Below are 72,089 nucleotides of genomic sequence, written 5' to 3'. Positions count from 1 at the left end.
CAAACATTAACCAAGTTTAATTATAAATTAAGTTCTTCTACTTCAGATCAGATCATTACTAACATAGCACCAATTAAATGAATACAGCAAGAATTATGTACGTCCATAGCTACCCAGACATGTCCAAGGCAATTTTAATGGAGGTAAAGAAGGTGAAATTCGAATTATTGCTCTCTACTACTTCTAGTTCATTTCCAGACCTGTAAAAATTCATTTTAGGATACTAGATGATTACAGAATAAATTATAACAGTCCTAGGCGGTCCAGGGAGTCCAGTTCGATAAAAAATGAACATGTGTGGTGCCATTTAAGTTTAATCTTGAAAATCATGTGCCCACTAGTTAAAACTATGTTTTTCATGTTCTGAATCATTAAAATAAGGTTAAAAATGAGTTTGGAAAGCAAAACAGAACCTGAAACTCGCGTCTGGAAAATTCTGGAAAATTCCGGCGAGAAGACGAACCGGCGGCGGCGATCGTCGCCGGAGATGAACCGGGTACAGAAACGGCTTCGTATCGTCGAGAAAAATATATTGGTGGTTGAAGTGTCGCGTTTGGATGTCGGACAAGAGAGAAAAACGTGATTAAAGCCTCGGATTTTCCGGTGAGGTCGCCGGAAAATTCATCAGACGGATGAACACGACGAAATCTTGCCCAGATTCGGTGTTTTCGTGCCTAGAACTTCTCCAAAATTTCCAGATCCACTCATTTCATACCCAGAAGAATAATTGGAAGGTTTTTGAGAATAATTGAGGTTGTTTTCGTGAAGAACAAAGAAGATAAATGAAAGGCTAAGTTAGGGACTTTAAGAGAGACATGGGAGTTTCTCTTACTTGTTCTGAAGCTCAGGTCAGGTCAGGGGCGTGACTTGATCATCAGAGGTGCTGAAGGTTCCAATTTCTAGGCCAGAAGGTGAAAGGATTGGATGACAAGTGCCTATGAAGGTTCATGCACAAAGACAAGTGTGCTTGAACTTGTCCCTTCATCATGAAGCCAAGTGTTATGCTTCATGCACTAAACCCCAATTAATACCTCTGATTGCAGCTTAATTAATCAAGTCTATGAATTAGTCAAGGTGTGTGTGAATGGGGTTTGGGTTTTCATCACTTTGTCAAACTATATTATTTTATTACCCTCTATAATTCTAAAAAGTGTAACGAGTACCCGTACGTCAGTTTGACGTTAGAAAACTAACGGAAGGGTTGATGTGGATTTTTTTTTCTCCTAATTGCAACGTTTATTATAATAATTAAAAAGAATAAAAAGGAAAAAAGAGTCAACGTTCCATAAAAAATTAGCATCTTCTTCTTGTTTAAAAAAAATCAGCGTTCCATAAAAAAAAAATCAACGTCTTCTTAAATGAAAAAAATCAGGGTCTTCTTAAAAAATCAGCACATAGTCATATAAAAAATACATCCCCCAAATTAAAAAAAAAAAATCCCAAATTCTTAAATCCCTAAATTAGAAAATACATCCAGATTCATCTTCTTCTTTTGAACACATCCAGTTCCAGCTTCTTCTTCCTTTGGGTCATGTCCCTTGAATGAAGTTGGTGCCACATCATGAAAATTTCTTCATCATCCCTTCCATAACGAAACCCCTCATCTTCGTCTTCTTTCTCTTCACTTGAGGATAAGGATGCGGTGGAAGAAACACTTCATATCAGAGGAGAATGGTTGGAGTAGTAGAGTTTTGGTTGAAACACTTCATATCTGTGCGAAGAAGTAAACAGATCTGGGTGAGATCGAGAACGGGAAAACGGGAAGAGATCAAGAGAACTGGAAGAGATTGAGACCACAAGGATGGGTTTCAGTCATTGCCTTTGTTCAGGGATGGGTTTCAGGCATGACCTTTGTTTAGGGATGGGTTTCATCTTCTTTCTCATCTTCTGTCTTAGGAAGAAGAAGAGAGGGTGCTGCAAGAACTAAACCATGTTTATCATCATTCAGTTTCTTCTTCCCCTTCTTCTCTCGTCTGGGGAAGAGTTATGGATGATGACAATTAAGAGTATGAAGATGAAAGATTAGGGTTAAAAAATTGATTAATGGTTTTTTTAAAAGATTTAATTAAAAAAATTACTTATTTCATGTTGGGTTAGTTATTTTACAGATATTTATGTTCCCCTATTTTTTCTTTATTTCTTTTCTTTTTGAGTTACTATAATACACGTGGCAATTAGGAGAATAAATAAAAAAATCCATGTCAGCCCCTCCGTTAGTTTTCTAACGGCAAACTGACGGAAGGGTACTCGTTACACTTTTCTTAATCATCGAGGATACAAACATAGACAAAAATAGATGAGGGGTGTCTTTTACACAAACGTGAAACATCATGGGCAACAAATGCATTTAAGCCTATTTTATTGGAATTTTCTTTAATTTTATTCCTAACAAATTCATAATAAAGCTTCTTAATATTCAAATCTTGATCATGGAAATAATTACTTACCTCATAACATGTATTATCTTCCTATTTTAAATTTTAAACACATAAAAAACAACATAATAGTAATAACACTAATAAGAGCTTATTAAATTAGTGGAGGAAAAATGAGATGTTACACACCTCTTATTAAATATAGGAAGACTGGTATAAACAGGAAGAGACCTAAATATGAATATCAGGTGATTTTAATTGTTACAGCTTCAATTACTTTTGCCAATTTCTATTTTCCTTACAAGTTTGTAATTGAAAGGATGATTGGGATGATGAGAGCGAGCGTCACACCCTCACTATGCCACTCGAAAGTGAGGATGATGGTAATATGATAGGGACAGTGCTGAAACTCGTGATGATTCACCTCTTATTAATTATATTGATTATAGGAGCACTTCCCTGCATGACAAGAACATCATATAACTACAATGACTACAATTTTCACAAGTATGGGCATTATTCTTATGAATGCTATGCAGAGAAAGGAAAGCAGAAGAAATCCTATGATAAAGAGGCTCATAATCTGATTCAGAACCTTTGAACCTCATGGTGACAAACTTTGCAGAGAACATTAACTTTGAGTCATGGTATCTGGACTCAGGTTGTTCTAGAGTTTTAATCCATGTTGTATCAAGTCGAAATGTTGTCAAGTCAACGTTGACTTGAGGATATCCTCCATAGACAGCTTGAATGATCTCATGGTAGTTGAGAAAATCATGAGATCATTACCTCATAAATTTGATTTCATTGTAGTAGCAATAGAAGAGTCTAAGGACATTAGTAGTATGGAGATTGAGGATTTGCAGAGCTCATTAGAAGCTCATGAAATGCACAAGGGTCTGAGCAAGCCCTAAAAGCAAATCACTATAGAGATGATGACAAGAAAGAGAGTAAGAAGTGGAAAAACAAGAAAGGGAACAACAGAGATGGTTAGAATCAAAATTCAGAGATGGCAAGGGAAAAATAAGTACAAGAACCAGGACAAGAACAACATAGAACTACAATTTTCACAAGTATGGGCATTATTCCTATGAATGCTATGCAAAGAAAGGCAAGCAGAAGAAATCCTATGATAAGGAGGCTCATAATCTGATTCAGAACCTTTGAACCTCATGGTGACAAACTTTGCAGAGAGCATTAACTTTGAGTCATGGTATCTGGACTCAGGCTGTTCTAGAGTTTTAATGCTTGTTGTATCAAGTCGAAATGTTGTCAAGTCCACCTTGACTTAAGGATTGTTCTCAAGTCACCAGAGACTAAGAGACAACTTCAGGTATTCAGACTTGTATATAAATTGTATATAAATAGTAGGTTCTTTTATGAATAAAATCATAATTTCCCCTACTATTGTCAATCTATTTTGTTTTTTGTGTAACTCTGTTGTATTGTAATGTCAATAGTTTCTTGTTGGATTTTATGAATTGTTTTTCTGATAAATAATATGTTAACATGTGAAGAAAATGATTATACATGGAGTCAAAAAGTTGGAAAACTCTACAAGTGCTAGCGGTTGGACAACTACCTTAAATTAAACCTCATTTAATTGGATTGAACTTTTCACTTATAGGCTCACATTTTATACTAATCTATAGATGCAATTCGAGAAGTGTTGGGACCTGAGTCAGGTGTTTGGGGTTTTGGAATTGGGACATCCCCTTCTAGAAAGTTTGGAGGAGAGGCTTGTTTAAAGGTATTGGAACAATATGTTTCTCATTGTGATTGTGTCCTAATTTTCAATGTGAGATTTGTATGCTTCAAGTTGTTCTCTCATTTTTTTTATTTTATATGTTTAACCACAATTCTTGTGTGTGAAGTTGAAGAAGAAACTTCTTATTCTTGATATAAATGGGGTCCTTGCATGCGTAGTATTTGACAATGAATCTAAGCATAGAAAACTTGACAAGCCAAAACATTTCAAAAGGAGAAGTCTCAAAATAAGAAGTCTCAAAATGTGGACAAAAAAAAACATTTAGTGTTCAAGAGAAAGTATTATCTTGAGTTTTTGAAGTTCTGTTTTGAAAACTTTGTAGTAGCTATTTGGTCTTCAAAAAAAAAGGTGCTTCATTCATCTATAATTTCCATTTTATTAAATTATAGTGTTCAGTTTGTCCCATTTTTCTGTCAGAGGACATTTATGTGCATTGTAGAAACTTATATCCATAATTTATGTTTTGTAGAGCCAATGTTAAGAAGTTGGTTGATATCTTATTTGGAGATATGAAAGAGAAGTCACTTTTCATTTGGGTGAGAACTCTTATATTTCACTCTTATATTTCAGTATTCCTAGCTTACACACTCTTCCATTGGGTATCTCTCTCAGCCGCCCTCTTAATGGGTTTTTCCTCTTGGTTCCACGTCTTAGTGTTTCAAGAATATAAAATTCAATTTATGTGCACTAGTCTAGATTTATAGGAATAAGAGAGAAGAGATGGAAGAGTTGAGAGAAACTTAGAAAGGGGATTAGGAAAGAGAGGGAAATTCGGTTACAATCAACAACATTTGACGTATTTTAATCCCTTGGATGAACTCAAGTCACAGTGGACTTGAGCTCTATGTTGGATTTAGTCTTGTTGCACATTCTAATGAATTTTTTTTTGGATAACACATTCTAAGAATTACTTTTGCAGGATGGTTCACACTGTACAACAACAACATTTGATCTACCTACTAAACACAATAAAAAATTGTGTTTTAGGATTTGAATATAGTTTGGGATGAGTATGAAAATTTTGATGCTGAAAACACTTTGCTAGTTGACGATTCTCCATATAAGGCATTGCTTAATCCTGTAAGTCAATTAACATATTAGAATGAGATGTTACTACTGTATTTATTTCTAGGCTAACTCAATTTCTAAATGTTTTTTGTAATCATTTTAGCCACACACAACATTCTTCCCTCATACATATAAGTCTTGGAAGAGAGATGACAATTCATTAGGCAAGCTACATACCCTTACATCTTGTTCAAAATTTCCTTAATGCTCTATATCACTATATTGAAAACTACAACTGTTGTTAATATTTAATTCAATGTAGAGGAGGGTGGACATTTAAGGATGTTTTTTGGATGACTTGGTGAATGTTGTAGATGTAAGGGAGTATGTTGAAAATATCTCATTTGGTCAACCAAATATCAATTAGCAAGATATTTTATCGTTTGTGTTACTCTGTTGTATTGTAATGTCAATAGTTTCTTGTTGGATTTTATAAATTGTTTTTCTGATAAATAATATGTTAAGAGGTGAAGAAAATGATTATACATGAGTCACATTGTTTTTCTTATTCGAGTACTTTTCACTTCTAGGCTCACATTTTATGCTAATCTATAGATGCAGTTCGAGAAGTGTTGCGACCTGATTCAGGTGTTTGAGATTTTAGAATTGGGACATCCCCTTCTAGAAAGTTTGGAGGAGAGGCTTGTTTAAATGTATTGGAACAATATGTTTCTCATTGTGAAAATTTTGATGCTGAAAACACTTTGCTGGTTGACGATTCTCCATATAAGGCATTGCTTAATCCTGTAAGTCAATTAACATATTAGAATGAGATGTTACTATTGTATTTATTTCTAAGCTAACTCAATTTCTGAATGTTTTTTCTAATCATTTTAGCCACACACAACATTCTTCCATCATATATATAAGTCTTGGAAGAGAGATGACAATTCATTAGGCAAGCTACATACCGTTACGTCTTGGTCAAAATTTCCTTAATGCCGAATATCACTGTATTGAAAACTACAACTGTTGTTATTATTTAATTCAATGCAGGTGAGGGTGGACAGTTAAGGATGTTTTTGGATGAATTTGTGAATGTTGTGGATGTAAGGGAGTATGTTAAAAATATCTCATTTGCTAAACCAAATATCAATTAGCAAGATATTTTGTTGTTTGTGTTACTCTGTTGTATTGTAATGTCAATAGTTTCTTGTTAAATTTTATGAATTTTTTTCTGATAAATAATATGTTAACAGGTTAAGAAAATGATTATACATGAGTCACATTGTTTTTCTTGTTCCAGTACTTTTCACTTCTAGGCTCACATTTATGCTAATCTATAGATGCAATTCGAGAAGAGTTGCGACCTGATTCGGGTGTTTAGGATTTTGGAATTGGGACATCCCTTCTAGAAAGTTTGGAGGAGAGTCTTGTTTAAAGGTATTGGAACAATATGTTTCTCATTGTGAAAATTTTGATGCTGAAAACACTTTGCTGGTTGACGATTCTCCATATAAGGCATTGCTTAATCTTGTAAGTCAATTAACATATTAGAATGAGATGTTACTATTGTATTTATTTCTAGGCTAACTCAATTTCTGAATGTTTTTTCTAATCATTTTAGGAAGAGATATGACAATTCATTCGGCAAGCTACATACCCTTACATCTTGTTCAAAATTTCCTTAATGCTCTATATCACTATATTGAAAACTACAACTGTTGTTAATATTTAATTCAACGCAGGTGAGGGTGGACAATTAAGGATGTTTGGGGATGAATTGGTGAATGTTGTGGATGTAAGGGAGTATGTTAAAAATATCTCATGTGGCCTACCAAATATCAAATGGCAAGATATTTTGTTGTTTATGTTACTCTGTTGTATTGTAATGTCAATAGTTTCTTGTTAGATTTTATGAATTGTTTTTCTGATAAATAATATGTTAACAGGTGAAGAAAATGATTATATATGGAGTCAAAAAGTAACCTCATTTAATTGTATTGAACTTTTCACTTATAGGCTCACATTTTATGCTAATCTATAGATGCAATTCAAGAGGTGTTGGGACCTGAGTCGGGTGTTTGGGATTTTGGAATTGGGACATCCCCTTCTAAAAAGTTTGGAGGAGAGGCTTGTTTAAAGGTATTGGAACAATATGTTTCTCATTGTGATTGTGTCCTAATTTTCAATGTGAGATTTGTTTGCTTCAAGTTGTTCTCTCATTTATTTTATTTTCTATGTTTAACCACAATTCTTGTATGTGTAGTTGAAGAAGAAACTTCTTATTCTTGATATAAATGGGGTCCTTGCAGACATAGTATTTGATTATGAATCTAAGCATAGAAAAATTCGACCCGACGAAACATTTCAAAATGAGAAGTCTCAAAATGTGGACAAAAAAAAACATTTAGTGTTTAAGAGAAAGTATTATCTTGAGTTTTTGAAGTTCTGTTTTGAAAACTTTGTAGTAGCTATTTGGTCTTCAAAAAAAAGGTAATTCATTCATCTATAATTTCCATTTTATTAAGTTATAGTGTTCAGTTTGTCTAATTTTTCTATCAGGGGACATTTATGTGCATTGTAGAAACTTATATCCATAATTTCTGTTTTGTAGAGCCAATGTTAAGAATTTGGTTGATATTTTATTTGGTGATATGAAAGAAAAGTTACTTTTCATTTGGGAGAGAACTCATATATTTCACTCTTATATTTTAGTATTCCTAGCTTACACACTCTTCCATTGGGTCTCTCTCTCAGCCGCCCTCTTAATGGGTTTTTCCTCTTGGTTCCATGTCTTAGTGTTTCTAGAATTTAGAATTCAATTTATGTGCTCTAGTCTAGATTTATAGGAATAAGAGGGAAGAGAGGGAAGAGTTGAGAGAAACTGAGAAAGGGGATTAGGAATGAGAGGGAAATTCGGTTACAATCAACAACATTTGGTTTGTTTATATCCCTTGGATGAACTCAAGTCACAGTGGACTTGAGCTCTATGTTGGATTTAGTCTTGTTGCACATTCTAAGGAATTTTATTTTTTGATAACACATTCTAAGATTTAATTTTGCAGGATGGTTTCCACTGTAAAACAACAACATTTGATCTACCTAATCAACACAATAAAAAAATTGTGTTTAAGGATTTGAATAAAGTTTGGGATGAGTATGAAAATTTTGATGCTGAAAACACTTTGCTGGTTGACGATTCTCCATATACGGCATTGCTTAATCCTGTAAGTCAATTAACATATTAGAATGAGATGTTACTATTGTATTTATTTCTAGGCTAACTCAATTTCTAAATGTTTTTTGTAATCATTTTAGCCACACACAACATTCTTCCCTCATACATATAAGTCTTGGAAGAGAGATGACAATTCATTAGGCAAGCTACATACCCTTACATCTTGTTCAAAATTTCCTTAATGCTCTATATCACTATATTGAAAACTACAACTGTTGTTAATATTTAATTCAATGTAGAGGAGGGTGGACAGTTAAGGATGTTTTAGGATGAATTTGTGAATGTGGTCGATGTAAGGGAGTATGTTAAAAATATCTCATTTGGCAAACCAAATATCAATTAGCAAGATATTTTGTTGTTTGTGTTACTCTGTTGTATTGTAATGTCAATAGTTTGTTGTTGGATTTTATGAATTGTTTTTCTGATAAATAATATGTTAACAGGTTAAGAAAATGATTATACATGAGTCACATTGTTTTTCTTATTCGAGTACTTTTCACTTCTAGGCTCACATTTTATGCTAATCTATAGATGCAGTTCGAGAAGTGTTGCGACCTGATTCGGGTGTTTGAGATTTTAGAATTGGGACATCCCCTTCTAGAAAGTTTGGAGGAGAGGCTTGTTTAAATGTATTGGAACAATATGTTTCTCATTGTGAAAATTTTGATGCTGAAAACACTTTGCTGGTTGACGATTCTCCATATAAGGCATTGCTTAATCCTGTAAGTCAATTAACATATTAGAATGAGATGTTACTATTGTATTTATTTCTAAGCTAACTCAATTTCTGAATGTTTTTTCTAATCATTTTAGCCACACACAACATTCTTCCATCATATATATAAGTCTTGGAAGAGAGATGACAATTCATTAGGCAAGCTACATACCGTTACGTCTTGGTCAAAATTTCCTTAATGCCGAATATCACTATATTGAAAACTACAACTGTTGTTATTATTTAATTCAATGCAGGTGAGGGTGGACAGTTAAGGATGTTTTTGGATGAATTGGTGAATGTTGTGGATGTAAGGGAGTATGTTAAAAATATCTCATGTGGCCAACCAAATATCAAATAGCAAGATATTTTGTTGTTTGTGTTACTCTGTTGTATTGTAATGTCAATAGTTTTTTGTTAGATTTTTTGAATTGTTTTTCTGATAAATAATATGTTAACAGGTGAAGAAAATGATTATACATGGAGTCAAAAAGTAACCTCATTTAATTGGATTGAACTTTTCACTTATAGGCTCACATTTTATGCTAATCTATAGATGTAATTCAAGAAGTGTTGGGACCTGAGTCGGGTGTTTGGGATTTTGAAATTGGGACAACCCCTTCTAAAAAGTTTGGAGGAGAGGCTTGTTTAAAGGTATTGGAACAATATGTTTCTCATTGTGATTGTGTCCTAATTTTCAATGTGAGATTTGTTTGCTTCAAGTTGTTCTCACATTTATTTTATTTTCTATGTTTAACCACAATTCTTGTATGTGAGTTGAAGAAGAAACTTCTTATTCTTGATATAAATTGGGTCCTTGCAAACATAGTATTTGATTATGAATCTAAGCATAGAAAATTCGACCAGACGAAACATTTCAAAATGAAAAGTCTCAAACTAAGAAGTCTATAAATGTGGACAAAAAAAGACATTTAGTGTTCAAGAGAAAGTATTTTCTTGAGTTTTTGAAGTTCTGTTTTGAAAACTTTGTAGTTGTTATTTGGTCTTCAAAAATAAGGTACTACATTCATCTATAATTTCCAATTTATTAAATTATAGTGTTCGGTTTGTCCCATTTTCGGTCAGAGGACATTTATGTGCATTGTAGAAACTTATATCCATAATTTCTGTTTTGTAGAGGCAATGTTAAGAAGTTGGTTGATATTTTATTTGGAGATATGAAAGAGAAGTTACTTTTCGTTTGGGTGAGAACTCTTATATTTCACTCTTATATTTTAGTATTCCTAGCTTACACACTCTTCCATTGGGTCTCTCTCTCAGCCGCCCTCTTAATGAGTTTTTCCTCTTGGTTCCACGTCTTAGTGTTTCAAGAATTTAGAATTCAATTTATAGGCTCTAGTCTAGATTTATAGGGATAAGAGAGAAGAGAGGGAAGAGTTGAGAGAAACTGAGAATGGAGATTAGGAATGAGAGAGAAATTCGGTTACAATCAACAACATTTGGCTTATTTATATCCCTTGGATGAACTCAAGTCACAGTGGACTTGAGCTCAATGTTGGATTTAGTCTTGTTGCACATTGTACGGAATTTTTTGTTGATAACACATTCTAAGAATTACTTTTGCAGGATGGTTGCCACTGTACAACAACAACATTTGATCTACCTACTCAATTCAATAAAAAAATTGTGTTTATGGATTTGAATAAAGTTTGGGATGAGTATGAAAATTTTGATGTTGAAAACACTTTGGTGGTTGACGATTCTCCATATAAGGTATTCCTTAATCCTATAAGTCAATTTCTGAATGTTTTTTGTAATCATTTTAGCCACACACAACATTCTTTCCTCATACAGTCTTGGAAGAGAGATGACAATTCATTAGGCAAGCTACATACCCTTACATCTTGTTCAAAATTTCCTTAAGGCTCTATATCAATATATTGAAAGCTACAATTGTTGTTGTTATTTAATTCAATGCAGGGGAGGGTGGACAGTTAAGGATGTTTTGGATGCATTGGTGAATGTTGTGGATTTAAGGGAGTATGTTAAAAGTATCTCATTTGGCCAACCAAATATCAATTAGCAAGATATTTTGTTGTTTGTGTTACTCTGTTGTATTGTAATGTCAATAGTTTCTTGTTGGATTTTATGAATTGTTTTTCTGATAGATAATATGTTAACAGGTGAAGAAAATGATTATACATGGAGTCAAAATGTTGGAAAATTCAACATGTGCTAGCGGTTGGATAACTACCTTAAATTAAACCTCATTTTATTGGATTGAACTGTTCACTTATAGACTCACATTTTATGCTAATCTATAGATGCAATTCAAGAAGTGTTGGGACCTGAGTCGGGTGTTTGGGATTTTGGAATTGAGACATCCCCTTCTAAAAAGTTTGGAGGAGAGGCTTGTTTAAAGGTATTTGAACAATATGTTTCTCATTGTGATTGTGTCCTAATTTTCAATGTGAGATTTGTTTGCTTCAAGTTGTTCTCTTATTTTTTATTTTATATGTTTAACCACAATTCTTGTATGTGCAGTTGAAGAACAAACTTCTTATTCTTGATATATATGGGGTCCTTGCAGACGTAGTATTTGACTAGGAATCTAAGCATAGAAAAATTCGACCAGACGAAACATTTCAAAATGAGAAGTCTCAAAATAAGAAGTCTCTAAATGTGGACAAAAAAAGACATTTAGTGTTCAAGAGAAAGTATTATATTGAGTTTTTGAAGTTCTGTTTTGAAAACTTTGTAGTTGTTATTTGGTCTTCAAAAAAAAGGTACTACATTCATCTATAATTTCCATTTTATTAAATTATAGTGTTCAGTTTGTCCCATTTTCTGTCAGAGGACATTTATGTGCATTGTAGAAACTTATATCCATAATTTCTGTTTTGTAGAGGCAATGTTAAGAAGTTGGTTGATATTTTATTTGGAGATATGAAAGAGAAGTTACTTTTCGTTTGGGTGAGAACTCTTTTATTTCACTCTTTTATTTTTGTATTCCTAGCTTACACACTCTTCCATTGGGTCTCTCTCTCAGCCTCCCTCTTAATGAGTTTTTTCTCTTGGTTCCACGTCTTAGTGTTTCAAGAATTTAGAACTCAATTTATGTACTCTAGTCTAGATTTATAGGGATAAGAGAGAAGAGAGGGAAAAGTTGAGAGAAACTGAGAATGAGGATTAGGAATGAGAGAGAAATTCGGTTACAATCAACAACATTTGGCTTATTTATATCCCTTGGATGAACTCAAGTCACAGTGGACTTGAGCTCAATGTTGGATTTAGTCTTGTTGCACATTGTACAGAATTTTTTGTTGATAACACATTCTAAGAATTACTTTTGCAGGATGGTTGCCACTGTACAACAACAACATTTGATCTCCCTACTCAATACAATAAAAAAATTGTGTTTAAGGATTTGAATAAAGTTTGGGATGAGTATGAAAATTTTGATGCTGAAAACACTTTGGTGGTTGACGATTCTCCATATAAGGTATTCCTTAATCCTGTAAGTCAATTTCTGAATGTTTTTTTGTAATCATTTTAGCCACACACAACATTCTTTCCTCATACAGTCTTGGAAGAGAGAAGACAATTCATTAGGCAAGCTACATAGTCTTACATCTTGTTCAAAATTTCCTTAATGCTCTATATCAATATATTGAAAGCTACAATTGTTGTTATTATTTAATTCAATGCAGGGGAGGATGGACAGTTAAGGATGTTTTTGGATGCATTGGTGAATGTTGTGGATTTAAGGGAGTATGTTAAAAATATCTCATTTGACTAACCAAATATCAATTAGCAAGATATTTTGTTGTTTGTGTTACTCTGTTGTATTGTAATGTCAATAGTTTCTTGTTGGATTTTATGAATTGTTTTTCTGATAGATAATATGTTAACAGGTGAAGAAAATGATTATTCATGGAGTCAAAATGTTGGAAAATTCAACATGTGCTAGCGGTTGGATAACTACCTTAAATTAAACCTCATTTTATTGGATTGAACTTTTCACTTATAGACTCACATTTTATGCTAATCTATAGATGCAATTCGAGAAGTGTTGGGAACTGAGTCGGGTGTTTGGGGTTTTGGAATTGGGACATCCCATTCTAGAAAGTTCGGAGAAGAGGCTTGTTTAAAGGTATTGGAACAATATGTTTCTCATTGTGATTGTGTGCTAATTTTCAATGTGAGATTTGTTTGCTTCAAGTTGTTCTCTCATTTTTTTATTTTATATGTTTAACCACAATTCTTGTATGTGCAGTTGAAGAACAAACTTCTTATTCTTGATATAAATGGGGTCCTTGCAGACGTAGTATTTGACTAGGAATCTAAGCATAGAAAAATTCGACCAGACGAAACATTTCAAAATGAGAAGTCTCAAAATAAGAAGTCTCTAAATGTGGACAAAAAAAGACATTTAGTGTTCAAGAGAAAGTATTATATTGAGTTTTTGAAGTTCTGTTTTGAAAACTTTGTAGTTGTTATTTGGTCTTCAAAAATAAGGTACTACATTCATCTATAATTTCCATTTTATTAAATTATAGTGTTCAGTTTGTCCCATTTTCTGTCAGAAGACATTTATGTGCATTGTAGAAACTTATATCCATAATTTCTGTTTTGTACAGGCAATGTTAAGAAGTTGGTTGATATTTTATTTGGAGATATGAAAGAGAAGTTACTTTTCGTTTGGGTGAGAACTCTTATATTTCACTCTTATATTTTAGTATTCCTAGCTTACACACTCTTCCATTGGGTCTCTTTCTCAGCCGCCCTCTTAAGGAGTTTTTCCTCTTGGTTCCACGTCTTATTGTTTCAAGAATTTAGAACTCAATTTATGTGCTCTAGTCTAGATTTATAGGGATAAGAGAGAAGAGAGGGAAGAGTTGAGAGAAACTGAGAATGAGGATTATGAATGAGAGAGAAATTTGGTTACAATCAACAACATTTGGCTTCCTCCATGAAATTATCCTTTGAAATTTTGTGGAAGAACATAGCAAGGCATGACTACTTTCCCGAGCAAGAAGATTGGCAACATGCTAGATATGTGCTTTCATAAACTCAACAAAGTTTTTCTTATTCTCAGCTTCGCCACTATCGGTGGAAGATGTTGTGGTAGAAAAATTGGTCCTCAAATCAGACTTGAACCCCTCGCTGAAACGCTAGAAAATTTCCCTTTCGAGCCACTATCCTCCACCACCCCTTTATCTTGAATCAACCTCTCGTGAGCCCCATCTCTTAAATCTTCATATTGTTGTGAGTGAGGAGGAGAAGGGGGAAGAGTGTTTGATGAGGTGGTTTTCCTTCGCCGCTACCTACTGTCACAGGTCACCACCGCCAAGATCTTGGTGGAGAGAGGATGGCGACCCAACTGGTTGGTGGAGGGGGTGGTTGAAGAGGAATATAGGAGGATGTCTCTAAAAAAATAAGTAGCTTTTAAGATAAAAGTAACTCAAATTAACTTTTAATTTTAGAGGTTTTCTTAATTTTTTCTTCATAAAAAATAAGTAACGTTTATTTTAAGAGCTTCTTTGGAAAATTTATTTGGCCAAACTCTTACTTTTAATAAGCTTTTAAGCTAAAAAAAGTTGGGTTAAACACTAATCTTAGGTGGATTCTGGGATGAAAGAGATTATTAGGTCTTTCACCCATGAAAGAGCTAAATTACCTGCTACAACAGGTGGTACTAACCTGTCGAAAAACAAAATTAAAAATTAAAAAAATACTCTTACAGAAATGCCCTCATCTCTCCACGGTCTCCTCTCATGCTCTTCTCCATCAATCTCATGTATCTGATTTTAATTTTCAATTGTACGCAAAATACTACTTTCATTTGTTGCCAGTTTTTATTACCCTTTTAATTTGTGTTGATGATTTTGGTTTTGCCAATTTCGGATTCATTTAGTTTAGTTTTTCATTTAGTTTAGTTTTTCATTTTGTGATCTATTTGTATGTTTGAATTCTTTCCCCCAAATTTTCGGGTTTAATTGTTATCGTCTCAAACAGGTGGTTATGGTTTTGATGAATTAGGGTCTATAATTGATTCTCTGTTGCCCCATATTGCTGTTTTTTCTTTTCTGTTTTTGTGTTTTGATGGAAACAATCTTTGTGAAAACTGTTAAAACTCTAGTAATGTAAAAGGCTCATCTTTGCAGGCAAATAATTAGAGGATGGAAGGATGATAGAGTAAACATGAAATTGATAAGTATGATAACGAAACAACAAATTTTATTTTGAGGTGGTGGTGACGTTGTGACAGTGGATGGATGTATAAGTGTTGGGTTGATTTGGGTAAATTGGTGAAGAAAAGGATAAATTGGTCAAAACGAAAATAACATTAATGACATAATTAATGTTTTAAATTAATTTAAGAATAAATTTCTGGACTTTCATAGTAAATAACCCAATCACATTTTCATGCTAGTCACCACCCTAATCTTATTGAGTTTATTCCATTTTTTATTCTTATCATTTTACTAAGATTTCGTTATTTTTTATATTTTAAAAAACACTAAACGCTTAGTTAATATTCATGTTCTATGAAATTGTCTTTGCTGCACCCACTTTAAATATTTTATTAATTTAATAAATATAAATTTATTTATTAATTAAAATGTAATATTATTATTTTTATCTATTAATTTTTTTTTTGACAACACAAATTTTTTATTGAATGAAAAAAACTACTACACGTACATTGATAAATACAACACCTAAAGAGTTAAAGTGACTATACATACCATGCGTTTCGGGAGAAACATTCACCGGCGTCGGTAATCCAATAGGAGGTCCGGGATTGCCGTCAAAGCCACCCTCGTCCGAGTCGGACGAGTCACCTCTTTCACCCAATCTTTCATCTTCATCATGATCATCTGAAGATACAATCTCCTCACCATCCACATTATTAGTGTCATGGTAGTCATAATCATCATCCAAATTCACTGTGTCATCACCCAAATGAACAACCTCCTCAACGCCACGGCTACCACCGGCTTCATGAGCGAATGCCTGCTGCGCACTTATCGGATTGGTTGAGGCCGGTATTGATGAACTTCCAGCTTCAACAATATCAACGTATAACTCTAGCGTTGTCATGAAAGACTGCTGACGCAATCCATCCATCATGACACTCACGTCTTGATTATCAACTAGCTCAAGAGGTGAAAAAAGGATCGGATTTGAGTTAGTCATAAATCTGCAAATGACTCTAGAAATTATTTGGTTTCTTTGGAGCTTCAACCTCTCATGGATTTTACTCTTCAAGCGGTCGAATGTGATGATGCATTTGAGATGCATGGACCTTGCTTGACCTTCAAATATGACACCTTGATTGCCATTGAAAACTCTACCTCTAGAATACACAAGAGCAATGACCTTATCCATCTTTGGTGATTTTTGAGCTATTAAAACGTAGGAAGTTTTGGAGAAAATTTGCAAATGGTGCTGAGAAGAAATCTGATTCAGAGAGCTTGGTTTTATAACTGGGATTCGGAAAAATTATATTTTTAATGCATTCGCAATAAAGCATTTGAAGGCCTGTGGACAAAGCATTCGCGAGCCTGCAAACGAATCCCTTGTCTCCCACATGCACTTCTGAAACTCTAAATTCCATCTTGTCTTATTCGGTTTCGCGAGCCTTCAAACGAATCCCTTGTCTCTCCGTGCAGATTCCATGTCACAACATTGAAAAAGCACCATATTCCATCTTGTCTTATTAGGATTCGCAAGAATCCTTGCGAATGCCTACTGTACAACCTGACAAAGCTTCAATCATGTCATTCAGTTCTGGAAAAGTTGTTTGTCCTATTAGGATTCGCATGGAATCTCTCGAATGCTAAAAGAAAACTACCCCAGACAGCTAATTTTGTTTTTTTTCACCCCCTTTCTCCAATTAATATTTTCTTTCACGCCATTCAGAAAAAAAAGCCTACATGAGAACATCCCAATCACGAAACATGGTAACATTGAAGACCACATTTTTAGGGAAAATACCTCATTAAAACCTTTATAAGAAAAACTCTTTTGGGATAAAAACCTAAATAAGGAAAAATAGTACAATTATCCCATGAGTGTATTTGAAACATACCCCCTATTGTATTACAAAATAACCAGCAAAAGCACCCACCAACGCCACGGTACCAATCACTTTATGTTTTTATGTTCCTCCACAATGCACCATCCATACCATGCTATCTGACATGCCAATAACCAGGAAAAAAATGCCTCAATCACCCAAAAAAAACCATGTCTCCAGCAGATTTCTTATCCTCCATGTTGCAATTACAGTTTATATTATCCTATTAATATAATAAAAAATAAAAAAAAATATTTTTATGACAAACAATTTGAAATAAATTGAAATATTTAAAATAACAAATTTTTTAAACTAATATCATCTAAGTGTGCAGTTCGTTGGAGAAGATTTAATTTGTGAAAAGTTCATAACTTGCTCATGCTCGATGATACTTAGAGAGTTCATAAATTGCTTGGCTAATTAACAAGTTGCATAGTGAAATAATCGTAAAAAAATATTAGTTAAAAGAAATATTAACATTTTGAATTGATTTGAATATAGCATTAATTTTTTGAAATACAATAAGATCCTGAAATATGTAACCAACAATTAAAAAATATGAAATAATTATTTAATTTTTGTATGTCAATCCAATGAAACGAACCAAACCAACTAAACGAATCGATAAAAAGAATGATAAACCCAATGCGTAAGAGACATTTAATTGTACACTAAAAGTAACATAAGAACATGTACGCAGGAAAAAATTAAAATCAAGAATCGAGTTGATCTAATGAGGGAAACAAACGTTTTTTCATAACAAATAAAAGAATTTTTTTTCCTTACAATCAATGAAGCTAACGCTCCCGTCAAAAAAAAAATGAAGCTAACGCTGATCGAGGTCAATATACATAAAAGAAATTTGATCCTCTTAATGAAAAAGCATTACAAAGCTTCAGATAGTTCTCCGACACAAGGGGCATGTTCTTGAATTGTTGAGCCACTTAATGATGCAATGTTGATGATAGACATGAGAGCAAGGCTTTGGCAATTGAATTGCTTTTGACCCAATTGAAAGCTCTCCAAGACACACCGAGCACTCTGAGTACTCTTTGACGGTATTTGCATCAATTATGAACCTTTCAAGATTTTCAAAAGAATCTTCTTGTTGTTCACCAGTTTCAGGCTTCAACCCCAAAATTCGACCATGGATCTCCATTGTAAAGCGACCACACAAGTTGTTCACGGGTTGAAATTCATGAAATCTGGAAAGAGCATTTGCATCCATCAAGAACACAGGTCGAAATTCATGAAACCTGGAAAGAGCATCCGCATCCATAACGAACTAACTGATGATAAAGATTTGCACTGATGTTATTATAGTATGAATTAATGGTATTACTAGTATGAAGGAGCTAGGGCTAAGGGTGTTGTTGTATTTATAGTTGAACTCTCCTCTTCTGAGTTCTATGGGCCCAATAAATCTTTTAGTTGGAAAACTCAATCTACATTAGTAGGAAAACTCAATATTCATTTGGATAATGGCCGGATATACTTTATTTTGAAAAAAAGGTTTATGTTAAAGGATATAAAAAATATCTAGTTCCATAAAGTTATTTTTAAAAGAAAAACCATTTAATTTCTTTCTTATTAGTTACGTATTTGTTTTCCGAATTTGTATTTTAGGAGTTTGATCATTTTTTTATCTTTTACATAGTTAAAATCTAATCAATACCCAGGGCCGGCCCAAGGGTCAAGCGACCCAAGCAAGGGTTTTAGGCCTCAAAAAAATATTTTTTTTTTCAAAGTAAAAAAGGCCTCAAATAAAAAAAATACTATTACTCACCATTACCTGCCACTTTGTTAGTTGTTTTTCCCTAATTTTTCTCAAAAAATCTTAATTGACAATTACTAGAAATTAGCAATCTTCATTGACAATTAATTGATGTTACCTATTCTTTTTCTTCACCTTTTATTCTCTGACTTTCCCTTTTCTCTCAATTAAATCCTAATAACGTTTCTACTCTCCCTGCCACTCTCTCAGTCTCTCCAAGCCTCAAAGGGGAAAAAATAGAGTCTTTAATTTGTCTCTCAAACTCTCATATCCTTTATAAAAGAATCCTCCTCCATAATTTATTTTTTCTTTGATTAGCCATTGAGAATAACTAGAGAAGATCAATAGGAAGACAAAACTTCCTTTATTGTAAATAGTTACGCTCTAGCCTCTTTGCTGTGATAGTTTCAGGGTTATGTTGAGTTTTGATACAGTAAAAATTTCTTTTTTCTACAATATAAAAGGACCGTAAAGTACTAACTAATTGGAATTGGATGCAATACAAATTGATTATGATAATTTAATAAATGATTTTGCATCTCAAAAAGCTCGAAAAATAAAATTTAAATAAAAAATTTAATAAAGAATTTTTTTTAGACAAAAATACATCACTTAGGCCTCACTTTAAAGTTCGCTTTAGGCCTCACTTACGGTTGGGCCGGCCCTGTCAATACTACCTACTTTAACTAGTTATCCAATTGATCAAAAAAATTAGTTATTCAATTAAAAATGTTAAAAGTTGCCATCAAACTCTTTTTCTTATAATAAACCAGAAATTTAAAGAATTTTTATTACCTTATTTATAAGTTTAATTCGTTTAAAAAAGTTTAATTTTAACATTTTTATGGACAAAGCTTTAAATGATTATATTTAACCGTAAGTCCGTAACGAAAAAAAATGATTATATTTAACCAGATATACTAAAATTTTGAAGGAATTTTTTTGAGTTTAATGGATATGCACTGACAGTGTAAAATAGTTTTACACAGACATCCAATTGAATTCCGTCAAATCAGAAAATATCTTATTCTTTTAATTAAAATTAAAGTCAAATGGAATTATCTCTCCTATGTGACATGCTTTGATTGGATGACTGTGTAAAACTATTTAACACTGTCTGTCAGTGCATATCCATTAAACTCATTTTTTTTACAACAAAAAGAAATTTTGAAGGAAAATAAGAGATTCTGTTAAAGGATATAAATCTGTTTTCATTTTTTTTTGGAACAGAATCTGTTCATGATTAATTAAATGGTTTTAAAAGGGTTTCAAATAAAATGAATTTTAAAAGAAAAACTATTTCTTAGTTTCCTTTTTTTTTTTTTTTTTGATGGAAAGTACTTCTTCATTAGATAGAAACAGAGAATACATCAGCTAAAATAGCAGATTCAAGAAAAGGAGGAAAATCAGACCACCAACACTTGTTATGGTAATCTGATGCTCTAGCAGCTAGTTTATGTGCTACTCTATTTCCTTCCCTCTTAGTGTGAACAATACTGAATGAAATAAACTTAACAGCAAGATCTCTACAGTCTTGAATAATAGGCTCTAAACTAGCCACACACTTTCTACCTACGAAACATGAAATAACTTCTGTTGAGTCTAGTTCCACAATCACAACATCCATTTCCATGCGCAGCGCTTCAGCCAGTGCCCATCGTAGTCCCATCGCTTCTGCAAGTAACGGACTCGACCGGTATGGGGAGAAGCTAACTGATGCAAATAAGCACTCGCCTTCATGATCACGAACTACCAGACCATATCCTTGTCCGTTTGCCCCTGTCCACCCTGCATCAACATTCATCTTAAGAAACCCTGGTTCTGGTCTCTTCCACTTAATCGCCTCATGTGCTCCATCATCAACCTGTCCTCCATCGCTCAAGTCTTGTTTCTCTTGCACCGCCATCCAATCATGCAGCACCCCATAAGCCATATCAACTGTAGCCTCTAGACTTGGCCTCATATCCTTAAAGACCACATCATTTCTTTGTTTCCATATTGCCCACAACATCATAACAACTTGCTGTAAAAGAGCTGGCTCACCATTGGAAAGTAAACCTTCCAACCATGAACGTAAGGCAGTGATCGTACCAGACCGAAGTGAGACTTGAGCAGCGAACCACAGCCGCTGCGTCCATTCACAATGCAAGAAGAGATGCTCCAAGCTTTCAGGTACCACTTGTTGGCAGAGGGGACAAAGTGGAGGAGTAAAAACTCCACGTCGAGCTAGGCTTTGTCCACAAGGTAGCGAGTTGGTCATCACTCTGTATATAAACTGTCGTATTTTGTTTGGAACCTTCAAGCTCCATATCTTCTTCCACGGGTAAGCACCTGATGATCCCGCTACTCTCTCCAGCTTCACTTCCTGCAATTGCCTATACATCGAGCTTACCGTATAGTGCCCATCCTCTCGCCATTTCCAAACTACTCTGTCTTTCATTGATGATGTCCAGCTCAAAGGGATGGATAAAATGGCAGTAGCTTCAGCCTGGGAAAAAAGCGTTTGAATCCGTCCTACATGCCATCGTACGCATTTCTTTTTCAAATGTGATTTTTCGAGGTCCAATTATTTTCTCTCTTACAAAAAATCTCATTGAACCTATTTCTTATATTTTAATCATATTTGTGACGTGGGTGCTTATCTTTTATTTCATTTTTTTAGAAAAAATTTAGGGCAAGATGATGGGTACTCAGTCCAGTCCAAGGCAGAATTTTCACTTTTTTATCTATCAATTATAGTGTTTATCACATATTTTTTTTTTCTGTTATCTCTCCCGCTTTGTTTTCTCTCATATAGTGAATGAAAAAAAAAAAAAAATCTTTTAACCCCGTAGCCAAAACTAGGGGTGTACGCGGGACGGGTTAGGACGGGTTTTGGTTAACTCCGACCCGACCCCCTAAATATTGTGCGAGCCATTTCATAGACCCTAACCCGTCCACAAACTCGAAACAACCTGACAATGTCTGAGTCCAATTAAGGCCGGATTAATGTAGGACGAGACCGGGTTTGACCCTGTTCCGGTCTGGAACTATCAAGCAAGGGCTAAACAGTTTGAGAGCGATAGAAAACTGACAAAATGAGAAAATGTGTGAAAAGTTAGATCCCCCACCGCTTGGGTGGTGTCTGATATTTATAGCTTTGTTCTGTCTTCTCTTCAAGCCCACAAGTAATCAACTCACCTAACGTTACACAAAGACTGACAAGTAATTGATACGCCTAAAAATGTGCAAAGAAAATAATGGGCGCACAGGCTCCAAAATAAAATAAAAATTAAAAGACATAAAAGCTAAGTAGTCATTCCTTTGTCATTTCAACTTCTGTTGTTGCTTCTTAATCTTTGTATAGCCCGTGCAAGTTGACTCAAATTGTCCCTTCACATCCTCAAAATCCACGTGCGTGTAGTAGGTTGTACCATTTGTAAAAACGATATTGTTAGCCCAACAATCTCATCATTTCTCTATCAACTATTCTTTGAATTCATAAGGTTTTAACACTTGAACCAAGAAAGTTAATTTCAATTAATTTCTTGGCATTATGCTCGTTTTTGATCGATGATCTAACAAGACTTTTGCTCGCTTGGAGGCTTTGTGCTTGAATTGGGTAAGCTTAAACCAATCAAGGCTGTACTTATGAATTCGTGGTCAGATGCTCTAGTTTTAAGAGTCTTACTCTTATCTCAATTGCCTAGCGTCGCCCAATTGATAGACCTAAGTTGGAGAAGTGAAAAACATGCTTGTTCAAGCAATGTTTTAAGAATTATGCCTCATTAAAAACTCTCCCGCCCGGGTGGAGAAAAGAGTGCATAATGTTGTATCCTTTGACTGTTTTTAGTCAACTCATCACCTTGTTAGCACAAGATAAAATATAATATAACACATTGACAATATCAAAACTAGTTGTTCTTCTTCATGATACGGTTTGAAGAACAAAATAATCAACTTTTGTATTTAAAACTGCAACTTACCACTAATTCATCTTCACATATAAATAATACACAGTGAGTGGACTAAACCTCTTCGCCCAATGTTTTAATTTCCACGCCCAAATAAGAAAAACTAATCCCAATCTCCTTTTATTTTAGCAGCACAATAATGTTTACTAAATTTAGCACATTCTTTTCAGGATGAACATATGGGCTTTCTTAAAAATACTTCATTCTTTTCAAGATGAACATATGGGCTTTCTTAAAAATACTTCATTCTTTTCAAGATGAACATATGGACTTTCTTAAAGTTTGTCAACTGGCCTTGGAAAATAACAAATGCTTCACTTTCAAAGAACACTAAGCCCGAATACGAAATGCCAGAATCACTTGTAATTAAAATCATTGATGAAAGAGATCCAGTTTTGTTCTGGGAATGAACATTGAGGATAAGGATAGTACCTAGAGAGTGGAGAATTGTGCTAGAGGGAGAATGAGAATGAGAGAGAGAATGCTGAATTTCATGTGCTATTTCATCAAATGAGCCAAAGTCCCCTACAATTGGTAACTACCTCCTATTTATAGAGTTTGGGTACTACCTATTGGGCCAATTGGGCCTCCGAAGCTGAGGCCCAACTTAAGGCCAGGCCCTCGCCTCGGGGCGGGCTACACATTGGGCGTTGCCCCTCTAGGGGCTCGCCCAGTCCACTAGTCCACAAGACACCGAGCTCGAAGTATGAGAGCTAAGTGTGTCTTTTAAATGCCTTTACATGTATCCTATAGTACATTGGGATCTAAGCTGCCAACATGGCTTGAGAAAAAAGAAAAGAAGTAAACTACGTCGCCAACATGGCGTAAGCTAAAGGAAACAAGCATTTTTGGTCTTGGCGACCAACCCAAACCGGCAAGTCCACAAGTCCACAAGTCCACAAGCGGCGAGAACGACCGCTCCGTACTGGCGATTGGTTGGAGTAGGTGAGCGATCGTCCGCCGGCGAGAAAGGTGGCAAGCATTGATCAGGTACTGATCTCCCAAGCGTCGGCTGGCAAAGTCCCTGGCGAGTGACTAAACTTTAATGCTGGTATTTCTTGTCAGGCGATGGCGTTTGGTTTCTATGGTGGCGAGGCCTTTCGCGCTTCCTCTTATTTCAAAAACCTTTCAAATTCCTAACTGCCCCATGTGACGCGTCAGTTACATCAGTTTTCCTCTTTCTCCGGAACCGTCACTTCACCTTTCATAACTGTCCCATCGTGCGCAGTAAACCCCATCACACGCGTTCCACTTCCCCAAAAAACCATCATGACTTTCAATCTCCCACATGTGTCCAACACGCGTCACCTTTCCAACTTCTCCCCCCAGCCTATAAAAACCCTTCTTCCCTACAATCATCCCTTTCCGAGACCGCTTTTTACCTCCCTTATTGCCTACCAAGCTCCTTCTTCCAACTTCCGCTCCGGTGTCGTTGCCTACCACCCTTTCCGCTACCCACTCTTTACATCCTTCTCCGGTGAGTCCTCCTTCTCTTATCTCTGCATCATATCTCTACTCATTTTTTCCTTTTTCCCATTTCACTGTCTAAAAATGGCTTCGAACCCTAACTCCCCTAATCACCCCTCTTCCTCTTCTGGGAGCGACCCTGACTCCACCGCAGCCGGCGGCCTCCGTTTAGAGGTCCCGGAGATCCCTCCTTTCCGGCTAAAAACCTTCGCCACTCTGCCTCTTCCAGTCCAAAGAGCCCCCACCCCCGAGACTATAGACCAACCTTCCATTTTTCAGGATAGTGATCTCATCGTGGAATTCGTGAGCACCCTAGGTGGTTTGTCTGACGATGATGAGTTTAACGCCAAACTCAGGATCTGGACCTGCAGTTCCGAGGATCGCCCCTGGCTTCATAAGCTCAACGACGACGTAAAGAGATCCCACTTTTTCTTTGCGTACGAATACATGTTTGGCGAGCTTGGAGTTAGGCTTCCTTTTTCGCCCTTTGTCCAAACCGTCCTCCGCGACATCAACGCGGCTCCCTGTCAACTTCACCCCAACGCCTGGGCCTTCATTCGGTGCTTTGAAATTTTATGCGCCGCGGTTGGCACCGCCCCATCTCCTACCAGCTTCTTCTACCTCTACGATGTTGACTCCAAGTCCATCAAAAATAGAGGATGGATCTCCTTAAAGGCCCGAGCCGGCCGGAAGTGCCTGAATCCCTATAAAAGCAACGCGAAATCCTCCTTTGCCCGGAGGTACTTTCGTGTGGCGGTTCACCCCGCCTATCCAGAGGCCTTCACCCTTAGGGACGGGACCTCCCTTTTTCCTCTTTACTGGACGGAGAAGCCCAATGGGATTACTGATCCTTCAGAGGAATCCTTGTCTGCCCACGACAAAGCCTTTCTGAATCTCCTTGCCCCGCTTCCCATCCTTGACTGTTCAACAGTCCTTGAGGGCGCTCGCCTCTCAAGGACTCCCAAATACTTAGGTTATCTATAGCTTACTTTTATCATCAACATTTTCTTTTTCATCTCCTATGTTGTCATTGATCCTCTCTTTTTTTATTGCTACAGAAGATATGAACTTCACCAACGCCGAGCTCTTGAAAGCTCGTGAGAGGAAAATGGCTCGCTTTTCTCCAAAGTTCAACAACGAGGGCGATGGGAAGAAACGGGGCGGTGCTGATCATTGATCCTCTCTTTTTTTATTGCTACAGAAGATATGAACTTCACCAACGCCGAGCTCTTGAAAGCTCGTGAGAGGAAAATGGCTCGCTTTTCTCCAAAGTTCAACAACGAGGGCGATGGGAAGAAACGGGGCGGTGCTGAGAACCAAGCCGAGGGCGCCCAAGCCCCCAAAAGGAGGAAATTGGTCAAAGTCTCCTCTACCGCCGGCTCCTCCAACCCCGGCGCTCAGCCCACTACTGCCGCTGCGTCTAAAGGCAAAAAGGTTGCTAAAGCCTCCACCGCCACGGCCACCGAGTCCACCACCATTCCAGCTCCCAATTCCGCTACCGCGGGCGCGGCCACCGCAGTCGCCGCCAAGTCCACTACTGTAGGCGCCACAGCCGCCACCGCCGGTGCCACAACAACCTCTGGTGATCAGTCACCAGCCGCTGACACAACCGCCAACATTTCTCAACCCTCAGCTGTTGAGAAACTTGTCGCCGTCAATGCCACAAAAGCTGCCGCTTCCTCCGGTGCTCATGCTGGGGAGAAAGAAAAAGAAAATGAAACCCCCAAGTCTCCCCCCCGCCAAGACGCACCTCCTAGCCCGCCCCCAACGAATGATGGGCGCCAAATGCCTTCCCCGCCTCATCAAGAGGAAAGATCCTCTCCTGACACTGCTACTACTTCGGAAGCAGCCCGGATTGAGCAAGCTCCTGCTCCCGAGGGCGGTTCTTCGAGCTATTACAATATGCTTCCCAACGCCATTGAACCTTCAGAATTCTTACTTACCGGCCTCAACCGTGACGCCATAGAAAAAGAAGTTTTGAGTCGAGGCATTAATGAGACCAAGGAGGAGACTCTTGCTTGTCTCCTACGCGCTGGGTGCATCTTTGCCCACGCGTTTGAAAAGTTCAACGCCGCCGCCGCTGAATCTGAGAGGTTGAGGGCTGAGAACGCCAAGCACCAGGAAGACACCGCCGGCTGGAAGAAGCGCTTTGACAAACTGTTGGAACAAGCGGGAAAAGAAAAAGTCCAGGCCGACAAGCTGATTGGTACGGCGGGAATCAAAATCGGCGAGCTGGAAAACGATCTGGAGCTAATGAGGGAAGAAGCGGATGGTCTTGATGCAAGCCTCCAGGCTTGCAAAAAGGAAAAAGGCCAAGTTGAGAAGGACTTGGCTGCCAAAAGCGAGGCACTGGCCGCTAAGGAGTCACAGCTCGACGCATTACGCGTTGAACTGGAGTCAGTGAGAAAGGCGCTGGCGGAGCAAGAGAAAAAATCTGCTGAATCTTTGACCTCGGCGAAGGCTGACCTGGAGGCGGCGGTGCGAACTGCCTCTGAAGAGTCTTTAGCCCATGGTGCTGCACTCGCCGCAAAAGATTCTGACATTACTTCCCACCTTGCAAAGATTAAAGAGCTAGAGGGCGAGCTGGCGAAGGAGAAAGCCAAAGCCGCTGAGGCGAGGGAACAAGCCGCTGACATTGCCTATGACAATCGCGAGCGCGGCTTCTACCTCGCCAAAGACCAGGCCCAACATTTGTTCCCGAACCTTGACTTTAGCGCTATGGGAGTAATGAAAGAGATCACCACTGAAGGACTGGTTGGTCCCGATGATCCTCCCCTGATTGACCAACACCTCTGGACCGCCACTGAAGAAGAAGAAGAAACAGGAGAAGAAGAGAGAAATAATGATTAATGTAATTTTAGTTTTTACTTTGCCTTTACCGCCCTCTGTAATGCACTTTCCTGTCATTTCCATATATAAGCAACCTTCCGCCATTGTTTTTATATCGCCTTTTAATATCTTGTAAATTTTGTTGAATGATTGCTTTCGCCGTAAATTTTTTGGTCGCCACATTCTTATTGTTCTGAACGAATTTTCATAGTTTAAACGCCCTGACGCCCCGGAGTAATAAAATACTCAACATCCTGAGTGACTAAGCACTCGCCTTCCGCCTTATTCATTCGCCGACCTTATATCTTGCGCTATTTTTCACGCGTCATGTGATTGAATTACGCCTAACGACTTTGTGCATTAATTTTAACTAGGGCTTGTTGCTTGGTATTTTGCCGCCAAGACTTTAGACGTTTTCCTCAAAGGAATAAACGACCTCCATTCTTGAGGGCTTCGCCCGGGGCTTTGCCCGCTCGGGGCTTACAATGCTTGGGTCCCAATGGCCATTTGGGGGTCCCAAGCCTTTTGCCTAGTTTATGGTGCTCGTCGTATTCTGGCGAGACTTACCCAGCACGTCGTTTACGGGACCGGCGATCACATCAGACTTTCCGGGGGGAGATTCCCAGGCGTCGAAGGCCCTTTGTGGAATCGCCGCCACCTTCAGGGTTCCAGCAAGCCCCTTTGGGGATCAAGCTTGTCCCACCTAGTGATCGCCGTAATTCTTTATATCGATCGGCAATTCCGATCGTCAGGGAATCCCTGGAGTTTTTGGACACGAATTTCATGAATTTTCGTTTTATTGATGGAGCGTCTCGCTAAAAAACTCCTTTCGGAGAAAAAGAGTACGCTTTTGTTACAATGGAGAGTTTCGAGGTACATTGAAAACATCTATCTTTGGCGAATTCACTGTGCCCACGATCAGCTGTAATAATAACGCAGACTCAAACCGTTGAACGACCTGGGTAGTCGCCTTCCATCAAGCTCCTCCAAGTGATAGGCCCCTGTACCAAGAACTTTGATAATGCGGTAAGGCCCTTCCCAGTTCGGAGTCAGCTTGTTTCCCGGGGCTCCTGACCGCCACTTTAGGACCAGATCGCCAACCTGCATATCTCGAACGCGAACCCTGCTATTGTACTCGCCGTTTCTCGAATGTGCGCCTCGTCACGTGTTTCAGACAGGAGATCCAACTTCACCGCCATATTGGCTTGATTCTCCCCTTCAAAATCTGGCTGTGTTCGCCATGTGAAATTGTCAATCTCCACCGGCAACATGGCATCTACCCCATAGGTCATTCTAAAGGGGGTTTCTCTTGTAGTAGATTGCACAGTGGTGTTGTACGACCATAGTACCACTGGGAGTTCATCCAGCCAGGCTCCCTTAGCTTCCTCAAGCCGTCGCCTTAGTCCACGCAGAATTACCCTGTTCGCAGATTCTACTTGCCCGTTCGTTGGCGGATGCTCCACAGAGGCGAATCTCATCTGTATACCCATTTCCTTGCAAAATTCCCTTGTTTGGTTGCTTGAAAACTGGGTCCCGTTGTCGGATACGATCGCCCTTGGGATCCCGTACCTACAAACGATACGCCTCCAGTAAAAGTTGACTATCTTTGCAGAGGTTATTTTGGCCAGGGGCTCGGCTTCAATCCATTTAGTGAAGTAATCCACCGCTACCAATATAAACTTCATTTGTGACCTGGCGGTCGGAAAAGGTCCTACCAAGTCCACACCCCACATGGCGAAAGGCCATGGGGCGCTCATCGTTACCAGCTCTTTTGGCGGTGCCTTAGACAAATCAGCAAGCACTTGACATTTTTTGCACCGTTTCACAAAGTCCATACAATCTTTCCTGAGGGTGGGCCAGTAGAATCCCGCCCTTAACACCTTGCAAGCCAAAGATCTCCCCCCCAATGTGGCTTGCACACACCCCTTCATGCACCTCAGACATTATCGCTTCGTATTTTTCCGGCGGTACGCATTTTAGCAATGGCGTCGAAAAACCACGGCGGTACAAGTGTCCATCAATGAGAGTATAGTGGCTCGCCTCTCGCCGTTGTTCCTTCGTGCATTGCTCCACTTCCGCCGGGTCCCCCGCTAAGATAGATAATATGGGTCCCATCCACGTCGCCCCTCTGTTCACACATGCCATGAGCTCGCCTTCAATGCTGGGGTACACCAGTGTTTCCTGAATCACACTTTTGTTGTTGCCGGGCTTCCGCGTACTCGCCAATTTGGCCAACGCGTCGGCCCGCTGGTTTTCTGCTCGAGGAACATACTCTACTACAACTTCTTGAAAAAGCGTCATCAAATATCGCACTCGCTCAAGGTACTTGATCAGATTGGGATCCTTGACCTGGAAAGTTCCATTCACTTGATTCTCCACCAACTGCGAGTCCGTTCTTATCAACAAACTTCCGATCTTTACTTCACGTGCCAACTTCAATCCGGCGATGAGAGCTTCATATTCTGCTTGGTTGTTTGTTGCCTTGAACTCGAATTTCAGCGATTGCTCCAATACTAGATCTCCTGGTCCTTCCAACGTTACTCCCGCGCCACTGCCACTGTTATTGGAGGATCCATCCACAAAGAGAGTCCACTGAGTGTCCACTTTTTCAAACCGATCTGGAGTCAACTCCACCACAAAATCAGCAGTGACTGTGCGCCAACTGTGCCTCGCTTATCATATTGTAACCCATATTCAGATAATTCAACTAACCAGGCGACCAATCTGCCTGACAAATCCGATTTTTGTAACACTTGTCTCAGAGGCAAATCTGTCCGCACCTTCACCGGAAAACTCTGAAAATAGGGTCTTAACCGCCGGGCGGTGACAAGGACCGCCGGCGCCGCCTTCTCAATTTTCTGGTATCTGACCTCTGCACCCTGGAGTGTGTGGCTTACAAAATAAACAATTCGATGCTCGCCATCTACTTCCTGCAGTATCACAGAACTCAGAGCACTATCACTTACAGCAAAATACAAGTGCAGTGGGTGGCCCTGTATTGGTTTTGACAAGATTGGCGGTGACGACAGGAGTTCTTTGAGGCGAACAAAAGCTTCTTCACACTCCGCCGTCCACTCAAATGCAACATTTTTTCGAAGACATTTGAAAAAAGGGAAGGATCTATCGCCAGACTTGGGAAGAAATCGAGATAAAGCTGCTATTCGCCCTGTTAAACGTTGGACTTCTTTCACATTAGAGGGGCTTTTCATCTGCTGAATCGCCTTGCATTTGTCTGGGTTTATCTCTATTCCTCTGGATGTGATCATGAATCCTAAAAACTTGCCGCCCTGAACACCAAAAGAGCATTTCTCCGGGTTGAGGCGCATATTGTGCTTCCTTATCTCGCCAAATGCTTCTTCCAGATCCTGATGATGGTCCAAACCATGTACTGATTTAACGATCATATCATCAACATAGACTTCCATGTTTCTTCCCACCTGCCCAGCAAAAACCCTATCCATCAACCTTTGGTAGGTCGCCCCAGCATTCTTCAATCCAAACGGCATGGTGCGATAGCAATAATTGACTCTGGCGGTCATGAAAGCCGTTTTGTCTTCGTCTGCCGGGTGCATGCGGATTTGATGATAACAAGAATAAGCATCCATCAAGCTAAGTAGTTCGTTGCCCGAGGCACCATCAACGAGACCATCAATACTGGGAAGGAGATACGAATCCTTTGGGCATGCCTTGTTTAAGTCTGTGTAATCCACGCACATTCGCCATTTTCCATTCGCCTTTTTCACCATCACAACGTTCGCCAACCACGTCGGATATTTCACCTCTCTGATGAACTCTGCCGCCAGCAACTTGTCAACCTCTTGTTGAACCGCTTTTCCCTTGTCTCCGCCCAAGCGCCGCCTGAGTTGTGAAACTGGCTTGACACTTGGATTCAATGCTAATCGATGGCAGATGAAGTTTGGATCAATTCCGGGCATGTCTTTGCAGCTCCAAGCAAACAAATCTAAGTTTTCGCCTAGCAACTTTGACAGGCGCGTCTCCTGCTCGTCCGTCAATCTAGTCCCAATCTTCAAAGTGCGATCGCCAAACTTTAGTGCCTTTGTTTCCTCAATTGGCGTGGGTCTGTTCACTCGCCCCTCGCCACGTAGGTCAAGATTTTCATCCGAAGTTTCAATTTCATAACATCTGTGCCCAACCAACACACTCTTCTTGCCATACAGGTTGAGGCAATTATTATAACATTCCCTCGCCAATTTCTGGTCCACCTTCAGCTTGCCAACCTTTCCGTTGTTTAGTGGGTATTTGACCGCCAAGTGGGCTGTTGAAATCACAGCACAGAGGCGATTCAATGTATTTCACCCAATGATGACATTGTAAGATGCCACTGAAGGTATGAAAAACGGTAGAAAGGGGGGGTTTGAATAACGTTTTCAGTACAAAAACTACCACCTTAAAGATTTTAACAAATCTTTTCGAGAACTAAGTGCAAAAGATAGAGATAGAAAAGCACACAAGGATTTTATCCTGGTTCACTTGATAAATCACTCAAGCTACTCCAGTCCACCCGTTAAGGTGATTTCTTCCTTCTTAGAATGAAGGCAATCCACTAATCAGGTAAGAGTTACAACTGCACTTGAAACCTACAAGTGACTAACAATTACACTGACTTAGCTCACACTAAGATTCACTCTCTTAGTCTTCTCTAGGATCCGATCAACCTTGATCTCCTAAAGGAAAATCAAACAACTGTTTGAGGTTGGTGTTTACAAGGGTTTGCTTCTGAATAAGCTGAGTGTAAACTAAAATAAATTACAAGATAAAAGAAAGCTTAGAATATGTCTTGCGCGTGTGTATTGCTTCTTGTATATTTTTTTTTCTTCTTCTTCTTAGCCGCTTCTTTCAATCTTCAGCCTCTATATATACTCCAAGGATTAGGGTTGAGCGTTGCATGGAAATGCTACCGTTGGAGGGCAGTTCTGGAAAATCCAGCTTCTGCTGTGGCTGAGAACGTTAGGTAGGTCGTCAGGAAGGTACACTTGCTTTTGTACTTGGATAGCGACTTGACCTTTTAACCTAGGAGACTTCTGATCAGAGGAATGCTTCGTATTGGAACTTGTGAAGCAGGTTGATCAGAGTCAGAGGGAAAGCACAGATCCTCTGACCATTGTATCTTCTGATTCTGAACTCAGAGGGAAGAACATGGCCTTCAGAGTTTCTTGCTTCTGGACTTCAGAGTTTCCACTATTCAGCTTCTGGATCTTCAGAGTCTTCTACACCATCGGAACATCTGAACCTTCAGTGTTTCTTGGTTGTCAGAACTTCTGGATCATCAGAGCTTCTAGCGACTGAGTCCTCATCAGAGTTTGTATAGCTTCAGATCTTCTGAAGCTTTTCCACTGTTCATACTGAACATGGTGAATGCGAAAGCGTTGCTTGGGTTACCCTTTATACACAGTGCTTCTGATTTGTGTGAAATTGAGTCAGGGTCAGAGCCTGTAAATAGCACACTCAGAAAAACACGTTAGAGTACCACAATTGTTCATATCAAAAGGTTAACTTGTAATCATCAAAACATAGAGTTGTACTACTAGATCAAAACTTGATCTTACAATCTCCCCCTTTTTGATGATGACAAAACTAAGATTTTTGATGAACAATTCTTAAACATTAAACTGAATTCACTCAGAGTTTAGAGATATAGAATAAGACTTATCCTGATGTGAATAGTTTATCTTGCTCATTCTGAATTCAAGTCACTGCTTGATTCTGAGCTTAGCTCCCCCTGAATCTAATACTTGATGAAAACGTTAGTAAAGTCTAGATTCTGAGCTAAATCATATAAGAGTTCAGAGTGAAAAGCTTATGACATAGATGAAAAACGAATAATCAGAGCGCATAAGTGATCAGAGTCATGGACAAGGTATCAGAGTCTTGGGTATCAGAGTCAACTTAGAATCACTTCAGAAGAAGTGAAATGTATTCCTTGTATTTGCCCAGTGACACATCTATGGTCATGAAGGTGGAACTCTTAAAATCTCCAAAAGAAAAATAAGTCACACTAACACATCTTACACATCAAAAACTGGGTTTACTCCCCCTTTTTGTCATAAGCAAAAAGCTTGGGGTGTGAAAAACTTAGCTTGAAGTACAAGGTACTTCCCCCTTAGAGAAGGTCTAAGTTGAAAGAGAATGAAGACGATGTAAGAATCAGAGTGAGGCGATAATAAATAGAAGAGTTAATGCAAGGGATGAACGTTTACCACCGGTCAAGTGAGGAAATAGAATGGTCAGTTACCAAGTACTTAACCTCGAGAAACTGTAAGAGCATTAACTTTCAGAGAGAAAGTGAAGCCTATAAAAACGTTGGAGAGAAAGGTAAGAATAATATTCAGAAAAAAATGGCATCATACAGAATGGCATTAGAAGAGCTCAGAAGGAAGGCGTTTGAGGAAGATATGTTCCTCAATATGAGGCATCCCGATGGTACAAAGACCATACAAGAGCTGACGAAGACACTGCTTGAAGAAGATCTTGGTCCAGAGATGGAGAAAGATCTGAAGGAGTTCCTCTGCTTCGTGGAAGAGATTCAGGAGCTTTGCCAGCGGGAGCTGAATCTGCTGGAAGAGAAGGAGACTGTGGAAAAGAGACTCAAGACGACAGAAGATAGTCTAGAAAAAGATGATCTGAGCATCAAACTTGGCAACATAGAGTATGCATTGGATCGTCTGGAGAAGGAAAGAGTGGAGCAGCGCCAAGAATGCAGAAGAATGAGGAAGGATCCTCCATTCTAGATATAGGGAATAATGTATGATGGAAAGAATTATGATGTAAACATAGAACAATTATGAATAAAACAGGTTTTGCAAACATATGTGCCACAAATATATATAGATATATGCATATAGAATCACAAATGAACAAATTAAAGTAAGTAAATAAGCAGAGTTTAAATAAAACAACGTTAAATAAAAAGGAAAAGGAAGAAAAAGAAGAGATCCTAAAAACTAAGATTTGTCAGTACGGCGCAGAAGTTCCATCATCATGTGCTTCATCTCAATCAGCATGGATTCATGAGTGTCAAGACGTTGTTCCATGATGTCGAGTCTGGATGAGCTTGTCGGAGTAGAGCTGGAAGGAACGTTCTGAGCAGCTTGAGGTTCTGGAATGGAAGCAGAAGCAGCAGGAGTAAACAGAACTGGTGCAAGTCGCTCTGCCTCAGCCTCAGCTTCAAGACGTTCGGCCTCAAGTCTGGCTTGTTCAGCCTGAGCTGCTGCTTGACGGGCAGCTTCTTCTTCTTGTTCTTTCTGTCTCTTGGCTTCTTCAATGGCTTCAAGAAGCTTGGTTCTCTGTTCGAGTTCATGAAGAGCCACCCTACTAGCAAACCTTTGCTTTGCAGCCTCAATGCTCTGACTTCCCTCTGCATGCAGGAGCTGCAGCATAACTGGAAACTGAGCCACCAGCCAAGTGCTCAAATTGTTCCACTCATCAGCCACATTTTCAGCATTCTCACTGAGGTCAGTCTGACCGTGCACATTGCGGAGCCTCAAGGAGGCTTCATGATTGAAAATATTGATGCACTCAGAGAGAGATGTGGGTTGAAGGTGAGTATAGGGAATGATGGAGAGGTTGGGTGCAGGAGAGGCTGGGTGATTGCTGCTATGAGCTTCAGAGGCACCTTGTGGAGAACCAATGTTAATTATGGGAGCATTGGGTTCAGAGGTTCCACGGTGAGGGTCTGAAGTTTCAACCAGAGGGTGAGGTGATCTAACCGAGGATTGGTTAGATACTGATTGTTCAGGTTCAGGGTCTGGTTGAATTGGCTCTTGTTGGTCAGGGACAGGGTGAGCCTGTTGGACTAAGGGGTCTGCCTCTTGGATAGGATTGGCCAAGATAGGTTCATCTGGGTCAACTAGACGTTCAGGTCTAGGGCCAGGATATTGCCTAGGGCTTGGACAGGTAAGGTAATATTCTTCCAAGGCAGATACCTTCTCTTTCCTAACCTCCATGAATTTTCTAAGTGATTCAGAGGTATTGGAGGGAGGAGAGTCAAAGACATTGATGGGGAAGGATACAGGTGTGAAGGCTGATGAAGAGTCTGTATCCGTGGTTCTGACAGCAGGACGTGCTGATGCTCTGGGAGCAGAGTGATCAGACGTTCTGGGTTGTGGTTCTGTTGGTTTGGGTTCTGGTTGGTTGGGGATGATGGGTTCAGAAGTTAATGGGTCGTATGGAATGGTAAGGAGAGAGGTTGGATCTTCTGACCTAGAGGGTTGGTTCTGAAGCAAATTCCAGAGTGGTGCTTCAGTAGGAGAAGGTTGAAAGAATGAAGATCTTGGGGAATGTGGTGGAGAGGTGGTTTGTGCGGCTGGCTGGGATTCATGAATAGGAGTGAGGGGATTTGAAGAGTGTTGGAGTAAGGCAGAAATTGGGAGTGCATCAAATAAATTCAAATCATCATCAGAGGTAAGTGCAGGCTTACTTGTATGTGCTGATGATCGAGTCACTCTGGCAGGAGGTTCAGTCCTTCTGACCTCTGCAGCAGCTGGTTCCACCCGAGTAGGCTTCACCACAATTCTGACTTTCTTCTGCTTCTTCTTTGGAGGACCATCCTCACTATCATCACCATCATCATCATCAGGCTTGCTCTTCGCCTTCTTGACCAGAGGGACATCAGATTCCTCTGAGGATTCGTCCAGAACCATCTTCCTCTTGGTTTTCTTCTTGGGAGGAGAAGGAAACTCTGGAGCTGGTGGAAGTCTGCTGACGAAATCATCAAGGTCAATCTCGAATCCTTGAGCCCTGAGGTCTTCAACATAGCATCTGATGGCTTCAGGATGGTCTGCTTGAGTCCACAGAGGGTAGTCATTCAGAGGCATTCTTCTTCCTCTGATCTCAGAAGATGTGTCCTCATGAGCAGGAGCAATCTTCTTCTGGACCAAACCCATCTTCTTCAGAGAGTTGGCAGTGAAGACATCGCTAACAATTGTGCTCAAATCCTCTGTGCAACCAGCATTGATCAAATCTTGCACCAAGTTGCTTTCAATGAGAAAGTCTGAGATCAGCCTCCCAAAAGGGATATATTTGATGGCTGACTTGATGGAGGAGGTGGTGCGAGACTTCCGGATGCATTCCTTCAAATAGGAGAACAGGAAGTAGGGAAGGCATATCTTCTCCTTGTCTTGAATGAAGAACAGCATCGCCTTCTGATTGAAGTTGATGTAGTCTGGAGAACTGCCCTTTGGTCGTTGATTGATGCAGTTGAGCAGGATCTTGTGCCAGACCCTGAGTTTGGGTTGAAGGTCCATCACTTTGTAGCTCGTCTTGCCCGGTTTGAAGGTGGTGTACAGGGCCTTGTTGACGATGTCCTTGGTTCTGGGTTTCAGCTTCGATTCCGTCAGTGAGAACCGATACCCATGAGCAGTTTCTGCACCTAGCAGATTCACGAATGACTTCTCCGTGATGATGATCTTCCTACCCAGTATGTAAGAGACCACCTGAGTGTCATCACAATCAGCGTGCTTCCAGAATTCCTTTACCAGCTTCTCATACACCGGTCCTCGAAGTCGATTGAAGTAGTTTCCCCAACCTTGAGCTTGGACTTCAGGACGGAGATCAAACCCATTTGCAGCCAAGTTGTCGAGGTTGAATCTCCATTCTGCAAGGACTTGGAGTTCCTCAGGAGGAAATACACAGTGAACGGCACAGCCCCGTTCTGCAATAGGAACAATCTCCTCTTGAGCTTGAGCTTGTTCTTGTGCTGGGTTCTCAGAGCCCCGTTGACCCGTTGCCAACCCGACTACCATGTGAGGGAACTGAGGTGCATCTGCAGTAGATCTTCTGGTTTGTCTCACCATTTTGAAGAGGTTGAAGGTTTGAGGTAGAAGATGAAGTTTGAAGGATGAAGAGAGATCGAGAGAGAAATCACGAAGGAGGCGGTTTTGAAAAGCAGGGAGTGCGAGAGTGAAAACCGGAAGTGAGAGAGAACGTGTGTGTATAGTGGGTTTTATCAAATAACCGTTGTTGATTCAAAAAGCACTTTAAGATCAACGGTTGAAAATTAAAGATAGACAGTAACAGTAAAATACACAATCACACACAGAAGATAAGCATATCTACACGCAATCACAACAGACTGTCACACGGGCACAAGGAACTATGCATCAGAAATTCTGACGCATGTGTTGTTGTCTCAGCTTCAGAGTCAGTACCAGTGGGCACACACACTCTGATTGAGTTACCTTCTGGACTAGACATCTTCTGATCAAGAAGTATCATAGTCAGAGGTTCTGATCTATCTTCACTCTGGACAAAAGTCCATGTTTAGATTTTTCAGAATAAAATTAAATCTATCTTCAGCTAAGGGCTTTGTAAAGATATCTGCCCATTGATGGTCAGTATCAACAAACTTCAGAAGAAGTACGCCCTTCTGCACATAATCTCTAATGAAGTGATACTTTACCTCAATGTGCTTTGCCCTTGAATGCAAGATAGGATTCTTGCTCAACGAAATTGCAGCAGTGTTATCACAATAGATTGGGATATTGCTCTCAAGGATCTGATAATCCTCCAGCTGATGTTTCATCCAGAGCATCTGAGTGCTGCATATTGCTGCTGAGATATATTCTGCCTCTGCAGTTGATAGAGCAATGGTTGATTGCCTCTTGCTTGCCCATGAGACTAGATTGCTTCCCAGAAATTGACAATTTCCAGAAGTACTTTTTCTCTCTGTTCTATCTCCAGCATAATCAGCATCACAATAACCTGAAAGCTTATACTCTGATGTTTTCTTATACATCAAGCCAAGGTTAGTGGTGCCTTTCAGATACCTTAGGATCCTCTTAACAGCAGTTAAGTGGGTTTCCCTTGGATCTGATTGGAAACGAGCACATAAATGAACACTAAATAGTATGTCTGGCCTAGATGCAGTTAAGTACAGAAGTGAACCTATCATGCCACGATAGAGCTTCTGACATACTTTACCACTTATATCTTCTTTTTCCAGAATGCATGTTGGATGCATTGGAGTCTTGGCCACTGTAGATTCCAGCATATTGAACTTCTTCAGAAGTTCCTTAGTGTACTTGCTCTGATGGATATATGTTCCTTCTGGTGTTTGATCAACTTGTATTCCCAGAAAGTACTTTAATTCTCCCATCATACTCATCTCAAATTCAGCCTGCATCATCTCAGAAAATTCTTTGCATAGAGATTGATTAGCAGAACCAAATATAATATCATCAACATAAATTTGCACAATTAAGATATCATCTTTATAAGTCTTGCAAAAGAGAGTTGTATCTACTTTACCCCTTACAAACTCATTCTCCAGAAGGAATGAGCTAAGTCTCTCATACCATGCTCTGGGAGCTTGCTTCAGACCGTAGAGTGATTTCTTCAATTTGAACACATGGTCTGGTTTCTTTTCATCTTCAAAACCTGGGGGTTGATGAACATAGACTTCCTCTGAGATATAACCATTTAGGAAGGCACTCTTTACGTCCATCTGATGTAGAACTATGTTGTGATTTACTGAGAAAGAAATCAATAGTCTGATTGCTTCCAGTCTTGCTACTGGAGCAAATGTTTCAGTGTAGTCTATTCCTTCCTGCTGGCTGTAGCCTTGAGCAACTAGCCTTGCCTTGTTTCTGACTACATCTCCTTTCTCATTTAGCTTGTTTCTGAATACCCATTTCGTTCCAATAACATGGACATTCTCAGGCTTCTTCACTAAGCTCCAAACATCGTTCTTGGAGAATTGATTCAATTCTTCTTCCATGGCCAGAATCCAATCCTTGTCCTGAAGAGCTTCATCTATGGACTTGGGTTCAATTAAGGACACCAATCCTTTCAGACTCAGCAAGGTCTCTTCAGAGGGTCTGAAGGCAGATCTGGTTCTGACTGGTTCATCTTTGTTGCCCAGAATCAATTCCTTAGGATGAGCTGCAGTGATTCTGCTCTTCTTCAGAGTTTGTGAGTTAGAGGGACCAGCTTCTTCCTCTGGTTCATCTTCCTCTGGCTCAACTTCCTCTGGAGCTTTGCCTTTGTCAGAAACATTAATGCTTAAATCTGCAAACTTTTCAACTAGCTTTGACTGGTCAGAGTCAAGCTTATCATCAAATCAATAATTTTACCCTTTTCATTTCCTCCAAAGCCAACTTCGCCTCCAGGCTTAAGTTTCAGCTCTCGGAACATACGCTTTTCTCCCGTCATGTGACGCGAGCATCCACTGTCCAGATACCATGATTGGTGTTTCAGTGGAGCTATCAAGGATATCTGCAACATAGATAATCTTGTCCTTAGGTACCCACTTTCTGGGTCCTCTTTTGTTAGTTACCCCAAGGGTTCTGATCACCTTGGGTGTCTCAACATGATATTTTAAAGGAATATTTGCATGATATTTAGTCATAGAGAAAGATCCCTTTTTAAGAGGGTTTTTAGCAACTTCAGCAGGTACAGAATCAGGCAATATGGTACCAGAGGGAACAAAGCATTCATACAAGGATTTAGCTTTAGACACAGAAGGCTCATTTCTAATTGGTTTAGAATAGCCAATGCCATGCATTCCATTTCTGCTTACACCATAGATCATTGAAGCCATTAAGCTTCTATCTACGCTTTTAGCCAGGAATCTTTGAAAAGATTTTTCATACTTAGATTCATGCTTACTATCAGAGGCATCGCAGGCAATAACTTCTTCTAACTTTGCAATTTGATTCTTAAGCACAGAGTTAGAATTAACTAAAGCATGGTTATCATTTTTCAAATCAGATATGATTTTCTCATGTTCAGAAGGAGTTTTAGAAACAGCAGATAAGTTCTTTTTCAGCTTCTTATGCTTAGACAACAAGGAGTTATACTTATCCATGATATCAGACAAAGCATGTTTCAGTTCAGAGGTAGAGAAGGAAGCAAATACCTCATTTTCATCGTCAGAGTCTGGATCTCCTTCTGATTCTGAGTCAGAGTCAACAGCTTCCTTTGACTCTGTTCCTTTGTCTTTGACAATAGCCATGAGTCCTTGGACTTCACCATCAGAGTCAACATCCTCTGACTCTGATTCATCGAATGTCACCATCAGACTCTTCTTGGTCTTGAAGTGCTTCTTTGGCTTCTTGTCCTTCTTCAATTTTGGACAGTCACTTTTGTAGTGCCCTGATTCTTTGCACTCAAAGCAAGTGACTTCCTTGATTGATGACTTCTTCTGACCTGAGGATTCAGACTTTCCTCTTGCCTTTCCAGAGCCTTTGAACTTGCTCTGCCTGTGCTTCCAGATGCGGTTGAGTCTCTTGGAGATCAGAGTCAGCTCATCTTCATCAGAATCTTCTGATGCTTCTTCTGATTCTTCTTCTTCAGCTTGAAGAGCCTTTGACTTCTCAACCTTAGCCTTTTCAGATTTGGATTTCAAGGCTATGGACTTTTTCCTCAGATCTTGCATCTCTGAGCGCTTCAGCTCATGGCATTTCAAAATGCTGATGAGTTCTTCTAAACTCATATTCTCAACATCTCTCGTGAGCTCTATTGAAGTCACCAAAGGCATCCAACTTTCAGGAAGACACCTGATGACCCTTATGACGTGATCTTTTGTTGTGTAGCTCTTGTTGAGAGGACGTATGCCAGCTACAAGCAGTTGAAATCTGGAGAACATTTCTTCAATGGACTCATTTGGCTCCATGATGAAGGATTCATACTTTTGGATCAAAGACAATGCCTTTGATTCTTTGACTTTCTTGTTTCCTTCATGAGACATCTTCAGAGAATCAAAAATGCCTTTAGCAAACTCACGATCTGTAATCTTCTGGTACTCCTCATAGGAGATAGCACTTAGAAGAATTGCTCTTGCTTTATGATGTTGTGAGTACAGCTTCTTTTGATCTGCAGACATCTCTGACCTTGGGATCTTTTTGCCATCTGCATCAACTGGACGCTCATAGCCATCCACAATAATATCCCAGAGATCTGCATCGAAACCCAGAAAGAAACTTTCCAGTCTATCTTTCCAATATTCGAACCTTTGACCATCGAACATAGGAGGCTTTGCGTTGTAACCATCTCTTTGAGTTTCACTGGTGGTGGCAGCCATTGTTTTTCACACCGGCCCGGATCACTGAACACTGTTAGGTGTGGTAATCAGAACTTGCGCTCTGATACCAATTGAAGGTATGAAAAACGGTAGAAAGGGGGGGTTTGAATAACGTTTTCAGTACAAAAACTACCACCTTAAAGATTTTAACAAATCTTTTCGAGAACTAAGTGCAAAAGATAGAGATAGAAAAGCACACAAGGATTTTATCCTGGTTCACTTGATAAATCACTCAAGCTACTCCAGTCCACCCGTTAAGGTGATTTCTTCCTTCTTAGAATGAAGGCAATCCACTAATCAGGTAAGAGTTACAACTGCACTTGAAACCTACAAGTGACTAACAATTACACTGACTTAGCTCACACTAAGATTCACTCTCTTAGTCTTCTCTAGGATCCGATCAACCTTGATCTCCTAAAGGAAAATCAAACAACTGTTTGAGGTTGGTGTTTACAAGGGTTTGCTTCTGAATAAGCTGAGTGTAAACTAAAATAAATTACAAGATAAAAGAAAGCTTAGAATATGTCTTGCGCGTGTGTATTGCTTCTTGTATATTTTTTTTTCTTCTTCTTCTTAGCCGCTTCTTTCAATCTTCAGCCTCTATATATACTCCAAGGATTAGGGTTGAGCGTTGCATGGAAATGCTACCGTTGGAGGGCAGTTCTGGAAAATCCAGCTTCTGCTGTGGCTGAGAACGTTAGGTAGGTCGTCAGGAAGGTACACTTGCTTTTGTACTTGGATAGCGACTTGACCTTTTAACCTAGGAGACTTCTGATCAGAGGAATGCTTCGTATTGGAACTTGTGAAGCAGGTTGATCAGAGTCAGAGGGAAAGCACAGATCCTCTGACCATTGTATCTTCTGATTCTGAACTCAGAGGGAAGAACATGGCCTTCAGAGTTTCTTGCTTCTGGACTTCAGAGTTTCCACTATTCAGCTTCTGGATCTTCAGAGTCTTCTACACCATCGGAACATCTGAACCTTCAGTGTTTCTTGGTTGTCAGAACTTCTGGATCATCAGAGCTTCTAGCGACTGAGTCCTCATCAGAGTTTGTATAGCTTCAGATCTTCTGAAGCTTTTCCACTATTCATACTGAACATGGTGAATGCGAAAGCGTTGCTTGGGTTACCCTTTATACACAGTGCTTCTGATTTGTGTGAAATTGAGTCAGGGTCAGAGCCTGTAAATAGCACACTCAGAAAAACACGTTAGAGTACCACAATTGTTCATATCAAAAGGTTAACTTGTAATCATCAAAACATAGAGTTGTACTACTAGATCAAAACTTGATCTTACAGCCACCACCTGGAGAACCAGATACCTTACCTTCAAAACCCTGGCACACTCATCTTCCCCGAATATTGTGTCTAGATCAATGAACCCTCGCACCATTACTTGCTCACCCGCAAAACCTACCAAGGTTCCCGCATATGGGGTCAGATCATTGTCAGTCAGGCCCAACTTGTCAAATGCGTCTCCATAGATAATATCAGCCGAACTACCCTGATCCAGGAGTACCCTTCTAACATTGAAACTATTCATCCTTAATTGCACTACTATCGGGTCATCCTTGTGAGGCTTTATCCCCTCAAAATCTGCCATCGAGATTGTTATGTCAGGGTGCACGAATCCGAAAGCAACTTCATGAACTGAATTAACTGCACGAACATGGCGTTTCCGTGCCGCATGGGTGTCACCACCACCGCCAAATCCTCCGGCGATGGTGTTTATGGTCCCTACGGGCGGTCCTGAGTGTTGAGCGAACGTGTCATCAGCCCCCTTTGTGGCGATAGCCGCTGATTCTTGCTTTTTCTTGCCCTTAGTGTCCGTTCGCTCCTCCTCCCGCTTATGCGTTTTGTTGTGATCGCCGTTGTTGCGCCACTGGCCTTGGCGATTTCCTTGATATCTCGCCTTTATCAACTTGTCAATTTCCCGCTGCAAAGTCCAGCAGTCATCCGTGTCGTGCCCGGCGGACCGATGGTATTCACACCACTTCTTGGGATTGGCGTCCCGTGGTTGATATTTCGGGGCCTCTGGCTCATCCACTAGATTTGCGCCCCTCGCCTCGCGGAGTATATCCGTTAAATCTGTGTTCATCACCATGTCAGCCTCCTCCCGCTGGCGATGAGACTTAGATTGCCATGGCCGACGCTGTTCATAATCATCACGTCGTGGATACAACTGCTCCTTGGTAAGCCTCAATACCGCCTTCCCTTTATCTTGTCTTTGCTGCTTGCCATCCCCCTTGTCTTCGCCATTCTTATCTTTTTTCGCGCGCTTGGGTGACGTGTCGCCTTTTTCCAGTTTCCCGCGCTTTCTTTTGAAAGCATCGTCCTCCTCGTCAAGAATATAAGTGCTGGCGCGAGCACGCATCTCTTCCATCGAACGTGCTGGCTTGCGTGTCAATTTGCTGTTCAACCCTCCCGGTAGCAAACCATTTTTAAATGCTAGAGCACAGGCTCGAGGTTCCTCGTCCTCTACCTTGACCGATGCAGCGTTGTACCTTGCCATGTATTCCTTCAGTGACTCTCCTTGTTGGCGAATGTTGTATAGATCATTGATTGTCACCAGCTGATTCTTATTCGCCGAGAATTTCACTAAAAACTTGGATGAGAAGTCTCTGAAATTCGAAATCGATCCGCGCGGCAAAGTCGTGAATCATGCCATCGCCGTCGATTTGAACGTCGATGGAAACATCCTACACTTCACCGCATCTGATGCCGCAATTATCACCATCTTCGTGTTGAAATACAGAAGATGATCCTTCGGATCAGAATCCCCACTGTAAGAATCTAGAACTAACGTTTTCATATTATCTGGAATTGCCACACTCTCAACGTCCTCCGAGAACGGACGGAACTCAGCCACGGAATCCGCCTCCCTGCTTCCATCATCTTGTTGCTCGCGGCGGTAGAAATCCAACTGAGCTTGTAGATGTTCATTCCGCTGCTGAATGTTGCCAATGTTGCGCATCATATGGCGCCATTGCTCCTGTGTCACCGCCGGTTGTTGCTCCGGAGTAGGTGAATTTTCTGGTGAGCGCTCCAGAGATCCGCCCTGCGAAGGCGATGGAGGAGGTGGTGTTGGTGATGGAGGAGGAGAAGGCGGCTGTACTCCCGCTGTTCGTATCGGAGAATCCAGGACAACTCGATGAGGCCGCCGAGGCGGCGAAATCCGCTGTCGCACCGGGGAATGATGCTGCCTCCTGCGTCGCGTCTCCTTCTAAACCAGGAATGGCGCAAACTCGATCGAAAAACGAACGCCGGTCACAGAATCAGAATAGGAAAACTCGAGAACTGCCTAATCGTAATCAGAGATAGCTTCTTGCACAATCAATCCACGTGAATGGGAATAGAAAGTTTATCGCTCCCCACAGACGGCGCCAAATGTTCTGGGAATGAACATTGAGGATAAGGATAGTACCTAGAGAGTGGATAATTGTGCTAGAGGGAGAATGAGAATGAGAGAGAGAATGCTGAATTTCATGTGCTATTTCATCAAATGAGCCAAAGTCCCCTACAATTGGTAACTACCTCCTATTTATAGAGTTTGGGTACTACCTATTGGGCCAATTGGGCCTCCGAAGCTGAGGCCCAACTTAAGGCCAGGCCCTCGCCTCGGGGCGGGCTACACATTGGGCGTTGCCCCTCTAGGGGCTCGCCCAGTCCAAGTTTCAAATAAATCATCACATCGCATAGTTGTGGAATCATATTTAAACAATGTTAATTTTATTCTTTGAAACATTATCAATCCCGGTAAGATATTCAACAACAATCAGTTTAAACTCAACCACAAGTTATAGGAGTTTAGCAACTAATAGCACAAACAGCCCCAAAAGGCCAAGATTATGAATAAACATATAACATGAGTGAGTTTAGAGGGTACCACTTTCGAAAGTCACCGACACAGATGTCAAATCTTTTCGCCCCTTTGGGACTTGGGCAGGGCGGTCCAATTTGCATCGCCCTACTTGCAATGAAACAACATCTCATTGTGGCATTTGATCAAACACTTTGTGTGCAATGTTGAAATCTGAAATTTGCACAGAACAAATGACAATAGAAGGTGAAAATTTGCTAGCCCGAAGAGAGCATCGACTCAATGAAAATGTCAAAGAAACTTTTAAAGGAAAAAGAGTTAGAGAAAAGGATCAAAGAAATCGAATGGCTTGAAGAGTCATCAGTCAGGGTCGATTTTGGCAGGGCGAGCATGGAAAATTTCGATTCAAAGATGGCGGGCATGAGCGGTTGCAACTCCAAAGTGGCAGTTGAGACAAAATAACCGTTTAAATTTAGGGATGGCGGTTGATATTGAGTGGGCGGTTTCAACTAAAAAATGATGGCTTCGACGGTTAATATTGTATATCCCGTCATCAAGCATCAAATTTTGCTCGCGTCTGGGCTTTCGTCTTGCCGTTGAAGATCGCGCCGCCGCGAATTTCTGTTCTCCTCTTGGTCTTCTTCCTTTTCCCTCATTTTTTCCTGATGTTGAATTTTTGGTTTGATGTCACCAATTTCGTTCGCCCTCTTCTTTGATGTCAAAGCATTATTTCCTTTTGAAATTGACATTTTGACAGAGATTTATTGCATCGTTTCCCCTTCAATTTCGTTCGCCCTCCTCTCTCAGAAGTAGAGATGACATAGCCTCTTGTTTGTGATAGTGGGGATCTATTTTACCGAGGCCCCACGGTGGGCGCCAATGTTCCGGTCTGGAACTATCAAGCAAGGGCTAAACAGTTTGAGAGCGATAGAAAACTGACAAAATGAGAAAATGTGTGAAAAGTTAGATCCCCCAGGTGTCTGATATTTATAGCTTTGTTCTGACCCGCTTGGGATTATGGGTCGCCCGGCCCATTATTTGTACAAGTATTGCAAAGCCCATAATATTACAAAGTTGGTAAGCCCATATCAGTAATGCATATTTCCTAAGCCCTCGACGCTTATAGAATTAGTGCGCCCCCTAAGCCCATATCAGTACAGACCCGAAGGACAATAACAAGATCAACGAAAAAAATTAACATTAATAACTTTTATCCAAAAACAATTAATAACTACAATAGTCCCATGTCTGTATATATTCTTTTAATAATAGAAAGGATATAATGCATACTAGAACCCAAAAGACCAAATTTGTAATAATTTGACAGTAAGTAGTTTATGTATATGAAAGATCATGGTAGAGAAGAAATCTCGACCACACAGCAAATGCAACGCCTCAAAAAATTATATTTAACACATCAATGTACAAACTCAGCATTTTATCAAACAAAAAATCAATATACGTACAATAGCAACAAATCAGCCCAAGCCAACCACAATTATTTTCTGTATTGTCTCAGTGAAGCTGCAATCTTGAGCTTGCAGTATACATTTCAGCTTAATGGGTCACCAAAACAGCAAGATAATAAAATTATAGGTGCCCACTAGGGTGGACCTTTAATTTTTTGGTCCACCCATGCACCATACTTTATCACCGTTAGATCTTGGAATATTAGAATATTCCTTAATTGAATGACTAGGATTGAATCAATGATAAAAGGGTAATAATGTAATTTTCCAATCCTAAATCAAACCCTCTTCTCCCTGCTTTTGGACAGGCATCAGTGGCCCAGCCTACCATTATCTCTCTCGCCGCCGCTGCTGAATCCACAACGGCGGTTTCCTCCGCCACTGCTGGTTTTAATGCTGAGGTTGCTGTGTGAAATTTTCTTTTGTGAAAGAATCGTCTGTTTCCTTTTGCTTCTACTCATCTTCTACTAATCTTTCTCTCACACACCAGTACAGAAAAAAAAACATAATTCTGCTTGAGGTAGCCGGATCTGGTGCGAGAGAGTCCAAGGACGCTGGATCTGCTCCTGTCCGACGGAGATGGAGTGTCAGAGAAGGCCGGCGGTGAGGGAGGCCGGCAGGTGACGCGAGATCACGAGCCGAGAGGTGGTGGTCGGCGGCGATTTCGCAAGGGAGCAAGAGAGGCCGCGAAACAGTTAACGGATCTTGACTTGCGCACAGCGGAATCTCCTAACCAATTCGGAAAACTGGTTCCACCATAAAACTGAATGGTGAGTTTCTTCAAGTTTGTTGATGGCTCGAGCTGTTCAAGTACATGCCTTTCCATTTGCGAGTCTACAGTTGCATTGCAATCCCATTCTGAGGCCAACTTGTCAATTTGTTCTATCTTCTTCAAGTTGGCTTGAAAGGCATTAGAGATTCAAAGGGGTCGGTGACATTTTGTAGCTTTAAGATTGAAAGTTTCCCTTGTAGATGGTGAAATTTCCATCGAATGTATGAGACTATGAGGTCTGGGACGAGGACGGCGGCAGCCACACAGGATCACAGATAATGTTAAGGATTTAATTTTTGTAATATATTTTTATTTATTGTAAATTACTAATATAACCTTGGGTGCACCGGTGGACCAAAATATAAATGGTCCACCCTAGTGGGCACCAAAATTATAACCTCCAAATAAAACATTTTCCCCCACCTGAAAGACCATAAGGCTAATAGTTTGACAAGAAACATATTCAATACAATACGTTAGATATTTGGAACGGGTCGGGTGGCCCGAGTATCAACCCAGATCCGTCCCAATCCGGTACCGGATCTGTTATATATGGGACGTCATCTTTTGTGTCCTTTCTAATTTCGGGCCGGGTCAGACCGGACCCTATATGATCGGATAGGGACGGGTCTTTGGGCCGGGCCGGGTTTTGTACACCCTTAGCCAAAACCACCTTGGTGGATTCCGTTTGTTTTCACCACCGCTTTCTTTGGATGCCAATTATCAAAACCAAGACAACAACAACAAAATAATGGCAGTGAGAATTAAGATGACAGAGTAAAAACAAGATGACACAGTGAACCGCTCTCAAACAAGTTCACTGGTGAAGCCACGCACAGTGTTTTGCTTTCGCGAGTACCTATGAAAACATTTTCTTCCTTTGGTACGAGTGAAAGAACATGAGGTGATGACCAGCACACACATTGGCCATTAAAGATGCAATAGTACCCAAAAAGTACTCACAAACCGACAACAATGCGGGCCACACTGTCCACACACTCACAACTTTTTGATTTCTCAATATTTTTAACCACAACTATGATATTAATCTCTCAAAAGTTAAAAATTTGTATTATTATGTGTGTAAGTTTTTTCCAATAATTTTTTCTATAGATACTATTTTAAGATTGAAATATGGACAAAATGCTTAAAAGCCAACAACTATTTACAAATTGTGTTAGACTTTGATTTCACATTATTTCCTCAATCGACAGTTACTAACCCTCTCAATATTTAGAGATTTCATTGTGTTTGTAAGTATCTTCCAACAAATCATTATTATCCATTAACATTGCTCTCTTGGAATATTGAATTTTAAACTAAATACTTAAAATATCGAATAACTATGAGTTTTGATATATACACACCTCCACCACTCTTCCACCTTTATTTTCTATTTATATCTCTCTCCTTTATCAATCAAATTATCTATCACATCTTTATTTTGACCCAGTTTGGAAGAGCTTATTTGAGCTCATCTAACAGCATAAGCTCTTATGCCAGTATTTGGGAGGGCTTATGCAAACAGCTTATGACCTGCCATAAGCTATTTTCAGCTTATTTTCATAAGCTATTCAAGATAGCTTATGAAAAACAGCTTATGCTTATATACAGCTTATTTTTAATTTATTTTAATAAATTTACAAAAATAGCTTATGAATAAGTGCTTATGTCATAAGTGTTTATGACCATAAATGCTTAATTAAGCTGTTTTTCCAAACGGGACCTTTTCTTCCTATCTTTTTTCTTCCATCTCTCCCCACCTAAAAATAAGGTGTGAATGTATAATTATTCAATAACTATCTATGTGCTAGATTTTCTTTATCACACTACACCACTTTACATCAATCAATCAGTACCTCTCTTAAATTTTTGTTCTCACCTTCTGATCTCACACACACACTGTCACGCACCCACCAGTACTCTCTCACTCTCTTTCTCTCTCAAAGACAGAGTCATACTAGCTGCTGCTGCTGCTGCTGCTGCCTCTTCCACCGCCGCTTCTTCTTCCAAATAACCCTTTCTTTACCCTGCCTCTTCCACATGGCTTCTTTGCATCTTGCAGTGCTGCTTCTTTTGGCCTTCACTGCCTCTTCAAGTATGCATTTTGACACTACTACATTTTATCTTTGAACTTAACCTGCAAAACAAACACCCTTTTCCTGCCTTTTCCTCTTTCAGTTTTTTATTTTTCATTTTTCTTTGTTTCTAGGTGCCTCTTGGTGCGTTTGCAAGGATGGAAACGAAGCGAGCTTGCAGAAAGCGCTAGACTATGCTTGTGGAGCTGGGGCTGACTGTAACCCCATCAAACAAACTGGCCCTTGCTACAACCCAAACACTGTCAGAGCTCACTGTAACTATGCAGTTAACAGCTACTTCCAGAAAAAGGGTCAAGCACCATTGGCTTGTGACTTTGCAGGAGCAGCCACAGTTTCTGCATCAGATCCCAGTAATAAATCCTCTACTACACCACTCTTTTACTCTACTGATTAATCTTATATATATTATTGAAAATATTATTTTGTATGTTTGGATACCCAACTTTAATATTATTTGCTAACCCTGTTTTTTTTTTCTCTGCTTTTTTATTTATTTTTATGAACAGGCACTACAGGTTGTTCCTACCCTGCAAGCGCAAGGTAAGGACTTGAGCCCCTCTTGATTGTAATCTTGTGTTGCTTTTCTAGCTGGGATTAGGAATCTGATTCTTTTGCACTTTCAATTTTAGCCCCTTTTGTTTAATTTATTTACTAGTATAGTATATGGTCTAGTATGAATGTGACCCTGTTGATACATAGCATTGGAGTAGCTAGTGATCACTTTACTTTTCCTTTTCTTTTTCTCACAATGGGGATTGATTAAAATTATTTTCCACTAATTAAAGTTTCTCTTTTGGGATGGAGTGGGGGGCTTTGATTGCTTGGCATATTCACGGTTGGCAAGCGTGTAATGTGTAGGATTTCCACAGCATTCATGTGAAAATGTCCTGGCCTGGCTGGGATAATCTAGTTCATGTAGTTTAGGCAAAAGAGAAAAATCTTAGGTAAGTTTGAGAGTAATTAATACTCTTAAAAGCATTTTTCTAAATTATGCCCTTGACTTATAGTACCTTTTTGCGCGTGTGAAGGTTTTACTTGCAATAACTTAAAAAGTATTTTTGTTTGCAATCCAGAGGTGAATTTCCCTTAAAATGCTTTTACACCTTGAAATCTAACCACACTCAAGATTGTAAATATTTTATGAAAGTGAGGTGTTTTTAAATTAGATATATGGGAAATTGCAATCATTTCTCATGAAATTTATCATTATTGCACTGACACCTCTCTATTTTGCATAATGCATTGATTTCCCCTCCCTCATATCAATTAGAAAAATAGAGGGGTTTGAGTGTTAAGGATAGGTCGCTGCAAGAATGATAAGTTCATGGGAGTTTAGTGCGATGCTTTCAATAAATTAAGGATGATTAGTGTCATGTTAAATAATAGAGAGAGGTCAGTGCATCAATAATACACCCCATGGGAGGTCAGTGCAATTTGCCCTTAGATATATTAAAGTACTTATTAAGTAAATAAGTTTTACATAAATATATAATTAGTCTTCACCATTTGACCATGAGAAAAATGTATATGCACTGATAGTAAAATTGTAAAAATGAGTTTTACACTGTTAGTTAATTATATTTTAAAGATAGGTGTAAGATTCTTGTATATTCTTTGTGCATATAAATTAAATCCATTAACTCTATCATAATAAAATCTAAAATACTGTGTAATTTTTTAACATTACTAGTTTTTTTTTAATAAGCTTTAACATTACTAGTATATATCACTAAGCTTTTTGGTGTATTAAATTGCTTTTTTTAATTTGAATTTGAGTATGATGTAGGTCAAAGGTCACCCCAGGAATACAACTCATAAGAATTAAACTTTTGACCTAGGGGTTCAAATAACCACTAGTATATACGGTACTAATTTAGTTCTTAAAATTATAGGTTATGTGTAATTTTTAATTGTAAATTTCTTTACATTATAGGTATTTATATTAGTTTATTTTATTATTAGAAGTCATTTTGGTACATATGACTTTTATATTATTTTTTAAAATTGGACCAATTGAAGTCATATCCATTACATTCGACTTTTTTTTTCATCATCACAAGTTGTGTAAATTACTCATGACCTGTGTTTCTTTATTAGGGCTTGTACACGTCTAATGGAATAGTTACTCGTGTTTTTTCTAGATATATGAATTTCATCCAAGTTGAAGTTTGAGATAATTAATCAAATAATTAATTTTCAAGTTCTATAATTAATTGATTATGCTTGAAATAATTGAAAATTTATACTTCAAACTATTTTAAAGATATTTAAATAATTAATTAACAAATTTTCAAACCGTTTAATCAATTAAACCTGAAATAAAAATAAAAATAGTAGTAAGTTTAGTGCTTAATGGAAGAATATTTCATCCATAAAACCAAACCTTGAAGAAACTTGCACTAAAGGAATTAACATTAAAAAACCTATGCAGCCAAACATATTAATTTGGCAATGTTGAAAAGAAATTATAGTACATCCAACCTAACTTTATGATGTTAGGAGGTGCTTGAAGAGCTTTTTGACTTACTTTCACCCCTACATGAAATTGTGGGGAAAATTTAATTTCAATTCAATTGTGTCCTTTGTCTCTTCCCTCTAACTTTTTGAAAGGAAAAACCAAAACTAGCACCACTACTCTTATTTATTTTGCTATAGCCATGGGGTCCATTGCGGGCCAACCTTTTTCTCATTTGACCAGTATCGTTATGATTGGATGATATAGCGGACTCATTGGTCATTGCCTATTTACTGAGTAAAACTTTCATGTGACTCACGGTAAAAGAATTTGAAATTTAATTTTTTTTTATAGAAAGCGTAGTCTTTAGAATTATTAATGTATTAAAAAATGTACTTTTAAATAAATTTCTTCCTAAGCTAGAAACCAAAAAAGTACTAAAATGCTTACCATATCTATAGGGCCCACAAATTTATTACTGTAAAAATTTCTTGATAGGAAGGATGTAAGAGCATCTCCAATGGTGAGATCTTATTTTGGGACTTAACTCACTTTTTGTGGGTCCAGATTGCCACATAGGATTTAAGACACTCATAAGGTCCCTATGCACATTTCACTCTAGTGGTTGAGATCTTATTTTACTTTTGGCTGGACCCACAATACTAAATATATTTATATTATTTATTTCTCTCCTTATTTTTCACTTTGGTTTTTGTATTGAAGGAGAGAGAGAAAAAATATTATTTTATTTAAGATCCCACATTTGAGAGTACATGAGCTAAGGCACGGATCTTAGCAAAAACTAAGATCTCATGCCACCTAGGATAGCTCCAATGGTGGGATCTAATAAGATCCGGATCTTATTTTAAGATCCCAAAATAAGGACTCTATTGGAGATGCTCTAATGCGGTAGTGGTTGAGTCATAACTTTGCCATAGTTACTTCAATAAATGTGACTCGATGTAGAAAATTCTTAAGAGTATGTTTGTATAAAGTTGGGTTAGATATGAAAGTTTTTTCATCTAATCCATCTCTTTTGTTTTTCTAAAACTGTTTTTTCATTGAAATTTATGTTAATGTGAATTGAAAGTGTATCCAAACACATTGAAAGAGAAAGAAAGACACCGTGAAGATGAAATTGTCCTATTTGAACTCTTCTTATCCCATGCCTTTTCCTTTGTCTAATTGCCTGACTGGGAACAAACTATAGCTAGAGGAATAGATGTCAGAAACATGGAAAGCATGGTTTGAGTCTTTGGGATTGGGGTGACCGGTGAGGAGCGTGTAGACTCTCTTCCACCAAATAATCTTCATCGGTCATGATACTGGAGTACTTTTTTTGGGCATATCATATTTGATGATACAACTTTAATAAAAAGCTAAGGTGATGATATATTCAGATGTGGGCCAATAACTTTCAAAAAGTCCAGATTTTCTTGATGTGTATTTTAAAATATGCATTTGTTGTTACCCACTTTTACTTCTAGAGTCCTGAATAACTTAACTTCACTTCACTTGTGTCAGATGGGGCTTTAATTTGTTGAATATAGCTTTATAGGAGTTAAGATCGGAAATGACCCATTGTGAGTTTTTAGGAGAGGAAAGAGGAAAACTGAGGGGAATGAGAGTGGAGGGCAAATGAGGGGGGAACGGGGTACAAATTTGTTTGCAAGATCCAAATTCCTTTAAACCTCCACAAAACAACTAGAGAAGAGTCTTGGGAGGGTTTTTAAAAATCCCCCAAACCCTCTCCTCCTCTTTAAAAATCTCCCAAATAAGGTGAGTCCTTCACCTTTTCGGTACCATGTACTTTAGATCCCTCTCTATTTTCATTTTATTAACGCCCCTAATATTATTGTAGATCAAGGTGGGTTTGAGACATGGGTTTGATCTCTTTTCCATCGTATAGAATTTGGATAGTATTCCTTTCAAATTGCTCAGCTAATTTTTAACATCAAGACAGTATCTTGAAAATGATAATGACAAAAATCCTTGCTTTTCCATGAGATATAAATTTCAAAGATTAAAGTAGTATTCTTTATAGTACTTGAAGAGTTTAACAAAATATTTTGACTTAATTCTGAAATTCAGAAGCTACTCATTGGTTAATATTTTGATTGTCGGTTCCTTTTCAACAGCGCCGTAAGCACTGGCACAACTCCTGGGACAACCACACCTTCCATGGGCACTGGCACTGGCACTGGCACTGGCACTGGCACTGGCACTGGAACTCCTTCTTCCACAACAACAGGCTCCACCACTCCATTCAGCTCAACTCCTGGTGTGTTAGGAGGGATTGGCACTGGCATGGGCCCTTCTGGAGTTGGCACTAATTCAGATGACAGTCATGGTGGGCTTAGACTTGCAGACACCACTAGTTTGTTCTTAACATCATTCTTTTCAGGTTTGGTGATGATGGTATTGCTGTGGTGAGGTTGAAGAGATGAGTGGCTATGCATCAATGCTATGATGGATGGACAAATGTGGTGCTGTAATTTAGTGTGCATAAATGAGTATGCATGACATTTCAGCATGTTATTTTCTAGGTGTTTTTAACTAGAGACATCAATCAGCTCTTGGTTTTATTTTTTTTTTACTATTCTTCTCCCACTATGTCTTACTTTCCTTGGGTAAAAGAAGGGCTTTTAATTCTACCCATGTAGTGCTATGGTGAATCTGTACTCCCATCTCAGTATCTACTTATCTGTACATCGAAGATCTAAGGGTTTTAGTAAATTAATAATGTGATGTGAATGTAGGTTCCCCTAGTTCCTATTGGATAAATTTGATGAACAAAACAAATACTAATAAAAATAAGAAGTGGCTAAATATCCAAGCTGAGTGGCAAATTACACTGTTCTCTTTAAGAGTTTTGTTTAGTTTATTTCCGAACACTTCAAATAACTAAACAACCCCCTTTTGGAATTTACCAATTACAAGGATGACCGCTATTTAATGTGGATGGTACACATGTAAAATGTTGGGCGGGGTAAGATATTATCAAAGTTTGGAAGTTGGGGCTACTGTGTACGAGTGGATGGTACTGATGAATGAGATCGAAATTGATAAATTGTTCATCCTGAATTTGGACTTGGTTTCCAGACTCATGTGCTACACATCATGTCATCATGTTATTAATGATGCTTAAGTTGTCTCAGATGGTGTTTCCTTGACTAGAAATGATCACATTCTCATTGGTTCAACATCCTTTCCTTCTCCTATCACACTAACACCACACTTTCTCTTAATAATCTTCTTTTAGTTCTCTCTATCAGCAAGAATCTTGTTAAATTTACTAAAGACAACAATGTTTTCTTTGAGTTTCACTCTTTTTATTGTGTTGTGAAATCTCAGGACATTTCTAGAATTCTTTTTTGAGGAACTGTTGGTCTAGATGGTTTACACTCCTTTCAGTCCTTTGATGGCATGCATACTTCCAACTTCCTCAAGGACACTTCTGCTAAAGCTCCTTCTGCCTTTTCTGTTGTTGTTCCTTCTATTTTTTTTTTTCTTCTGTTTCTATACCTCCCTCTAATGCATCTAGTGCTAGTTCACTTGAAGCTAGTTCATCTCTTGTATTCCCTACATCTTAAGATTTGTGGCACTGTAGGCTAGGGCATCTCATCATGAGGTTTTGTATTCTGCTTTGACTATTTGTAAGATGCCAATGCCTAATATAATAAAGTTTTCAGTTTGTTCTGCTTGCAGCTTAGCCAAATCCGACAAGTTACCTTCTTCAACTACTTATAATACTCATTTAGAACTTGTTTTTTTTTTTGTTGATTGGCTTAATTGCACTTTTGGTCCCCCAACTATGGCCTTCTTGCGAAAATCGTCCCCAAACTTCAAAATTAGCAAAAAACGTCCTCAACATTCACACCCGGTTGCAAAATTGGGTTTCCGTTAAATTTCGTCTAAAAACTAACAGAATATTCCGTTAAAAATGAAATAAAAAATAAAGAAAAAATAAAATTGAGAAAAAATAGTATTTTAATTGAAAAAATAAAGAAGCTCATGAACAAACTCATCAGACCACCATCTTCACCTCCATGATTCGTCCACCATCATCTTCCCCCTCCTTTTCCACGAAACCCTCTCCCTCTTCCCTTACCTCCTCCTCGATTCCCCTTCCAATAGTGGTTCCGAACGGGATCTGGGTTAGTGCGACGCAAATATGATGTCGCGGTGGTGCATCGGTTCTCGTATGGAGAGCCAAACACGATGGGAAAGTGAATAAGGGTAGCTCCAGCGAAAAAGATTCCGATCTCAGGTGGTGGTGTCGCGGGATCGAGAAGGAGAACGTCAAGGTTGTGTTCTTCTTCAGTTTCTCCCTCCCACTTGCCTGTTCATCTTCTTCATGTTGATTTTTGATTGAGTTTTGAGGGATTTGTTTATGTGCTGGTTGCGGTTGTTGTCGGGGGAGCACTGATGTTTCTGGGTTTGGATCGGTGGAGGTTGGTGGACTGGGCGAGACCCCAGGAGACTCAACCTTAGGCGTGGGACGCATCAGGACCTTGGGCCTCCCTTCCCGAGGCCCAACTGACCCATTTAGATAGATTAAGGGCGCCAAAGCCCAACTCCACCTCTATAAATAGGAGGGGAATACCAATTGTAAGGGACTTTTGAGGTCATTTGAGAAATAATAGCATTGAAATTCAGTTACATGTTCTCTCTCTAAGCGGTTAGAGTTTCTCTCTCTAAGCATTCATATCACTTTCCTCACGCTTTGGGTACTACCTTCCCATTCTATGTTCTAGCACGGAACATTGGCGCCGTCTGTGGGGATCGGTAGATTTCTATTCCCGGACTACGTGGATCACGATTCAGTGGAGTGAAGCTTGTTCTTCTCAGCAATTGTTCTCGAATTCCGATGGAAACACGTCGCAGACGACGTGATGAAGATCCTGAGCATCGGCATGTTTCGCCGTCACGCCGCGTCAGAGGCATGCCACGACGTGCGCAGATTCAACGCGAGGAGACGAATCAAGTGACTCCTCCTGCTCCGCCTCCACCTCCTCCTTCTCTGATGCCTTTGTTGCCCTCACCGCCGTCCTCGCCAGAGCGGCAGAGGTCACCCGCAGCTTCAGGAGGAGAGACTCAGGCGCCTCAGGCACCAATCTCCATCCAAGATTGGAGACGTCTGATTAGTAGTATTGACGATATACGACAACGAAACGAGTATCTCCAAGAGCAACTAGAGTACTATCGTTTTGAGCAGCAAGATGAGGTAGAGCGCGATGCAGAGGCTGTGGCTGAGTTCGAAACGTTTTCACCGGCGGTGACAGAAGTTGCCATTCCAGACAATATGAAGAATATAGTTATGGAGACCTACAGTGGAAAGGCTGATCCCAAGGAGCACCTGCTGTACTTCAATACAAAGATGGTGATCAGCGCCGCTTCTGATGCGGTCAAGTGTAGGATGTTTCCAACCACTTTCAAAGGCACAACAATGGCGTGGTTCACGACTCTACCACGAGGATCCATCACGAACTTTCGTGACTTCTCATCCAAATTTCTTGTCCAGTTCTCGGCAAGCAAAACTAAGCAGGTGACAATTGAAGATTTGTACAACGTGCGTCCATCTGAGGGTGAGACTTTGAAACAGTACGTGAAGCGGTTCAGGGCTGCATCAGTAAAGATAGAGGAATCCGAGCCAAATGCCTGTGCCCGCGCCTTCAAAAACGGATTGCAGCCAAGGAAGCTAAATAGTAAATTGAGTCGAAAGCCAGCCAAGTCAATGGCGGAGGTGCGAGCCCGGGCGAACACGTACATACTTGACGAGGAGGATGACGCTTTTAAGCGGAGATGCGCGAAGGTAGAGAAGGATGGCGACCAGAGGGATGTGTCACTAGAAGATAAGCCGAGCAAGGAGAAAGTAGAGGGGAGCAGAAGACAGGACATGAAGGTTTGAACAGGGGAAAGGACACCGAGGGAATCTTTGTATCCCAAAAAGGAAAATTTTGAGCGGCGCCGGCCCTGGCATCAGGCTGACTCCTGTCGCCGAGAGGAGGCAGGGAAAAGTTTGAACGCCCACCTGACAGAGCTGCTGCGTGAAGTTAAGGCAACACACGCAGTTGAAGAGGGCGAAAGAGGGACTGACCCGCCGCGGGCAACGACAGACAAGACCAAGTGGTGTGAATACCACCGTTCAATAGGACATGACACGGGGGACTGCTTTACCCTGAAGAATGAAATCGAGAGGCTCATCCGAGCGGGGCGGTCGCAGCTGAATGAACGTGGCGATCGCTGGAACGGAGAGCGACGACAGGGGAACAGGTACATAGGGTCTCGCCAGCAAGAAGATCGCCGGCGAGAAGATCGTCGCCACATGCCGAATGCTGACAAAAAGGAGACGATGGCCGTACAGAAGAAAGGAGCGGAGGAAACCTTTAATAAGGATCTTGAGCCACCAGTTGGCACGATAAATACAATTGCAGGTGGCTTCGGCGGGGGTGGTGTAACAGCTTCAGCGAGGAGAAGACAAGCTAGGGCGGTGACGTCGGTGCAACAATACAAGACTCCTTTTGGGTTCCTGCATCCTGACATAGTAATTTCAACGGCAGACTTTGAGGGGGTTAAAACTGTAACACCCCGATTTCCGGGTGTCACTTTAGTAACTCAAGTATAATCTTTAAGCGGAAAAGCAGGTATTTTTTTTTCGTTTGTTTCTTTTTCTTTTTAAATAAAGTGATAGAAGATAAAGACATAAACCCAGCAAACTAAAACTAACCGATGTACATCATATAAACATGTACAGCCTCAGCTGCACTCCAACGTCACGCGCACTCGCAGTGACTCCCAAGCAGTGTGCCCGCCGGCAAATATTTACAGATCCAGAAACGTGAGTGAGGAAGTTATAATTACAATCCTCTAGAAGAAAGTCGGCCTCAAAATGGCCTAAGAAAAGACCCCTACAGTCCGACTAACTCGCTGTGATCCTCCAGCAAGAGAACCACACAAAAAGCCATGCGTCGGGAACCTACCCTGTCCCAAAACAAAACGAATCAGAGCTCTACACAAAATATGACTCCTACCTAAACCTACCCTCCAATACCGCTCAAGGCTCCTCCCCCTCCTCCTCGTTAGATGAAGATGAAGTCGAAGGTGGTGAAGGTGGTCTCCGGCCAGTGCCTGGTCCACAGCGCACCGAAGGTGGTAGGTTGAAGCTCAGCGTCATGCGTCGTAGGACTCCCTTCGTCAGACGTCCACGCTCATCAGTTCGGTCCTCCATGACCCTTCCCCGGTACGTCGCCCGATGATCCACAGGATCGATCACCCAAGCGGTGGGGGCATATCGGTCAACCAGCTCAAACCTGATCCCCCCCGAGGGAGAGACCATCGAAAACCAATCCGCCATCGACATCTGGCAGTAGGCCGACCGCCCAAACACAAACATGAAACCAAAGCCAAGGCGCTAGGGTCAACTCACGGAATAGAGTAATTATACACCCAACATGTGATTGGGGTATAAATATATATTTGTTTATGTATATATATATATATATATATAAATATATTCCTAGCATGTTATCGGCTCTAACAATAATTCGATAATTCAAACAGCATACAATTCCAGTCAGGGTGAATGTATGCGTGAAATGCAATTCAATATGATCCGGATAGTTGTTTGGGATGGGCACCATCGAATCTGCCCTACACCGGCCTAGTGTTGACAACTCCGCTCGGGTGTCGCTTACAAACCCATGCATAGTCAGATCAGTCCCAACCACCCTAGGTTGTACCACTCCGCCCGCTATGCCGAAGATACACTCTAGGTGTTCTTCGATGAAGGCCGTCCCAACCTTCGTGAAGCCGTCCCAACTTCACCGAGGCCCGATCTTTCGATCGTTAAAGCCCCGAATGTATGCATGATGCAATATGGTTAGCCAAACATCGAATCGTCCTCGCACGTACGTGTTTAACTAAAAGAAGATCCCAATGTAAAAACCCAAGTGTTTAATGTCGACCAAGACGACATAAACCCCAATGGAAGAGTACTAGAGTACTCGGTGGCCTCCTCTCGTCACCGTGGATCGCCTCCGTGGCTTCCACCAATTCCCAAATAGCTACAAGACTTGTCGACATTTCCCCGTCTTTCGCAATCATAACCCATTTAAGTTCCCTATAGTTTTATTCATTAATAAAAATGTTTCAAGTTGAATTAGTCAAGTTATGAGTTTCATTTTCGAAAACTAAGTTCCCTAAGGTCTCTAGTTTCCAAGGTTCTAATCCTTCTAAGTTTGCCAAAATCCCCCCAAATGTAACCCCCGGGGAAAGTCTAAGTATACTAAAGAAGGCTAGGTCTCAAACCTCGGGTTTGGACTTGCCTAGGGTTTTTCATCCAACCCGAAAGATCAAAATGAATCAGTTCAGTGATTCTTCGCTCCGAAATCGCGTCAAGGCGCACAATTTAATACAACATCAACATCATAAGTTATGAAAACAACATAACAATAATTCAACATCATATCCAATATCAAAGTAATATACAAGTCAAATTTATCGACGCCTATCATGCAATCTTAGCTAATGAGTAAGTTGCCCTAACCTCGAGTTGCTCCAGTCTCGCAGCGTAGGTTTTCCTCACAATGTAGCTCCGTAGTACCCAAAGTTCCTTCAACTAAACCATGGAGAAAACAAAGCGAAAATCAAAAAAAAATCCTCCCCCCCCTCAAAACATGCTCTCGGCCATATAAGGGAAAAGGGTTTCAGCGCTTTTTCTTCGATCTAATTTAATTCCTAGGTAGTTTTAGGGTAAAACTAGGGTAAAGAAATTGTCGGAAAATTTTTAGAACGACCGGGTCGAATTACGACTAGTTAGGGGCACTTTGGTCCAAAATTAAAGCTCAAAAATTCAAAGTTGAAACTTCGGAAAACAAATTTGATGGGGATGTTCACAACGACATTTGTAGCAACTAATCCTAAAGGCACTAAGTCGGATTGTGGCTTTTCGACGATAAAGTTTCAATATGTGCGCAAATAGGTTTTTGTACAGTTTTTCAGATCCTCGGCGACTCGATCGAAATCGGCGCACAACGGCGAGTGTTCTAGGTTGTTAGGTAAGTATAGAAGGTAGTTCAAAAGAAAAATCGGGAAAATCGAACAATTTTATGAAAAGCTCGAAACTTTGAGCTCACAAAGAGATAAAGAAACGCGATAAAAGAATGATCAGAGGTAAGAATCAAGTAGATTACCTCTGTGCCGTGAAATAGAGACAAACGGCTCGAAGATCGGTCAAGAAACGACGAAGTTCTTCTTCCCTCTCCTCTCCTCCAAGCTCGCAGCCTCAAAGTGAGAATGTGGTGAGTTTTTGTGATTTTTTTACTATTTATAGGAGAGTGAAATCGCGGGAAAATGAATATTTCGCGATTTCGATTTTTGCAGCACGTTCATCGGTGAATTCTAAGCGAGATTCTGGCGACAGAATTCCAGAACTCAAAACAGGTTTCTTGAATTTGAGAAAAACGATCCAAAAGCGGTGTAAGTTAAATTGCCCCGAAAAACTACTTTTTGCTGTGAAAGTCGGATGACAAAACTTCGTTCTGAAGAAAGATTAGAAACGTCGAAAGAAATCTAGCATCGCGGATGGAAACTTCGTTAGAAGCTCCGAATAGAAAAAGTCTTCATTCAGCGTTTGAATTTAGGGTTTTTAAAGGAAAGAATTTAGCGTCGTCGGACTTCCGAGAAGTGAAACCTATCGTACGTACAGTCCAGAGTTCCGAAATGAAACACTGGTCGAAGGAAAAATAAAGAGAACTTCTTATTTTTCCAAGGATTTAGAATTTCGCTCAAACAATGCTTTAAGAACGGAATTAGCCTATTCTGGACACTCTCGCCATAAGGCGGGTGTGCAGACGACTCGCACTAACTCCTAAAACGACTATGGTACTATCCCCAAGCAATTTCTGAACTTTCTTCTTCATTAAACTTTCCCAAACAGTAAACTCCTGTCACGCTTACACCGGTCCTACGCGTGAGTCAGAAAATAAACATTTAATCCAGTTCTGCAAATCCGGGTATTACAAAAACAAACAAGGATGATCCTATAGTCTTCATGATCAGGATCAACAGTTTCAATGTCCGCCGAGTCTTTCTGGACCAAGGCAGCTTTGCTGATATCATCTATGGAGATGCATTCGATCAACTAAGATTAACGGATAAAGATTTAATGCCTTATACAGGAACTCTGGTGGGGTTTTCAGGCGAGCATGTTTGGGTGCGGGGATATATAGATTTAGACACAATCTTTGGGATCGATGAGAATTCCAAGCTCCTTTGTGTGAGATACATTGTGATACAGGTCGTAGCTTCATACAACGTCATTATAGGAAGGAACACACTTAACCGCCTTTGTGCGGTAATCTCCACGGCTCATCTGGCGGTTAAGTATCCGCTGATGTGCGGAAGAGTGGGAAAGATTGCAGTCGACCAAAGGCGAGCCAGAGAATGTTACAACAATTGCCTCAGCATGTACGGCAAAAAAGGATCTGGCGAGGGACATCGGTGTCATGAAATAGAAATTCAGGAAGGAAACCAGAACAAGAGGGGTAAACAGGAGCGCAGGATGAGAGAGACTGCCGGTGAAAAAGGTTGAAGAAACAGGAAGAAATGGACCGTTCACAGACATTATGGCAGAGGAGCGCTGGGCAGGGATAGTTTACGATCTAGAAAGGTACAAATTCAGTATAGGAGTGTTGGCAATTGGGCCTAGGCTCACGTCCGAACAGGAACGACGTTTGGAAAAGTTGGTAGAGGAAAGTTTTGACCTCTTCAGTTGGAGCCCGAAAGATATGGAACTTTGGGAACTTCTGCAGTTTAGGACACCAACTCTGATGAGCAAGGGACCGAGCGTGCGGAAGGTAAAATGGGTGGTGAGCCCAGGGGCAGACTTAATAATTCTCCAATGCCAGGAAGGCGAGGAGGAAAGAACAGAGCTGTTTGGACAGGATTGGGATAAGAAAAAGGCAGAGCGAAGAGGCCTGACCTACCACATCAAGGATAAGGGTAAGGCCAAGGCAAGGTAGCGGAAGTCGGCAAGGGGAGAGGTCTTCAAGGGCAGGAAAGATAAGAGGAGCGTGCAAGAGAGCGAATTGGCAACCCGCTGGCAGGAACGCCAAATCCGCAGTGGCATGGAGTGGGTGGCGAGCACGTCAGGAACAAAGGACGAGGCTCTGGGCACGATACTTTGACCCGGAAGTTTGTTGACAAGGGTGAGAGCGCAGCGGAAGGATCAGATCAAAACAAGTAGGATCAAAAATAAAGATGCACTCTTTTTCTCCGACACGAGAGTTTTTTAACGAGGCATCCCTCGATGAAGAAAGAAAACATTTATTCAGATGAAATGCAAAAGGATATTCACTAGCAATACTCTAACTCAAATTACAAAGATACGTTCGCCCGGTGGGAAAAATTCCCCGAAGGTGGCAATCCCAACACGACCTTGATGTCTGGGGATTGCTCCGGGAAAGTCCAGCGCGAACCGATGCTACCCAGATAGCAACTCAATTAACACGTCACGTTTGCTCGGTGGGAAAAATTCCCCGAAGGTGGCAATCCCAACACGACCTTGATGTCTGGGGATTGTTCCGAGAAAGTCCAGCGCGAAGCGCTGACCTCTCGCTGGCAATGTGTGCGGGAAAGCGACTCATCCCCAAAATGGGGTGGGTCCCCTATACCCTTAGTCTCCCCGAAATCTCGGAATACGAGGCCTCCTCGAAATATGGGCGAGAACATAAACTAGGCATAAGTCTGGGTAAACCCATATGGCCATTGGGCCCCCAGCAGTGTAAGCCCTTGGCGGGATAAAACCGCCAAGGCCACACCTACTCTTACGGGAAATATTGGTGTGAATAAAAGCCTCAAAATGAGCAAAAGTCCTAGTTTCTTCGGCACACCTTCAAAATCGCTACACGAGCGCAAAAATTCCTAAAAGGCCCCCAGCAGTGTAAGCCCTTGGCGGGATAAAACCGCCAAGGCCACACCTACTCTTACGGGAAATATTGGTGTGAATAAAAGCCTCAAAATGAGCAAAAGTCCTAGTTTCTTCGGCACACCTTCAAAATCGCTACACGAGCGCAAAATTCCTAAAACGCGGCCTAAATGGCGATAGGCGAACGCAAGGCGAAAACTCCTAAAACGTGGCCTAAATGGTGACGGGCAAACACGTGACAAAATGTCATGATTCAGGGCACGTGCATAACTATGCTGAGGCGGGCGAGCTAAATGCTATCACCACGAGCCTGCCTATGGACTTAGTTCGCCCGGAAGAAGAGAAAGCAGCTGGAAGTCCAAAGTGTTGATTACAAAAGCTTTGTTTATTAGGTCATGTTGGTTATTGTTCTTCATTTTTGAATCTTAAGTTCTAAATTTCAGCTAGCTTTCTTAGGGTTGTCGCCTTAATTTTTACTTAAAGACACACTTAGCTCTCATGCTTCGAGCTTGGTGTCTTGTGGACTGGGCGAGACCCCAGGGTCCCTCGCCCAGGAGACTCAACCTTAGGCGTGGGACGCATCAGGACCTTGGGCCTCCCTTCCCGAGGCCCAACTGACCCATTTAGATAGATTAAGGGCGCCAAAGCCCAACTCCACCTCTATAAATAGGAGGGGAATACCAATTGTAAGGGACTTTTGAGGTCATTTGAGAAATAATAGCATTGAAATTCAGTTACATGTTCTCTCTTTAAGCGGTTAGAGTTTCTCTCTCTAAGCATTCATATCACTTTCCTCACGCTTTGGGTACTGCCTTCCCATTCTATGTTTTAGCACGGAACAGTTGGCGTTTATGGGCTTGGATCGGTGGAAGACGTGGTGTCGCTGGCTAGGCGTGGTGGCAGGGTTCCAACACCGAGAACAGAAGGGCTGATGGCAGAGATGATTGAAACCCTCTTCTCTCTTTCTCTATAACAATCCGCTCCAGTTCAATTTCAGTATTGGGAGTTTGTGTTGATGGTTGAGGGAGGCAGTGGTGAAGAGGAATGAAAGGAGAAGGGAGGGGAGGATGAGGGATTGAGGTTGATGAAGATGGAGAAAGTGATGAGGAATGAGGAGGGAGATGAGGAGTGGTGGTTATAGAGTGGGGGACTAAAAATGCAACTGACTAAATGTTATTTAATTAAAAATTTATTTTTTCCAGTTAAAATTAATTTAGAAATGCCATGTCATCATTTTCGGTTAGATTTTAGATGGAATTTAACGGAAAACCAATTTTGCAACCGGGTGTAAACTTTATGGTCGTTTTTTGCTAATTTTAAAGTTTGGGGACGATTTTCGCAGGAAGGCCAAAGTTGGGGACCAAAAGTGCAATTAATCCTTGTTGATTTGTGGGGGCCAACCTCTGTTGAGTCTTCTTGTGGCAATTGCTATTTTCTTACTTGTGTAGATGATTACTCTCGCTTTACTTGGATCTTTCTACTTAGAAAGCAATCTGAAACATGCTCTATTTTTCTTCAATTTCAGGCAATGGTTGAGTTGATCAAGTTTAGTCTCAAACTTAAATGTGTACAAACTGATGGTAGTACTGAGTTTAAACCACTTAGTTCTTATTTTGCCAAACTTGGTATTGTTCATAGACTTACTTGTCAATAAGTGTTGAAAGAAAGCATCGCCATATTGTAGAAACGGGCTTGTCTTTACTTGCTTATGCTAAAATGCCAACCCAATACTAGAACCATTCCTTCCTTACTACTACCTTACTCATTAATAGACTTCCTAATGTGGTCTTCGGTAATGTCATCCCTTACTACAAACTGTTTAACACTCTTCCTGATTACAAGATCCTTAGGGTGTTTGGAAGTGCATGCTATCCCTATCTTAGACCATACACTCATTCTAAATTATCTTTAAATTATAAGGAATGTGTCCTTTTAGGGTACTCCTCTTCTCATCAGGGGTACAAGTGCCTAGATTGCGATGTAAAAATCTTTATTTCCAAGGATGTTGTTTTTGATGAGTTCAGGTTTTCTATTCCTGAGATGTTTCCTTCTGTTTCCTCCACTACTACTAGTCAAAGCATCTGATATACCAATTGTGCCTACTGCTGCTGTTGCACAACATCTTTCTACTCCAGTTTCTTCTTCAGGTTTCACACAACAATCTCATGCTTCACACAAGCAACATCACTCACCATCACTTGCAAGCTCAACATCTTCTATTCCTGCAAAACAACTAGTTACTGTCTCTTCCTCTGAGGCTTCTTCTTCTGCTCAGGTTCATCCTCTAGAAGGAAATGTACATCTAATGAAAACTAGGGCCAAGTCAAGTATTGTGATGCCTAGATTGTTTCCAACTCTACTGCTTGCACGAGCAGAACCAACTACTGCTCGACAAGCCCTCAAAGATCCCAAATGGAAGGCAACAATGCAAGCAGAAAATGATGCCTTGATGGCCAATAACACTTGGACTTTGGTCCCTCTTCCAAAGAATATGCAACCAATTGGTTGAAAATGGGTCTTCAGAGTTGAAGAGAAGGCAGATAGCTCAATTAATAGGTATAAAGCACCGCTAGTGGCAAAGGTTATCATCAAGTGAAATGGTTTGATTACTCTGTGTAAACACAAAAGGTTATCATCAAGTGAAATGGTTTGATTACTCTGTGTAAACTAGATAGCAACCTAAGAGGAGGGGGGGGGGGGGCTGGATTAGGTTTGCAACAAAATAGTCAATTTAAAATCGCAAACTCAAAGTCAAATGTAACGGAAGTGTAAACATAAAACTAGAATGCATTCAAGTAACATAATGAAATGATGAAAAGTAAAAAAGATGAGGGATAAGAAGATCACAAACATATGTATCCTGATTCACCTTCAACCACCGAAGGCTACGTCCAGTCCCCCTTTCTGATTTAGGGATTTTTCCACTCTGTAATTGATGTCCAGTAAAAGCCTCACACCAAGACTCTCAAGAACACCCTCAAGAAATCACACCACTTTCTTGTTGTTTACACAACACACACCAAACCCTATATGGTGGACTCTGAATCACCCTGATTCAAAGGACCTTTTCCACAATCACCAAAATCTATGATGATCTTCACCAAACACTATGGTGGAACAAGAATCAAACCGATTCTAAGAGAAGAAGAAGCTTGTACAATGGCTTTGGAATTCTCTACCCAATCTAGATAATATAATCCTTTTTGAAGAACAAGTTTAAGCAGAATATCACCAAGGCTCTTACTTTTCTGATTTTATGAAATTTTACAGCATTTGCAAACTATTTGTACATCTGAAAGTTTTACTTAAAAATTGTGTTTTAGCTTCTCTGAAAATTCTGGACAAAATTCAGATTTAAAGGTGGTATTTATAGATTGTATGTAAAGAGATATAATGGTTCAAAGACACTGTTTACAAAAGAAACATACTGTTTGAAGGCACACTGGTTTAACGTTAAAAATTTCGTTCAGCAACGTCCATGTAGAAACTTAAAGATATGCACTGGTTCACGTCCCTGTGTTTTGCTGTGCTAATTGTACCGTTTGAATTTTTAAACTGATGTGTATATGTATAACTTCCAATGCATATTTGCTTTGGCTTTTAAAACCAATATACATTTCGCAGAGACATAATACTCAGATTTAAACGTCTTCTCTTTTTTCTTTTGATTCAAAATATTTAAATCAATTTATTTCGGGCACAACTTCAATGGCATTTTATATGTTCAAACCAATATAAATTAATGTGAACTAAGTATCTATATATACCTATATGAATTTCACACACAGTCTTTTGTTTGCAAGCTCAATAAAACACTCTATGGTCTTAAGCAGGCTCCAAGGGCCTGGGTTTGAAAGGTTGAAGGCATAACTTCTCAAGTATGAGTTTAAACCTAGCTGTTGTGATCCTTCTTTGTTCACCTTTCACACTAAGACTTGTTGCATCTACATTCTAGTTTATGTAGATGACATTATAATTACAGGAAATTCTTTGACTCTTGTGCAAAACGTGGTTCAGATTCTCAATTATGAGTTCTCCTTGAAGCAGTTTTGTCAACTGGATTATTTTCTTGGTGTACAAGTACACCACTAAGACTTGCTGCATCTACATTCTAATTTATGTAGATGACATTATAATTACAGGAAATTCTTTGACTCTTGTGCAAAACGTGGTTCAGATTCTCAATTATGAGTTCTCCTTGAAGCAATTTTGTCAACTGGATTATTTTCTTGGTGTACAAGTACACCACCTACAAGATATGTCATTACTTTGGACACAAACCAAGTATATTGGTGATGATTTACTTGAACGGGTAGGAATGCGTGATGCTAAAGGAATTATTACTCCTATGATTGGTGGTGCAAAACGGAGCAAGTATGGTGCAAATTACTTTGACAATCCTACTTGATAGCAATTCCGCAAGTGCACGGATTGCCCGAAGTAATATAAAGATATCGAACCACAGAGATAGTTGTTTATCAAATTGTTCAAAGACTTTTAATGTTCAGAATTGTAAAAGGAAAAACAATGTATGTTTGAAGTTTGGTTGTGTGAAAAACACCTGTGAATAAAAGCTAGAATTATAATTCAGAAAAGAAGTACCCTGGGCAAAGCTCCACTTAGTCCAATTATGTTTCTCAAATCAAGTTCTTATATGAAGTTTAGAATCCTTATCCATGGTGATGTAGCCTCTACCTCTACTTGTTAATTCCTTAATCAAGTAAAACATTCAATTTCATTTGCCAAACCTAATTCCTTAGTGCCTAGTCAATTCAATTGAAGAATGAAGTTTATAAGTTCAGGCCAACACAATAAGTTTCTACCCTTATTCCTAAGTGATAGCAAACAAATCAATCTAATCTCAAGTCCCTTAATCCTCACCAACTTCCGTTGTGCAAGAAGAAAGCAAAACACTTGTGTGCACTCAAGAGAATATTGATTCAGAGAAAAGAAACATGGAAGAGAAACTTTATTCATATAAGAAAATGAGAAGTCTAAACCATAATCAGAACTAAGGTTCACTTCACCCAGAATACAAAGAGAAACTAGCCAAGCATGGCTATGAAATTCATAATGCAAATTAAAAGAGCAAAAACCTGAATCAAGAGTGCCAAGAAGCCTCCCACAAGCTCCAAGAAACTAAAACTTAAGTTTTGCTCAAAAAATGCAAAGATACCTAAAAGAAATCACAAAATCCTAATTTATAGACTTTCCAGCTGCCCGCCACGCATGTGCGTGGCCTCCTCCACGCACATGCGTGGATGATCTGTCAAAAAACGCTCCTAGGTCTGCTTACCACACATGTGCGTGGCCAAAACGGCGCACATGCGTGGCTTCCACGTTCCTTCAGCTTTTTCCATCAGAACCACCACGCATGTGCGTGGCCTGAGGGGCGCACATGCGTGGTTTTTCACCAGATTCCCCCCTTCGTTCACAGAACAGCCACGCATGTGCGTGGCACAGGTGGCGCACATGCGTGGCTCATCAGATTCTTCTCCGAATTTTGTAACTCCTTCTTCAACTATCATCATGGCTCATTACTTGGTCTTCAATCAACTTCATTAGCCATCAAAAACACCTGAAACCTTCAAGGAATCTTAACAAACCATCATTCCACCAATGTAACTCATGGATCCACTCATTTAATCACAATAATTCAGAAATCATCTATTCAATTCATCAAATAAAACTCCTAATATGCAATCAACTCTCATATTCTCTCAAGATTTCAGCTCAAATCTGAACATAAGAATTAACCTCAAAACTAAACTAATAAAAAGACCAAATAAATAAATTAAAAATGCTTAAACTAATGCAAATGCAATTATGAACTATAAAGGGACCCAACTTGACTCAACACTAAATGAAGGACTCAAAAAGAAGAATAAAGAGGCAAAAAGGACTCGATAAACATAGAATAAACCTCGGGTCATCACACCACTATACTCAACGGCAGCTTGTCCTCAAGCGTAAACTCAAGGTAGCTTGTCCTCAAGCACAGAATAAATCACCCCTTCTTCAGCTGCTTAAGCTTTTCAAAACAAGATACTTCACACAACAAGAGAAAGGTCAAATGCACACAACTAAAGATGAAAAGTCAGCAAGAGTAAACAAGACTTCCAAGCAAGAGCTCATCAACTTCCTCACATATCAAACACTTTCCTCACATTTTGGTGCTCTAACGTACAAGCACAAAACTTCAGCCCTGGTAATCAATCAAATCAAAGTTAGTTGCTAAGTAGCAAGAATCAGATAGAGACTGAAAATGGTTGTAACTTTGGCTAGGGTAAAGGTAAGGAAACCAAGAAGAGGGATAGCACAAGAGGCTCTCAAGACATTTTGGGGTGAGTGACTTCTTTATTCAACACAACCTTAGCAGAATGTTTAGACTTTGGGATTCCTTCCTTCTTTTTATTTTATTTTCTTTTTCTTTTGTTTTTCAATTGTCAAGGCACTTGCCCTTCTTTCGACAATTCAGCTAGCTTTTTTTTTTTTTCTTTTCTTTGTTAGGAAGGAAGTCTTTTTATAATTTTACCTGCTCAAACAAAACCATAAGACACTCACCAACAACACAATTCACCATAGTTTGGGGGCCAAGAAAAATTATTCAATTATAAGGCTCAATTTGGGCAACTAGGGAAAACAAATGCAATTTCAGCAAAGTTCTGAGGCCAGAAAGAATTTCCTACCAAGTCTCTTCAAAGATTCAAGCACTAAGCAAAAACCAACATGTATTTCAAAACAGAGCTAAGTATGTGCAAGCATGTTAGGAATAAACTTTGAGACACTCAGCACTCCACAAAAACAATAGGGTGTTGAAGTGAAACACCCTTTCTTATGAACTCAAGCAAGTAAGATCAAGCTACCTCACCTTCCAATCACAATAGCATGTTCAAAGACCACAAGATAAAAACATGGAAGTATCAACAACTTTCAATAAGAAGCAGCTAATTCTAGGGTGAAACCACTTAAGCAAGTTCAGCATAGCAGCAAGAAACCCAAGGATATTCATACTGACTCGAAGGTAAAAAGCAAAACATGCAAAAGACTCGATGCACTAACTACCTAAAAAGAAAATGTTTTTTTTTTTTCTATAGAGGAACACAAAACTAAAGCAAACTCAAATTCAAGAAAAGCAAACCTGGACTTGGGTTGTCTCCCAAGAAGCTCAATTTTAAAGTCTTTGATAGACTTTCCTCCTTTTCAGCTAAGAAGGATTAGAATCACACTTTCTCAAACTTTTGCATGAGCAAGGTAGGAATTTTGCACCAAACTTTTCCACAAGGTCTTCCCAAGTAACAATACTTCCTTGAGGTTGAGATTGAAACCAAATCTTAGCTTCATCCTTCAAGGAGTATGGGAACAACCTCAGCCTAAAGGCATCATCAGACACATCTTTTATCCTTATCGTGCTACTGAACTGATGGAACCGCACCATATGAGCATGAAAATTCTCTGTGGCTGAACCTCCATATTGGTGCTCGCCTACAAGCTTTATGAGAGTTGGGTTCATCTCATAGTTGTCCTTTTTTACTTCTGAGGCCGCCTTTCCTGAAATCTTAGCAAACTCTTCACAAACAAATTCATCAATCACTTCACAGCTAAACACATCCTCACAGTTAGGATGCTTCAATGTTCTAAAAACAGAAAACTTTACCTTTTCATCACCAACTTTCAAGGACAAAAGACCCTTGGCAACATTGATTTTTGCATTACCGGTTGCCAAGAAAGGTCTCCCCAAAATTAGAGGAACTCTAGAGTCCTCTTCAATGTCCAGAATCACAAAATCAACAGGAAAGATAAATTTGTCCACCCTTACCAAAACATCTTCAGCAATCCCATATGGGTGCTTAATGGACCTGTCCGCCAATTGCAAAGACATCAAGGTAGGAGTGGCCTCACCCATATTCAACTTTTTAAACATGCAGAGCGGCATCAGATTGATGCTAGCCCCCAAGTCACATAAGGCCTTAGCCCCAGGCAAACCTTCAATGTCAACAGGAATGGTAAAACTCCCAGGATCTTTCAACTTTTGGGGGAGTTTTCTCTGGACAATTGCACTACACTCCTCTGTCATCATAATTGTTTCATTCACCTCACTCAATCTCTTCCTCCCAGATACAATATCCTTCATGAACTTTGCATAGGTTGGCATTTGCTCTAAGGCTTTAGAAAAAGGAATATTGATTTGCAACTTTTTAAAAATTTGTAAGAACTTTGAAAATTGTTTTTCCAGATTTTTCTTCACTAAAGCCTTAGGAAATGGTACCTTGCAAGTTATTTTCTCAGGAAAAGAATCATTACTCTCTTTGTTTTTTACTACTTCCTCAC

At 39.9% G+C, this 72,089-nt stretch overlaps 3 protein-coding genes across 3 annotated transcripts; 2 read left to right on the top strand and 1 right to left on the bottom strand.

Moving 5' to 3' along the window:
- Window positions 1-18,049: 18,049 nt before the first annotated feature.
- On the bottom strand, window positions 18,050-18,433 carry LOC130734420 (uncharacterized). The gene has a single exon (XM_057586847.1). The coding sequence runs from the start codon at window positions 18,431-18,433 to the stop codon at window positions 18,050-18,052; it is 384 nt and encodes a 127-aa protein (XP_057442830.1).
- A 7,121-nt stretch (window positions 18,434-25,554) lies between these two features.
- LOC130734419 (uncharacterized) lies at window positions 25,555-46,916 on the top strand. The gene is made up of 3 exons (XM_057586818.1): window positions 25,555-26,262; window positions 26,413-26,961; window positions 46,812-46,916. Exons 1-3 carry the CDS (start codon window positions 25,555-25,557, stop codon window positions 46,914-46,916), a joined length of 1,362 nt encoding a protein of 453 aa, XP_057442801.1.
- Window positions 46,917-49,108: 2,192 nt separating this feature from the next.
- On the top strand, window positions 49,109-54,681 carry LOC130734598 (PLASMODESMATA CALLOSE-BINDING PROTEIN 3-like). Its single transcript, XM_057587086.1, has 4 exons — window positions 49,109-49,373; window positions 49,488-49,724; window positions 49,881-49,914; window positions 53,968-54,681. Exons 1-4 carry the CDS (start codon window positions 49,319-49,321, stop codon window positions 54,260-54,262), a joined length of 621 nt encoding a protein of 206 aa, XP_057443069.1. The 5' UTR covers window positions 49,109-49,318; the 3' UTR covers window positions 54,263-54,681.
- Window positions 54,682-72,089: the final 17,408 nt, after the last annotated feature.

This window comes from Lotus japonicus, chromosome 1, assembly GCF_012489685.1.
Source record: "Lotus japonicus ecotype B-129 chromosome 1, LjGifu_v1.2".
Taxonomy (NCBI): Eukaryota; Viridiplantae; Streptophyta; class Magnoliopsida; order Fabales; family Fabaceae; genus Lotus; species Lotus japonicus.
Note: the sequence above shows the minus strand (reverse complement) of the source record. Positions and strands in the feature narration are given on the sequence as shown.

Bases quoted from the DNA above. Each gene is read 5' to 3' on its own strand.
- LOC130734420 (XM_057586847.1), bottom strand. From the start codon at position 18,433: ATGGATGCGGATGCTCTTTCCAGGTTTCATGAATTTCGACCTGTGTTC.
- LOC130734419 (XM_057586818.1), top strand. From the start codon at position 25,555: ATGAACTTCACCAACGCCGAGCTCTTGAAAGCTCGTGAGAGGAAAATG. The intron at 26,263-26,412 runs GCCATTGAACCT...GCGTTTGAAAAG, and splicing joins ATTACAATATGCTTCCCAAC to TTCAACGCCGCCGCCGCTGA. The intron at 26,962-46,811 runs GCGAGGGAACAA...GCTTTTGGACAG, and splicing joins AGAAAGCCAAAGCCGCTGAG to GCATCAGTGGCCCAGCCTAC.
- LOC130734598 (XM_057587086.1), top strand. From the start codon at position 49,319: ATGGCTTCTTTGCATCTTGCAGTGCTGCTTCTTTTGGCCTTCACTGCC. The intron at 49,374-49,487 runs GTATGCATTTTG...CTTTGTTTCTAG, and splicing joins GGCCTTCACTGCCTCTTCAA to GTGCCTCTTGGTGCGTTTGC. The intron at 49,915-53,967 runs GTAAGGACTTGA...CCTTTTCAACAG, and splicing joins TCCTACCCTGCAAGCGCAAG to CGCCGTAAGCACTGGCACAA.